This window comes from Onychomys torridus, chromosome 10 (assembly GCF_903995425.1).
Source record: "Onychomys torridus chromosome 10, mOncTor1.1, whole genome shotgun sequence".
Classification (NCBI taxonomy): domain Eukaryota; kingdom Metazoa; phylum Chordata; class Mammalia; order Rodentia; family Cricetidae; genus Onychomys; species Onychomys torridus.
Window position 1 is genome coordinate 83,244,523 of NC_050452.1, and position 71,434 is coordinate 83,315,956.

A 71,434-nucleotide genomic window follows, 5' to 3' on the forward strand; every position below is an offset into this window, starting at 1 on the left:
CAGAGAGAGAGAGAGAGAGACAGAGAGAGAAATAGTGAGATAATGAGCCTGGTTAGAGAGAGAGAGAACTTGGAACACTAGTCTTAAACGGGATGTCTCCATCAACTCTCTCCTGTTGGCTCAGGGTACCCTGTGGAAGAGGAGGCAGGAAGAGTGTAAAGCCAGAGGGCATGGAGAATACCAGGAATAATTCTTCTTCTTCTTCTTCTTCTTCTTCTTCTTCTTCTTCTTCTTCTTCTTCTTCTTCTTCTTCTTCCTCCTCCTCCTCCTCCTCCTCCTCCTCCTCCTCCTCCTCCTTTAAATTTATGTATTTATTATGTATACAGTGTTCTACCTACATGTATTCCTTCAAGCCAGAAGAGGGCATGGAGAATAGCAGGAATAATTCTTCTCCTCCTCCTCCTCCTCCTCCTCTTCCTCCTCCTCCTCCTCCTCCTCCTCCTCCTCCTCCTCCTCCTTCCTCCTCCTCCTCCTTTTTTAAATTTATGTATTTATTATGTATACAGTGTTCTACCTACATGTATTCCTTCAAGCCAGAAGAGGGCACCAGATCTCATTTTAGATGGTTGTGAGCCACAATGTAATTGCTGGGATTGAATTCAGGGCTTCTGAAAGAGCAGGAAATGCTCTTAAGCTCTGAGCCATCTCTCCAACCCAGGAACCCTTCTTAAACACAGCAGAACTGATGCACTAAGGAACTCAGAGAGACTGTGGCAGCATGAACAGGGCCTGCATGGGGCTGCACCTCATGGGGTGCTGGTGTTGAGAGAAGTGGACACCAGCTCCCATCCCTAACCCAGATGCTGTCTCCAGTTGATAAGGACTTGCAAATGAAAAATAGTTCTCTCAAATGCAGTCTCCCTGGGGATCCAAAGAACTGTTAAGGAGAGGTTCAGTGAAGAGCAGTAGAGAGCCAACACAAAAGAAACTCCTGGCATCTTTGATGGTTCTTTGTCTCATAATGTTTTCTTAGGTCATTTACACACACACACACACACACACACACACACACACACACACACACATTACAGGTCCTTTGTTTATAGATTTAGATTCTGGATACCAATTTTGTATCCACAGTGTTTGAACATATCCTGCATCCATATGTGTTCTTCATACTTTTTATTTTGTTTTTCAAGACAGGGTTTCCCTGTGTATCTTTGGAACCTGTCCTGGATCTTACTCTGTAGCCCAGGCTGGTCTCGAACTCACAGAGATCTGTCTGGCTCTGCCTCCTGAGTGCTGGGATTAAAGGCACATGCCACCACCACCCGGCATGTTCCTCATACTTCATGTTTAGCTCTTTTTCCTCTGTTTGTTATTTATTTTTTCCTATCCCAATTTTTGTTTTATTTTCTTTTACTTTATTTTTTTGTTCTTTGGGTTTCTCCCTGTAATAGCTTGATGGCTCAAAACTTACCTTGTAGACTGGCTAACCTTGAACTCACAAGAGTTCTACCTGCCTCTGCCTCTCTGGTGCTGGGATTAAAGGCGTGTATCACCATCACCCGGCTTTAAACAATGTTTAAGACAGCTGCTCACTGTGTATGCCTGACTGGTTTGCCTACTTAGAACAGGTTGGTACTGAAATCACTGAGACCCACCTACCTCTGCCTCCCAAATGTGAGGATTAAAGGGGTGTGCTGCCCTTCCTGGTACTGGTCCAAACCCCCCCCCCTTTTTTTTTTTAGTTGAGGACAGAACACAGGGCCTTGCACTTGCTGAGTAAGTGCTCTACCACTGAGCTAAATCCCCAACCCTTTTCCCCCCAAACTCTTCTTTTAAGATTCATTCTAGGTGTAGGAGTGTTTTGCCTGCATGTATGAATGTGCACCACTTGTATGCCTGCTGCCCAAGACAGTCAGGGGGAGGCTTCAGATCTCCAAGGACTGGAGATACACATCATTTCAAGACACCACGTAGTTCTTGAAAGGACCAAGCAGATGCCATAAAAGGCTACGCTGTCTTCTCTCAGAGATCAGGCCTCAATTTCAGTTTCCTGACACTTGAGCAAGCAGTTTCTGGGAGGTCCGTGAACAAGAGACATAGTTCTTGTCTCTGCTGATTAATTTCTTCATGTACACAACAAATATTGTAAGAATAAAATGGGCCAGGGCGGTGGAGGTGCACACCTTTTATCCCAGCACTGGGGAGACAGAGGCAGGCAGATCTCTGAGTTCGAGGCCAGCCTGGTCTCCAAAGGGAGCCAGGAAAGGCGCAAGGCTACATAGAGAAACACTGTCTTGAAAAACCAAAAAACATTTTCCTTGCAGAAAAAAAGCTCCCTTTCTGCACATACTCTGACCTCTGAAGGTTCAACCAGTTGTTTACTGTCTGGGACCCCTCACCAACTTAGAGTTATGTGCATGGGTCAATGTGAACATGTGAGCCCAGGAAGCCCACATGGCAGCTCAAGGACAGATCCTGGGACTTATCCAGGCCTCCTCCCAAGATGATAACTATAACCCCCAAGCTGTAAATTCAAAGCTAACACACCCTCACCCAATGACGTGACACCAAGGCTTGTACAACCCTTGATTTTGTTTTCTTTAAAAGCCCTACCCTGAGACCTCAGGGCCATTCTCCTCTACCCATTGTTCAGATACTGGACACAGACCAAGCCCAAGCTTGCTTGTTATCAATAAACCCCTGTGTGTTTTGCATCAGATATCAGCTCTGTGGTAGTCTTGCTCTGGGATCTGGCGATGACCCCACAACAGGGCTCCAGGTGGAAGATTAATGGGTGCTCATTAGTGCTGAACAATTCTCAGCCCCCCAGGTCCCACTCTTGATTTCATGTCCTTGAGCCAGTGTGCTGCCCTGACCTTCCTGAAGCACTTCCTGTTTCCTGAGGAACCGAGGGTGGCTCTCCTCAAAGCCACATGCTCTGTTCAGTGGGTGAAGAGCATGTCTACATGGCTCAGGCTGGCCTTGAGTTGACACCACGGCTAAAGATGAACTGATCCTCCTGCCTCCCACTCTTGAAGTCTGAGCTTACAGGCAAGCCCTGGCTTGTCTGCTGCAGTGAGGGCTGGGAAGAGGATGCCGTGGATACTGGGTAGTTCTCTAGGAACTGAGGTCACCCCCAACACCCAAACTTCCATAGTAATGGAAACAAGCCATCCTCCTGCCTCACACTCACAAGTTCAGGCCTTGACCTCTAGAACATATTCCCGACTGACCAGGTGTTTTTCCTACAACACATTGACAAAAAATACTTTAGAATTATTTTTATGTCTATTATCGACAACAGATCAAATCCCAAACTGACTCAAACTCAGACTGTCTTTGGTCAGATTAACTAAATTCAGCAACACATGGAGATTTTGTTTTGTTTTTTTGAGACAGGGTTTCTTTGTATAGCTTTGCATCTTTTCTGGAACTCACTCTGTAGCCCAGACTGGCCTCGAACTCACAGAGATCCTCCTGCCTCTGCCTCCCAAGTGCTAGATTAAAGACATGTGCCACCACCACCTGGCTCACATGGTGATTTATAACATTATCCAAGCAAGAAGGAAGCTGAGGCTGTAATGCCAAATCTCAGGGTCCACCACAGAGAAGGAATCCCACATGTAAAAGCAAAGAGCCTTTATTTTCAAGCTCTGGGGCTTGGTCTGTCTGTCCCATGCAGCAGTGACAGAAGAGAGCTCTGAGCCCAAGCAGGTTAGGGTTTTTAATCATAGCAGAGGTTGGGGTGAGGAGATTTCCAGGGTTCAGGGCCCTGATTGGCTGACAATTGTCTGGGGCTTCTGTAAAACAAAAACAGGTGTGTTCTAGACTCTGGAACATCTGGCTGCCTTATCTAATGGTTGAAATGTTTGGGATGTTAGGTACTTCCCCATCCCTGGGTGGATCCCTGGGTGGTGTTAGCTTATGGCTTTTCCTAGATCTGGGTGTTGCCTGCAAGTAAGGCAGTCACAGAAGCTGTGTCTGGGACTCTAACGCTGTCATGGTGGCTGTGTGGTCAAGCTTTTTGGGAGCCCTTAACAGAGGCAGGAGGATTGCGAGACGTTAGAGTTCCAAAACAACCTTAGGTTCTGCACAAGACCGAGTCCCTGTAACAGATTCAAAACTAAGGAAAAATAAGCAAATAAAAGAACAAATCAACAAACTCAGGGCTGTGTAGTTAACTAACAAGTGGAATGTTTACATTGATCCAAGACATTTGAGGGGCAGTTTGAATGTTTTCACAAGGAATTCTTATTCAATCAGTGAAATGACAGAATGTTGTCTATAGAATTAAAAGTTGGAAATTGAGCCGTCCAATCAAATTGCAGCTTTGGTTTGGAAGGTAGGATTTCAATAGGGAGGGTGAGCAGAAAGGTATATAAAGGCTTCAGGAAAGCCATGGAAGATACTCAGAGACCTGGAGCTTGGAGGAAGCATCTGGATCAACTGGGATAAAGAGACTGTGGTCAGTGCTCAGAACTGGTGAGTAATTTTTCTCCATTGGGTCATGCAGTTTGATATAGGGACCATTAGACCCAAGATGGGACAGGAAACTTTCATTTCTGTCTCTTCAGATGAACACATTGAAGACAATGAGTCTAAATGAAGTTTTACCTCCATCTCAAATGTCTTTGTATAATAGTTTGTTGATTGTTTTTAGACAAGGGTTTCCTCTGTTGTTCAAGCTGTCCTAAACTGGCCCTGTGGTTCAGGGAGGCTGGAAATCAAGATCCTCCTGAGACTTTGGGTGCTGAGGTTATTAACATGTTCCCTTGTACTGTGGTACATTCACACTTTTTTTTTTTTTTGAACCTTCTCTACCACTAAGCTAAATCCCCACCCCCACACTAACGTTTTTATTTGTTTTTGTGTTTTATTTGTTTTTGTGGAACAAGGGCTCATGCAGACCTGTAGACCACGTATCTCAGCCTCCTTGGCAGATCCTCTGCTTCAGACTCACAGTAGCTGAAATTGCTTGTGAGTATTTATCTTTGATTCAGGCTTGATTTTTTTTGGGGGGGGGGGGGGGGTTTGTTGAGGTTGTCTGACACAGGGTGGCCTGATGGAATGCAGGCAGCCCTGCCATCATCCTCCTTGGTAGAAACTAAACATTTTGGTTTTTGAGATAGGTTTTCTCTGTATAGCTTTGGAGGCTGTCCTGGATCTGGCTCTGTAGGCCAGGGTGGCCTTGATCTCGTAGAGATCCACCTGGCTCTGGCTCCAGAGTCCTGGGATTAAAGGTGTGTGCCACCACCGCCTGACTACAAACTAAACTAAACGTTGAACTACAGCATAAGGCATTTTCTCTTTTTTTGAGAAAGTGTCACTCATAAGGCACTTTGATACTGAAATCATATGCCCATTAGGGGCATAGAGAGGCTCCCATAATGCCAGTGAGAGTCTAGATTTCCACTACCTGTGAGGACAGTGGCTTAAGTTGAAGTCCCTACCATTGCCAGAGCAATTGACTCTGACCTTGAGTGGTTACTGTGCTGGGGGAGGTAGAGTTCTAAACTTGAAGATATGTTCTCACCTGAATGCTTGCCCAGGAGTCTTCCGACTGAAGATCATTCATGATGAGTGTTTGGACTCCACCCACACTGGAGGAGCTGGCAAGGCAGGCGCTGCTGACAAATGAGGCCTTGGCCATCTCTGCTCTGCAGACCCTGCCCTGTAAGCTCTTCCCAGTACTGTTCAAGGACGCCTTCAAGGGCAGACACACTAGGATTGTGAAGGCAATGGTGGCAGCCTGGCCATACTCCTGCCTCCCTGTGGGGACATTGATGAAGACCCCCAACTTGGAAACCTTCCAGGCTGTGCTAGATGGAGTAGACCTGATGCTGAAAAGAGAGTTGCACCCCAGGTAAGCAATAACCAAATACTGTAGACTGAGCACATAGGGCACACCCAAGAGACCATGGGTCAGGGAGAATGGCCTTGTAGGTGGGTCAGAGGCTTCTGATGGGGTCATCATGCCAGGATGCAGGGGCCTTGAAAACTGTGGTTTCCTGTAGTAAGGACAGTTGAGTATGCATTAGAGGACAGGGCAGATGTAGCCAGAGAGGAAGGAGCCTATCCCTGGCTTTCCCACAACCACTAATATGAGACTAGGTAGAAATAGAGAGGAACTTAGTGGAAGGAACGTGGTCAGGTATACAATTGCAGCTCATGGGGAGCTTCCATGGCACACATGAGTTCCTACATTGGACACTCAGTGCTGAAGAGACCTTGGAAAGAGGGAAGTGCTGACATTAGGGATGTGTGGTGAAAACTTGCTGGGTGTTGGGGCTTGTGATGTCTGCTGACACTGTATATGTTTTACCCACAGGAGGGGGAAACTTCAGGTGCTCGACCTGAGGAATGTTCAACATGAATTCTGGAACACATGGACTAGAAGAGAGGATGGGGACTGCTCAGCAGAGACTGTGGATGAGAGGCCTGTAGTGAAGGTCCTTCCCAGATATGCACTGAGGCGGCGGCGTCTGAAGGTGGTAACTGACCTCTACCTCAGGCTCCCTCTGAATGCAGAGCAAGCATGCTTCTTGAAGTGGGTCCAGCAGAGAAAAGGCTTTCTACAGCTATACTGTATGAAGATGGAGGTCTCCACTGTTCCAGTGCGCACTGTGAAAGACATCTTGAATGATTTCCACCCAAGACACATTGAGGAGCTGGAATTGAACCTGGACTGGGATGTGTCCACACTGGCACCATTTGCTCCCTGCCTTGGACAGATGAGAAGTCTTCGCAAACTCTCCCTGAAAAACACTGACCAGAGCACTTTCAGTGTTTACAGGACAACAGACAGAGAAGAGAAGTGTATCAGCAAGGTCGTTGCCCAGTTCTCCAAACTCCACTGTCTGCAGCATCTCTCCATTAATGACATCTTTATCAAAGACCACATGAAACAAATACTCAGGTAAGCATGGATGGGGAGCTGGCTCAGCTACCAGAGCACACCTTTCTCTTTCACTTTTAAGGATTAGCATGTGCATGGGGCCTGCCAGTGACTGGGAACAATTATGGTGAAGGTTGTGGGTGTGACTTGATTTAGTAGACTCCAAAAGGCAGCACCCAAATGCTCAGGTTGTTCAGTCAAACTGACCTTGAGACATGTGCCTCACGTTTCTCTTTATAAACCCCAGTATACACCACTCCAAAACCTTTTCCTTGAACTAACTAACCTCTTTGCCTATCTCTAGGCGCCTGACAACCCCCTTGGATACTCTCTCCATCAAAAACTGTGATCTGTCAAGGTCCGACTTGGATTATTTCCCCAGGAGCCACAGCCTGTGTCAGCTAAAACATCTGGACTTGAGAGAATCCTCGTTTTTGACTTCATGTCTCAAGCCTCTTGGAGTGCTGCTAGAGAATGTAGCAGATACTCTGGAGTCTCTGGACTTGCAGGGTTGTGGTATCAAGGACTCTCAGCTCACTGACCTCATCCCTGCCCTCAGCAAGTGCTCCCAGCTCACCGAGGTTAACTTTTCATACAATGACTTCTCTATGCCCATCCTGGAGGACCTTTTGCGTCACACAGCCAACCTGACCAAGATGAATGTGGAGCAGTACCCTGCCCCTCTGCAATGCTATGATGATTTCGGTTACATTGAGGAAGACAAATATGCCCAACTTTGTCTTGAGCTCATGGATACACTAAGAGCCTTAAGGCAGCCCAGGAGGATCTTCTTCTCCACCAATGCCTGCCATGAATGTGGTGAGGACTGTGAATATGGTGAGGACTGTGAAGATAATGATTGCTGTGTCTTTCACCTGGAGCTTTGTACTTGCTGGAGGTAAATAGGGAACATGACTTCTGGATTTGGGTGCTCTCCCTCTGGGGTCTTCCTCAGTCATTAGCCTCCCTGCTAGCTTCAGGGTCTGGAAAGTCTCTCAAGTGGCTTCAAGCATCTACTGAACCAAGGACCTGTTTTTGAAGTCTTCCCTTGTGATTTCTTTTCTAATTGTGTCTTTAAAAAGTCCCTATGCCTACCCACTACATTCTCCTTTTTCAGCAAATAAGGCAGCAATAAAGTAATTCAGTATCAATTTTCTTCTTCATTGATATCTTTACTAAATACAGAGTGATAGTTGTTTTTTTGTTTTGTTTTGTTTTTGTTTTTTCTTAAATGCCATTATTGTTTGCTCCCGTACACCAACCAATTGTAAGAACTCTGGACAGAAATATCAAAGTGAAGAGAAAGATGTCTATAATGACAACATTCCATATTGGGGCAGGTAGATACAGTCTTCCTCTAGGGTTGACCAATTATCCAGGCCAAGCAGGGTGGTGGGGGCACACGCCTTTAATCCCAGTACTTGGGAGGCAGAGGCATGCCGATCTTTGAGTTCAAGGCGAGCCTGGTCTACAGAGTGAGATCCAGGAAAGGCACAAAGCTACACAGAGAAACCCTGTCCGGAAAAAAAAAACAAAAAAAGGCAGAAAAAAATTTCCAGGCCAGCCTGGGATACAAAGTGAGATGCTCTATCCAAAGACCCTGGAGCCAGAGGCATGGCTCAGAAGTACAGGCTTGGGGCTCTTTCAGAGGGTTCAGGTTCAGTTTCCTGTGCCCACATCAGGTGGCTCACGACTGCCTGGAACTCCAGCTCCTGGTGAAGGAATCTGGATTCCTGCATTCATGTGCATTACTCCACAATACATGTATGCAGGTACCTGTATCTAAATAAAAAAATAAAAAACAAATTTTGCAAGTTAAAAAAATAAAATAAAAACTAACTTATAAGTTAAAATGGAGATATCCTCAGTGGCAGGGTGCTTGCCCAGTGCCTGTGAGGCCCTGGGCTCCATCTTCAGCTTTACAGGGTGTAAAGAGTACTTGGAGGGGTGGGGATTTAGCTCAGTGGTAGCTCGCTTGCCTAGCAAACACAAGGCCCTGGGTTCGGTCCTCAGCTCCGGAAAATAAAAACTTAAAAAAAGAGCACATGGAGTTGGAGGTACAGGGTTCAGCCAGCATTGGCCACTTGCACAGCTTGCATTTGGCTGCTTGATTTGATCTCCAGCACCACCAAAAAAAAAAAAAAATTAAAGTTTATGAGGGGCTTTGACATATAAAGTAGATACAGAATCCAAAGTGACGAGGTATGTATTTCATGTAACATACTTTTATGTAACTGTCATCGTTGAAGTTTAAGTTTTAGGTTTCATATTTGTTTTTTTTTTTTTTGAGCTGATGGTCGAACCCAGGGCCTTGCACTTGCTAGGCAAGCACTCTACCGCTAAGCTAAATCCCCAAGCCCTTTTTTTAGTTTTTTGAGACAAGGTTTCTCTGTAGCTTTGGAATCTGTCCTGTACTAGCTCTGTAGACCAGATTGGCCTCTAACTCAGAGATGCACCTGCCTAGCCTCCTGAGTGCTGGGATTACAGGCGTGTGCCACCACCGCCCAGCCCAGCCTTTCTTTTTTTCAGAGAACATGCCACTATATAATCCTAACAGCAATTCCTGGGTCCCTAGTTCCCTTGGATGTACCTCACTTGACGATGCTTTCCTCCTGTACATGAAACCATCATTGAATCTGTGAAGTCCATTAAATAGGGCACAGTGGTACACACTAGTAATCCCACCATTCTGGAGGTAGAAACAGGAACAGATAATCAAGGTCATCCTACCCACATAGGCTAAGAACTTGTTCTGAAAAATGTAAGAACCACACACACAGCTGGAGATGGAGTTCAGTGGCAGAGGATGGGCAAAGCATTCATGGAGCCCTGGGATTTGGTCCCAGTAAGAGGGAGGGAGAGATAGAAGAGAGATGAAGGAAAGCAAAGCAAAGGAAGGGAAAGGAAAGGAAAATGGCTGTGTATTGCTTGGTATATTGTCTGCTGTGCACATGTGTGGTCCTGGATTCCCATGCCCAATGTGAAAAAACAAATAAATGAAAGAAACCAGGGAACTCTGTATTTGCACCTGTAAATGGAGAACATGACTTCTGGATTCGTAGACATGGAAGGCTTGGGACACATCTCTCATCTGGGGACTCAGAGCTCCTGACTTCAGAGGCTGCTGAGATGGCTGGAAACAAAATGATGAGCAGTGAAGTGGATTTTGCAGGCTGAGGAGAACGCAGACTAATGGGACCGTGGGGACAGGCAGAGTCTTATGGAGTCAGAATGGCGATTTTGTGTTTCTACATGGCTTCTGTCAGGGCCATGACAGTGGCTTTGTCCTGGAAGCTCTCCCTCTGGGGTCTTGGTCAGTTATTAACCTCACTGCCAGATTCAGGGTAGGAGGATCTAATGACTCAGGAATGGAAACACACTGGGATCTAATGACTGAAGTAGAGGTCCAGGTCACACTGGCAACAACGAAGTGGGAGCTTTTGTGACTCTTCTTTCGTTCTTGGCCTTGGCCTGAGAAAGGTCTCATCCTTTTGTGTGTCCCTGAAGTGAGCAGTATAGACACTTCCTCCTAAGGATGTTTCAAGGGACCAGCAGGATAGGCATCCAGTCCTCGCAGACCCATCAGAGATGGCTGAGGAAAGGAGGAGCTCAGGACAAAGTGCACAGGGTTTATGAGGTTGATTCTGCACTTTTCCATTTTACTTTCTCTTTATTTGGTAGTTTCCTGTAAGCCAGTCTGTCCTTGAACTCTTGATTTCTTTTCCCTTATCCTGCTGAGATTACCATGAGCCACCAAGTCCAGCCAGCATGCCACATGTCTGTAAGGATGTAACCCAATGGACTCTTAAACTCTTTGAAATAGACTTAGTGTATATAAAGGTGTCTAATAAATATATGTCTCTCTACTGGTATAAAACATTTACTTTAAAAAAAAAGAGCTGTATTTATTGTATTTTAAACCTTAGGTCTATCCATTACATCTGTCCTTTTCTCTATAGTAAGATATCAATAGAATAATTTATTATTGTACTGTTTTATTCTTCATTGGAATATGTATTGACCACATAGAACAAGGGTTCTTTGCTTAAAGGTACTGCTGTTCTCTGAATTCCGTAAATTATCTAAATTATCCTTAAACACTTTCTGAGCCGGGTGGTACTGGAAGGAGGCAGAGGCAGAGGCAGGCGGATCTCTGTGAGTTCCAGGACATCCTGGGCTACAAATCAAGTTCTAGGAAACACACAAAGCTACACAGAGAAACCCTGTCTTGAAAAACCAAAAAAAAAAAAAAAAAAAAAAAAGCACACTGCTTTTTTAGAAGACCCAAGTTTGGTTCCGGTGGCTCTCAAAAGTGGCTTCAGGTTACAGGATTACTGCTGGCCTGCATAGGGCCCTACTTTTACATGTACAAATCCATAAAATAAACACACACACACACACACACAAAGACATATATATAACTTAAAAAATAGTCTTTGAATAGAGAACCTCATTTCACAAAGAAAATTTTTTAAAAATGAACTAGCTAATTAAAATGGAGATGTTGCTCAGTAGTAGGGACTTGAATAACTCATGTGTGGCTTTGACATCAATCGCCAGCACCACACAGTGAAGAGAATAGGTGGAGTTTTCATGTGTGTGGGTTGAGCTCAATTGTTGAGCAATAGCCTAGTTTGCTCTTGGGCTCTGGGGTTTGAGCTCCTGCACTATGGATCGAGTGAAAGGATATCAGGAGATTGCCCATGTAAAAAGTATTTGTAAAACAGAGCCAAACCTGCTAGAGGAAGTCCAGGTGAGCTATCCCCAAATTTGTGAGCATGAGACAGCTGTCCTCCTTACCTATCTGCCTGTGGGGGCATGAGCAGAGGTAGTTTCACCTCCTCCACACACACACCAAAGCCTGAGGTATATGGGACTACAGGCCCTGTGGTCATTAGTGTGGGAGAGCCATCCCTGATCTCCAGCTTCAACACTCGGGAGAGCAGGCCTGCACCTCTCCAGGGCAGTACAATAGAGCCAACACTGTTAGTGCAGGTGTGGGGAGCCAGCTCTGATATTGTGACCATAGGAGAGCCGTCCCTAGCTCACATCTGGCAGACCAACCCTACAGCTGCCCAGGCCCAAACCCAGGGGTATGATTTGCCTGCCCCAGCATCCAGCCCATCTATGATCTGCTAGAGCACAGGAATGGGCCAGACCCACAGACCAAAGCTGCAGGATCTCCACAACACAAGGTGGCAGTAGATGTCCAGGGAGAATCCTTGTGGGGGCCCAGCATCAAACCTGTAGTGAAGACCAGGGCCCTCAAACCAGACCAATGACTCTTTGTAATAACACTTGCAAATAGGGATATATCGACAAAGGAATATATGAATGGGATCAAGATACATGATGTGAGCCGGGTGGTGGTGGCCCATCCCAGTAATCCCAGCACTCAGGAGGCAGAGGCAAGTGGATCTCTGTGAGTTCAAGGCCAGCCTGGTCTACAGAGCTAGTCCAGGACAGGCTCCAAAGCTACAGAGAAACCCTGTCTCAAAACAACAACAACAACAACAACAACAAAAAAAAACCCAAATACACGATGTGAAAAACACATAAAATAAATAATGAAGTTTTAAAAAGCACACGTGGATATATAGTCATAGGGAACCAGGTCTAATTTGCTAATCTGCATGAAAACGTACCCATTTTGTATCATTTTTAAAGCTTTAGGTTTCAAATGTATTTCTCTCTCTCTCTCTCTCTCTCTCTCTCTCTCTCTCTCTCTCTCTTTCTCTCTCTCTCTGTGTGTGTGTGTGTGTGTGTGTGTGTGTGTGTGTGTGTGTGTATGTTTCTTGGTTTTCTTTTTTCAGAGAGCATGTCACTAAGGAGATTTTACAAAGCAACACCAATGTCCCTAGCTCACTCCAAAAAAGGTGTGGAAGCCCTCACTTGATAGAATGCTTACCTATCTATTGATTAGGGCAGTGAGTGACCCCATTAAATAGGGTATAATAATATATAAAAGTTATCCTGCCACTCTGGATATGAGGCCACAAAACAGATATTCAAGAACATTCCTCTTGGTGCCGAAGCAGAGTCCCTCAGCACCTTCATTCTGGCCTCTCTGTTTTGTTCCTGCTCAGTGATAGCTTGGAAAAATAAAATGAAAATTAATAAGTAACCCTGAACTCTTGAATTGTTTGAATTGTAAAGACTGAAGGACTATTAACGCTGCAATGCTTTATATTGTGATGCTATTTAGTAATATTGATATGAGATCTTGGGGATGAACTGGAGAGGAAAGGTTATGGTTTAACAGTTAATGTGTTTGTGTGTCAAGTTGACAGGGGTCAGTTGTGCTGGCTAGCTTTACGACTACTTGACACAAGCTAGACTCATCTGAGAAGAGGATACATCAACTGAGAAAATGTCCTACCACATTGTCCTGTGTACAAGCCTGTGGTGCATTTTCTTCACTGGTCATTGACATGGGAAGCCCCAGACATCATGGGTGAGGCTATCCATGGGCTGGTGGTCCTGGATGCTATCAGAAAGCAAGCCCAGTAAGTCCTGAAGAGCAAGCCAGTAATCAACATTCCTGAAATGCTCTTTTTGTTTGTTTGTTTGTTTTTTGTTTTCCAAGACAGGGTTTCTCTGTATAGCTTTGGAGACTGTCCTGGAACTCACTTGGTAGCCCAGGCTGGCCTTGAACTCACAGAGATCTGCCTGGCTCTGCCTCCCGAGTGCTGGGTTTAAAGGCGTGTGCCACCACCGCCCGGCTTCTGAAAAGCTTTTATATCAATATCTGCCTCCAGGTCCCAACCTCAAGTTCCAACCTGAACATCCTTCTTGATGGACATAAAAGCTGGGAGGTGAAATAAACCCTTTTCTCTTCAGAACTCTTGGTCATGGCCTTGATCACATCAGTATAAATTTAAGTAAGACACGAAGTTATACTGAGTCGAGACTTTCTGCTGACTTGACTACACACTAGGCCAAGCCCAATACACTCAGGGGTTCAGTAGTCAGCCTTGGTGGGACATAGCTTTGGTGTTTTGTCGGTGCCTCTCTGGGGTGGGAGGAATTCTACTCATGTTTCTCAAAGAGAAGTTCACTCAACAAGATAGAATGCAAGTCTTGTACTTGCTGCGTAAGTGTTCAAACCCCAGGAGGTATTTACAGCCTCATGTTTGGAACCAAAATGTTGTTTTGTTTTTGTGTGCTCAAATCTATCTATTGATCTCTCTGTCTATGTATGCATGTACGTACATACCTATTTCTATCTATCTATCTATCTATCTATCTATCTATCTATCTATCTATCTATTTATCTATCTATCTATCTACCTATCTATAAATCTATCTATCTGTCTGTCTGTCTATCTATCTGTCTATCTATCTATCTATCTATCTATCTATCCATTCATCCACAGAGTTCCACTTTTCAGACCAGGCTAGCTTTATTCCCAGAGGGATCCTCCTGCCACTATCTCTCAAGTCCTGGATTACAGGCATGAGCCCCTCAAACCCAGTTTGAAGCTGTCATTTCAAATGTATTTGGACCCTTTTTATTGTTGTTGCTGTGAACCAGGTCTTACAATCCCATGGTAGACTTGAAGAGTCTTAGTAGCTGTGGATGACCTTGAGCTTTGAATGCTGTGCCTATGTGGACACAACGTGTGTCTTAGTCAGGGTCTCTATTGCTGTGAAGAGACACCATGACCAGGGCAGAAACTCATATAAATGAAAACGTTTAAGTGCTTACAGTTTCAGAGGTTCATCCCATATTCATCATGGCAGGGGAAATGTTGGCATGCAGGCAGACATGGTGCTCAAGAAGTAGCTGAGAGTCTTACATCTCACAGGCAACAGCAAACAGTTTAAGGGTGACACTGAGCAAAGCTTGATCAAAGGAGACCTCAAGGCCTGGCCCCACAGTGACACACTTCCTCCACAACCATAGCTGCTGGGTTGGTCACTTTACTCTCTTATTTATAACTCATTCTAGGTTGTCTTTTATTTATAATGCGAAGCACTGTATGAGGGACAGTTCTATCGTGTAAGGGTAATTATGACCTGGTTATTGTTTGTCTCTCGACCTCTTTGCACCTCAGATGACTTAATTAATAAAAATCACTCACAGGTGTACCCAGCTACCTGAGTTTTAGTGAATCCAAGATCAAGTGTTGACAACCAAGAATAGCTAAGTAGCCCAGCTGTGGTGGCACACGTCTTTAATCCCAGCAGTCAGGAGAAAGCAGCAGGAGAATCTCAGAGTTCAATAGTAGCCTGGCCTACAGAGTGAGGTGCAGGACAGTCAGTGCAGCACAGAGAAACTCTGTCTCAAAAAAAAAAAAATAGTTATCACATTCCAGATACAGTTTCACTATATAGTTTAGGATGAGTACACTCTCAATCCTCCTTCCTGAGCTTCTGGGGTGAGTACATGACCTTACATAGCCCTGGCAATCCTGGAACTCAAGATGTAGACCAGGCTAGCCTTGAGATCACAGAAGATCCACTTACCCTTGCCTCTCAAGTACTGGGATTAAAGGCGTGCTCTACCACACCCACATCTTGAAAATCTAAATGTTGTCCAAACACAAAAATTTCAACAATTTCCTACCAAGTGTGAAATATTTTATGTTTTCCTGGTTTGTTCATATAGCCCAGCTAGGGACACACAGTCTTGGCTCTGGAGATAGCTAGCTCAGTGATGGAACATTCGCCTACAATGCACAAGATGGGGTTTGATCCTGAACAACATAAAAACAAGTACACAAATACACACCCAACGGCAGAGCCTCAGCCTTCCTTCCAAGCATGGATGTGTTTGTGGTGGTGTTGAAAATTGAACCTAAGTACTGTCAAGTGCTGTTTTGAGCAAGTTTCTCTGTTACTGTGTTAAAAATGTACCAAACCCTCCTTGGGGAGGGGAGGGTCTAATTCACCTTACACCTACAGTCCTTCATGAAGAGAAGTCAGGTGAGGCACTCAGGCAGGAACTGAGGAAGAACCCATGGGTAGAAGACTTCTCCTTTCTGGCTTGCTCTCTTCTCTAACCTAGGACCATCTGCACAGCTGGCCACTGCCCCACCAACAATAGTCTGAGGCCTTCCAAATCAACCATCAATCAAGAAAATGCCCCATAGACTTGCCTACAGATGGCTTTCTCTTCCTCTCTTTTTCCTTTTCTCCTGATCATATTCTCCTTCTATTTGCCTTTTGTTGTTGGTTAGTCAAGATGGGGTTTCCCCAAACCCAGAAGGACAAACATGGTATGTACTCACTCATAAGTGGAGACTAGATATAAACCAAAGAACAATCAGACTGCAACGCACAGAACCAGGGAGGCTATATATATAGAGGAGGGGACCCTAGGATGCCTGTGGCTTATAATAAGTTTTGGTTTTACTGCCTCAGTGGGCAAGCCTCAGTGAAATATTTCACCTTTAAGATAAGAATTTGTAGTGTATCAACCTGATAATAGATAGATAGATAAATAAATAAATAAATAGAATGGAAGAACAAAAGAAAGCAAGGAAGGAAGGAAGGAAGGAAGGAAGGAAGGAAGGAAGGAAGGAAGGAAGGAAGGAAGGAAAAGAAAAAAAGATGGGGTTTCCCTATGTAGCCCAGGCTATCCTGCAACTAGCTATGTCCACCAGCCTGGCCTTGAACTCAGAGATAAGCATGCCTCTGCCTCAGTACTAGGATTAAAGGTGTAGACTACCATACCAGGCTCAAGGAAAGAGTTTCTTTATCCAGGTTCCCTCTTAGCTTGTTTTTTGAAAACAGGGTTTCTCTGTGTAACAGTCCTGACTGTCCTGGAACTCACTCTGTGGACCAGGCTGCCCTTGAACTCACAGAGATCCTCTTGCCTCTGCCTCCCCAGCACTGGGATTAAAACTGTGAGCCATCACCCACTGCTGAGGTTCCCTCTTTGCATCTGACTCTAAAAACTCACCAGCAATGTGCTCAGAGTGTGGTTTAACAGTGATCTATGTCCAGGCCCTGTCTTTACTTTTCCTTTTGAAATGGCAGGTCAGTGGACTGACTGGGCAGGTTGGACTTGAGACCCCTGCCTAGGCATCCAGAGTGGCCGGAATTAGGACCCTGCACACCAGGTCCAGCTCAAATGATCTTCTTGTTTCCTTAGCACAAATCTTTATTATTTTTTTTCTTTTTCTTTTCTTTTTTTTCTTTTTAGCTGAGGATTGAACCCAGAACCTTGTGCTTGCTAGGCAAGTGCTCTACCACTGAGCTAAATCCCCGACCCTCAAATCTTTATTTTTGACGTTTTTGTTTTAGGACAGGGTCCCACTCTGTGTTCCAGTTTGGCCTGGAATTCACTACATAGTCCAAGCTGGACTTAAACTTGCTAGTAGATGATAATCATCAAATCTTGATGTTCTTGCCTCCAGCCCTCAAGAGTTGGAATTCTAGGTATGTGACTCCATACCTGCTTCCTTATAGCTCTCTTAGCTTGGACATTGTGGAGAGCAGGCTGTGGCCTGCTCTGTTACTTCCTACTGTACAGAAGAAGATGATGTGAAAGGACCAAGCAGATGCCATAACAACCTACTCAGTCCTCTCTCAGAGATCAGGCCTCAATTTCAGTGTCCTGAGACTTGGGCAAGCAGTTTCTGGGAGGGCCGTGAACAAGAGACACAGTCCTTGCAGTAGCTCCCTTTCTGCATGGACTCTGACTGCTCAAGGTTCAGCCAGTTGTTTACTGTTGAGAACCTCTCAGCAACTTAGAGCTATGTGCATGGGTCAATGTGGACAAGCAAGGCCAGTCAACCTCCACTGCAGCTCAAGGACAAAGCCTGGGACTTATCCAGGCCTGCCAAAAATTGGTAACTGTAACCCCCAACCAGTAAATTCAAAAGTTACATACCCTCAACAAATCATATGATGCAGAGGCTTGGACCACCCTGCTTGCTGTTTTTCCCATTAAAAACCATTCACCCTGAGAGCTCAGAGCTGTAAGGCTCTACCCACTGTGTCGGGAGTGTTGGACATCGACCAAGCTTGGTCTTGCTTATTATCAATAAACCCCTGTGTGTTTTGCATGGGGTATCGGCTCTATGATGGTCTTGTTGGGGGGGGGGGGGGGGGGTGTCTTGAGCACAACAATGAACAACACTAAGAACGCTTGAGTAAATTTGTAAGAGATCATATTATTTTATAACTGTGAAATTATATATATCACATTCAAGTATATGTATATACATATGGATATAGATGAGATGAAATTATACATCACCATACCATGCCTTTACACCTAAGTCTCAGGGAACACCATGGAAGACAAGACAGAAAGATTGCAATAGTCAGAGAGCAGGAAGTCTTCCGTAAGATTGAAACTTGTAGATACTACAGGGAAACTGAACCCATGAAATCTCAACAATATGGCATGTTAAACAAGACCTGAACATTGATGATACTAACTGACATGCCCATGTGGATGGGAGAAGCTACAGGTGATTAAACCTGCCGGGAAGAAGCTGGGCTTGAGTCTCATGTCTTACACCACTCGGGCTTCCTGACATAAAAAAGCAATGTGGGATATGGAGCTTTAAATGGCCATCTCCTGTAACTATCAAGACGTTCAGTGCAGGGATTAGAACACCAACCCAGCCACATAACCTTCAACCTATAATTTGTCCTGCCTCCAAGATGTGGGGTGTATAGGAGGCACAGAACTTGTGGGCGTGGCCAACCAATGATTGATCCAGCTGCGGAACCCTGCCAAGAGTGGGAGCCCACCCCTGACTCTGCCTGGAGGGAATGAAGGACTCAGAGGATGGACAGCCCAGAGACCTAAGATAGAACCAAATACCACTGGCCAAAACATATCAATGAAATGACTCCTAATGATAGTCTGCTGTACTCAGAAATTGGTGCCTAGCCCAACTGTCCTCAGAGGCTTCATCCAGCAACTGATGGAAACAGCCAAACAGTAGGCAGACCTCGGAAATCCTGCGGAAGACAGGAAGGATTGTAGGGACTGGAGGGGTCACAGACATCACAAGAAAACCCACAGAATCACCTACCCTGGCTCATAAGCTCACAAAGTCTGAACCTACAACCTGGAGCCTGTACAGCACTGACCCAATCCCTCCGAGTATGTGTGACAGTTGTGTAGCTTGGTCTTCTCATGGGATTCACAAGAACGGGAACAGGAGCTGTGTCCTGACCCAGCTGGTCTGCAGACCAGCAACCCCTTTGGATCTGGGTTGGGGTGGGGGGGGCTGTCCTCTTGCTCAGAGTCTTTGCTCCTGGGTCAGCTCTGTTCTTGCTTTAGGAAGGTCTATTTGAGTTTCTGCAGTGTCTTTAGCTCTTAGAGGGGATCTCACTTAGCCCAGGCTGGCCTCTACTACATAGTGAGGAAAACCTTGAACTTGGATCATCCTTCCTCCTGGACTACAGGCATGAACAACCACAGCTGATGTCGTGTGGTGCCTGGGCATGGGATCACCCAGGGAGTTCTTGATGATAGGCAAGCATTCAACCAGCTCAGCAACATCCCCACCTGAGGCAGGAGGATGGCTGGGAGTTTGAGAAAAAAAAAAAAATCACCTTCAAAGTGAGTTTCAAACCAACCTGTTCTATAAATTGAAACCCTATCTCTAAAATATAAGCAGCATCACTAACAACCAAAATATTCTTACATTTTCTAACATTCTGGGGCTTGATTCTGAGGTAGAGCATTTGCTTTGTATGTAAAGATACCTTTGCTTTTCAGTTTGATCTCTGAACCGGATTCTCAGTGTTTTGTAGTATGTGTTGTAAGGAATCGAACACAATGGAAGTTGATGGCCCAGAACCTCCATGTTCTTTCTGGTTCTTTCATGTACTGGGTTCAGGGCCCCATGTAAGCTGGTGACTCAGAATCTCCATGTTCTGGGTCGGGGCCCCATACTGAAATGTATCTAGAGATGAACCACAGCTGCAGGAGGTTGCAATCCCCTCTGTGCAGACCTCCATCTCCGTGGCCCTGCTGTATGTCCCTCCACCATGTCAAACTGTTCTGCACAGGAAGACTGAGAGTCCCATGGTAGAGCCCTGGCATGAAGAACCTGCTTCCAGTGTCCCCCTCTGCAGATGCATTGGTTCAGAAAAACACAGGACAAGCACGAAGTAGTCTAGTGTGCATTCCCCTTTCTAAGAATGTGTTCCTCTGTGAGGACAGACTGTTAAGGTAAAATATAAAACTACTGGACATGATAAAGTCTTGTGGTCAGTGTGCCACTTGTGATATTCAGCATGAGTATGACGTCAAGTGAATTATATCAAACCTCGTTTTCTAGCAAGGGTTCATTCTAAGATCATGTCTCAAATGATACTGTCATGGCAATCACTTCTTTTCATATTTTTATTTCTTTCCAGAGTACACTTGATACAAAACCTTACAATTAATTGCTTTATGGAAGTCAGCCAAGAAATTGATCTGTATTTAATAAACATACAAATGAAATAACAGTGATACCAAATTATCTTGTGGCTAGGAGATTAGACTCAAACAGGAGAATAATTAAGGGCTCAGTATATTATGAAAATAAAGGTAGAGATCACAATTGAATAGTGAAAATATAGTTCTCTGGTACAGTAAGAGCTTCAGGATAGTAGAGGGACTTTTTTATGTTATTTATGGTTTTTGAAATAGGGTATTTCTGTATAGTTTTGGGGCCTGTCCTGGATCTCCCTCTGCAGAGCAGTCTGGCCTTGAACTCAGAGATCCGATTATCTCTGCCTTGCCAGTGCTGGGATTAAAGGTGAGCACCACCATTGCTGGGCAGTACAGGGACTTTTGACCATGTACTGGAGACTTATTTACCAGTGGCCACCGGCTTTTAGGAGGCATGTAGCACACAGGCTGGATAGGGTGGTCCATATGGGTAATCTCAGCCATTAGGAGGTAGAGACAGAACAGGGGGATGAAGAGTTCAAGGCCAGGAGCAGGAGAGATGGCTCAGGACTGCAGAGCACTTCCTCCTCTTCAAGAGGAGCCAAGTTTGGCTTCCAGCATCCATGTCAGGTAACTGATTTATGAAAAGTAAGTTTTAAGGTTCAAGGCCAGCAAGTTACATTCAATTATTTTTTAAAGTGACAGAGGAAAGAACAGCACAGAGAATGTATAAACATTTGTAGCATTGGTTGCTCTTCCAGAGACCCTGATATCAGTTCCCTGCAGCCACATAGTCACAACCATCTATAGTGGGATCTGATGCCCTCTTCTGGCCTGCAGGGACACAGGCACACAGAACACTGTATACATAATAGATGAATCTTTAAAAAAATAAGTTTAGCTGGGCAATGGTGGCGCATGCCTTTAATCCCAGCACTCGGAGGGTCTATGGAAGTTCTAGGACTAGCTCCAAAACTACAGAGGAAAAACTGTCTTGAAGAAAAAAATTTAAAAAAACATTTCCCTGCGTTGCCCTTCCTCCTGCCATCTTGGATACGCACACAGTGCATCCTACACTGAGTATCGCGAATTAAAAACCTCTCCAAACCCCCCACCCTCCTTCACAGAAGGTTGTGTCTGCATTGCTCACTCTCTTTAACAGCTCTGCACACAGCCCTCTAGGCAGCTACCCTGAGAAGGCAAGGACCTAAAGTAACAATCCCTTCTTTACCTCTGGCAGGTACAAACTCTGGACTCCAGGCCGTACACACAGTGATTATAACTACTGCAGAGAAGTGCAGCAAAGGAGATATCCTTGGGCTGCCTAATGGTCCTGAGTGTATCCATGAGCATGGGGCAAAGTTGTATAAATCTCTCTCTGGAGAAGTAACCGAATTCATCATAGCACTCCACAGGGGCAGGGTACTGCTCCACGGCCATCTTGGTAAAGTTGGCTGTGTGGAGGAAAAGGTCACTCAGGGCATTCACAGAGAAGTCATTAAAATAAAAATTAATCTTGGTGAGCTTCGAGCATTGGCTGAGGGCAGGTAGGAGAACGCTGAGTTGGGAGTCCGTTATCCCACAGCCCTGAAATCCCAGAGTCTCAAGAGTATTTGCCACTTTCTCTAGGAGAACTCTAAGAGGATTCATACACAACATATAGGACAGAAGAACACCACACATGTCCAGGTGTTTGAGTTGATGGAGGCGCTCACACTGGGACAGGTGACTCAAGTGTGACCGGAAGACCAGGCAGTGGGTGACGGAGAAGGATTCCAAGGGCGTCTTCAGGTTCCTAGGCAGAGACCAAGGGGTTAGTTGTGACAAGTGATGCAGGAGAGCATGTGGGGTGTGTTTACACAATACACGGGGGCATGTGTCCCAGTGCCACCTGGACCAAATGATGGAAGTCAGTATCTATGTGGCTGCCTGTTGGGTCCCTGTTCCCCAGTCACACCACAGCTGCCACTGTCACTGTGGGAGGCTCAGGGCACATGCAGTAAGGACCAACCCAGGAGAGCCCTGAGAGCATTTATTTAGGCAGTTAGTTCTCACTGCCCTCTGCTCCTGTCACCTCCCCTGTGAGGATTCACAGTCCCCACCCCTGACACTGACCTTCAACCTCACTGTCAGCCTTTCCCATGCCCTCAGCCCCTACTAGTTCATAATACTTCCACGTGGGAAATCAGGGCATCAGGGTGGCTGTTCACACATTCTGAGCTCAGACCGCCTGCGGATCTATGCAGGTGTCTGTCCCTCCACTTTTTCCGTACCCTGCTTTCTGTTCACTTGCCATTAGCTTAGCCAGGGTTCTAAAGGAGAAAGTACAGCATTCTCACTGAATCTGACCCACACATCTGCATCCGTGACATACTAAGAACACATTTCCTACCCCAAATCAGGCCTCTGTGTCATGAGGTCCTGGGAGACCTTGATTCAGTTAAGATAAAAACAGACCATGCTTAGATATGCTAATGATTCACTGTTCATTGTGCTAGAACCAGAAGACACCAGACCCACTACTCTTTACCACAAAGGGCAAAGCTTTGCTCTGGTAGCAGAAACAGCTCTCTATCCATCCTTACCTGAGCAAGAGTTTCACCTGGTCACCGACAAGAGAGATACCATTCAAATAGAGATGCTGGAGACGGCTGAGTGTGGAGAACTGAGAAAGGAATCTTCTGACAAACTTCTCTTCTAAGTATGTTATATCATCAAGCCCAAATCTATTCTTGTGGATTTGCACTAGAGAAAGCGTGTGAAGATTTCTCATCTGAGCTAGGTAGGGAGAAAATTGTGCCAGAGTGCACCAACTCCAATCTATACTGAGTTCCAACACCTGGATGTGCTCAGGCTGGAAAACTGTCAGAATCTTCCTGACATTATCCAGGGACAATGACTCAATCTTCATGTTCACACAGCAGAGCTGTAGGGAGTCTTTTCTCTGCTGGGCCCACTGTAAGAAGTTTGTTTCTTTTTCATCCAGTTGGAACCTGAAGTAAAGGTCAGTTATCACCTTCAGAGGCCCAGTCAGCTCATATCTAAGAGGGGGCTTCACCTCCTGCTCCTCACTCACAGTCTCTACTGAGCAGTCCCCTTCCTCTGTTCCAGCCCATACAGTCCAGAAATGGTGGTTCACGCTCCGAAAATCGATTTCTCGAAGTTTTCACCTCCTGTGGGTAAAACAGATGAGGTGTCACGGACAACAGAAGACCCGACAGACATTGGGCTCCTTTCCACACACCTCTAACGTCAGCTCTTCCTTTCTCCCGTGTGGATTTCTACAGTGTTTGCTTGGTCTTCCCCAGCACTGAGTGTCCAACAAAGCCCTCATGGTGCCAGGCACTGGCTCCTTCTGAGCTGCATCAGTGCCCTCCGTCTCACTTCCCTCCATTCAGTTATTCTTGACCTGGTACTAACTGGTGCCTGTGGGACCGACAGACAGGGACAGGCTCCTTCCACTCTGCCCACATCTTCTCTATCCCTCCCTACACCCAACTGTGCTTTTCCATCAGAGCTCAACAGAGGTCACGGCTTCTGCAGTCTTCCAAGCTGATGCTACCAAAGGCCTCTGATCTACCTCTGACCCCATTCTCTGCACCTCAGATATATCTCTTTCCTGTACCACAGTGTCCTCCACTCAACCCTACATGGGTCTTGCTTACCTGGGGTGAACATTCTGTGTCAGTAGGACATCCAGTCCTTCCAGCATATCCTGTAAGACCTCCAGGTTGAAGGTGTTCATCAGCGCCCCCACAGGGAGGTAGGGCAAAGGCCAAGCTGCCACCATTGCCTTCACAATCCTAGTGTGTTCTCCATTGAAGGCATCCACGAACAGTAGTGGGAAGAGTGTCCAGGGCAGGGTCTCCAGAGCAGAGATGGCCAAGGCCTCATTTCTCAGCAGCGCCTGCCTTGCCAGCTCCTCCAGTGTGGGTGGGGAGTGGATGCTCATCCTGTTGGATCCTAGGGAAACTTCCAAGAAAGACACCCAGGAAATGTTAATTAATGTAGACACCAGTCAGTATCCAGGAAGTATCATAAAAGGTCACAAACTGAGTAAGTTACAAGGAAGCAAAGCCTTTCAGACTTGGTGCTCTGGCCTCTGATCCTAGCCTGTGGTGGGTGAAGAACCAAAAGTATTGATACTGGAACAGCTGTGGTACTGGAGCACACCTGAACACACACACACACACACTTCCTGGCCTGGTGGCATGTGACTGAGGGGGCAGAGACAGACAGATGGATTTCTGTGATTTCTAGCCTGCTCCACTCAGCAAGTTCCAGGCCACCCAGGAATTCTTAATAAACAAACAAACACCAAAGTAAATTTCCATCCAATATCCTTTCTCTGTCAACAGCAAGAAGGGAAAACAGAGTCATTCCAATGTTTTTCTCCCTTTAAAATGCTCTCACTCTCCAGAGTGTCTCATTTCCCTTAGGAACTTTATTGTAATCAATGTAAATTAAAACAGGAAAGAAGAAAAACTGAAAGCTATGCTGTCTATGCAGGTGAATTCCTGGACTCTTCGTCCAGCATACATGAGGCTCTGGGTTCTCATCCCCAGCACCCACCCAGCCCGTAGGAAGGGGAGCCAGAGGGGGTCACTGTTAGAGCATCTAAGGTATGTATGGAGTTTCTAGGCTAGCCTCGGGTATAAAAGCCCATATTTTTATTACTGTTATTGTTGTTGTTTGATATTGGATCTCTTTCAATGCCTGGCTGTCCAGGAACTCACTATGTAGAGCAGGCTGGCCTTGAACTCCAAGAAATATGCCTATATCTGCCTCCCAAGCGCAGAGATTAAAGGCATGGACAACCATGCTTGTATAAAACTCTGTTTCCAGAATAAAACCAAGTTGGGCAGTGGTGGCACACGCCTTTAATCCAGCACTCGGGAGGCTCAGGCGGACCTTTGTGAGTTCCAGGCAAGCCTGGTCTACATGGAGATCCAAGAAAGGTGCAAAGCTACAGAGAAACCCGGTTTTGACCAAAAAATAAGAAAGAAAGAAAAAAAAAAACAAAAACAGTAAAAACCGGCATGGTGGGGCACGGTGGCACACGCCTTCAATCCCAGTATTTGGGAGGCAGAAGCAAGCAGATTTCTCTGAATTCAAGGCTAGTCTGGTCTATACAGTGAGTTCCAGGAGAGCTAGGGCTGTTATATAAAGAAACCCTGTCTTGAAATACCATAAAGAAAAAAGAAAAAGAAATAAATAAAGAAAACCAACCAAAGAAGCAAACTAGGCAGAAACAGCATGCGATGTCAGCAACTGGGAACCAAGCTGGGTTTCCACCTAGCCTGAGCTACTCAGCCAGTTCGGGACAGTCTGGGCAACAGCAAAACCGCGTCTCAGAAGTTTAAAAAAGAAAAAAGTGGTATTTAAGAATAAGGCAGGGGCTGGAGAGATGGCTCAGAGGTTAAGAGCACTGACTGCTCTTCCAGAGGTCCTGAGTTCAATTCCCAGCAACCACGTGGTGGCTCACAACCATCTGTAATGAGACCTGGTGCTCTCTTCTATATACATAATAAATAAATCTTTGTCGGGCAGTGGTGGCGCATGCCTTTAATCCCAGCACTCGGGAGGCAGAGGCAGGCGGATCTTTGTGAGTTCGAGGCCAGCCTGGTCTACAGAGCGAGATTCAGGAAAGGCACAAAGCTACACAGAGAAACCCTGTCTCGAAAAACCGGGAAAAAAAAAAGCTGCATGTGGAGTCAAACCCAGTCTGCACTCTGCTCATCTGGGGACCGGAATTCCAACTCCCTCGCCATCTTGGGTCTACCTGGAGCGTGGCTCTGCTGGGTGAGATGTGGTCTCCTGATGGAGAGGGTGACTTACCAGAGGCCGATACTGGCGGTCCTGTTCGTCCTTCCAGAGGCCAGGCAGAGGCTCCAGACTCCAATGCCCTGGTTACCTTCTGTGGCTCCTCTGAAGCTTTTCAGCGCGTTCCTCCTCGCTCCTCCCATTTGCAGCCTGCCGGACCAACAAGCTGCAATTTGATTGGATGATTGCAGCTCCACCATCCTCACTGAATTTAGGATTTTGCCTGTTTCTGGATCAGCTCTTCAGGCAGGAAAGTGAGGATCTGTGACTGTGGTGAAGTGTGATGACCCCACTGTGTATTGACTGCACAGGCGCTAAGTTCTTTCTCTCTTCCCTTCTTCTTTCATTTCTTTCTTCCTTTTTTATTTTCTTTCCCTCTTGGTGGAATTCTTTTTTTAGATAGGGCCTTTATATAGCCCAGGTAGGTCTAGAACTCACGGTGGAGCAGATACTAGACCTCAACTAACGGCCTTGCCTCCGCGTCATTTCCTGAGTGCTGGATTACAGGCGTGAGCCTCAACACCCGTTTTATTTATAGATATTTTCCAGGCAGAGTCGCACCAGAGGGGAAAGAGCACTTTGGCATCCAGACCAGGGGGTTAGGCATTCAACACTGGAAGCCACTAAGTGAGAAGATGGACCCCAGAGTGGGAATGAAATATGGACAGCATCATGGCAGCAGCAACGCCATCTGTTTCCATGTTACTTGCTCTTCCCTAAGCACTGAGGAAGACCTCATCTCCCAAGGATGAAGTGCCTGGGCAGATTCACACATATCTTTAATCTGAGCAAACAGAAGGCAGAGGCAGGTGGATCTCTGTGATTTCAAATCCAGCCTCATGTCATAGAGAGTTTTGGACCAGTGGCGTGTGTGTGTGTGTGTGTGTGTGTGTGTGTGTGTGTTTGTGTGTCCAAAAAGAAAAGAAAAAAACAAACAAAAAAGAGAAAACACCTTGATGCTATGGTTTATTTTTATTTTTATTGGTTTTTTGAGACAGGCTTTCTCTGTGTAGTTCTGGTGCCTGTCCTGGATCTCCCTCTGTAGATCAGGCTGGCCTTGAACTCATAGAGATCTGCCTGGCTCTGCCTCCAAGTGCTGGAGTTAATGGCTTGCTACACCACTGCCATGCGAGGCTGTGTTTTTTGTGTTTTGTTTGTTATTTTGTTTTTTTGAGACAGGGTTTCTCTGAAGCTTTGGAGCTTGTCCTGGACTAGCTCTATAGACCAGGCTGGTCTCGAACTCAGAGATCCACCTGCCTCTGCCTCCCAAGTGCTGGGATTAAAGGTGTGCGCCACCACCGCCCAGTGAGGCTGTGGTTTATTGCTCTTACTTTACTTTATTGGTACTGGGGATGAAACCCAGGACTGCACATATGCACAGGACATCATTTACCAAGCACACACAGCTGACAACCCCTGCTCTTTCCTTCTGAGACACGTATTTGTGGGAACGAAGGTTTCCCTCTGTTGATGCAGAAACACAGCTTTGAGAAACAGTTTTCAAAGGAAATAAAAGCTTATTCTGGGGGAGCCCACAGGAGCTGGGTGGTGGTGGCACACGCCTTTAATCCCAGCACTCAGGAGGCAGAGCCAGGCGGGTCTTTGTGAGTTCGAGGCCAGCCTGGTACCGAGCAAGATCCAGGAAAGGGGCAAAGCTACACAGAGAAACCCTGTCTCAAAAAACCTAAAAAAAGGGGAAAAAAAGCACAGAGGAATTAAACTACACAGCAGATCAAAGTGTAGGTGACAGATAGGTATCCATGCATACTCATCAGCACATAGGCCATTCTCCAGGTAAGACTATTGTAGGACTTAAAACATTCTTTTAACGTCTTTTTTGTTTGGTTTTTTTCGAGACAGTGTTTCTCTGTGTAGCTTTGCACTTTTCCTGGAACTCACTCTGTAGCCCAGGCTGGCCTCAAACTCACAGAGATCCGCCTGCCTCCCGAGTGCCGGGATTAAAGGCGTGGGCCACTGCCACCTCTCCGCTTCTTTTAACATCTTAATTCATTTTAATTAAAATATGAATATATTACTTACCCCTTCCATTTGTTCCTCCAGGCCATCTCAAGTCCCCTTCCTCTATCTCCTTCCTTGTCCCCCCAACTCTCAAAGTGACAGCCTGTTCACCCCTGATTATTATCATTACACATATGTATTACGTCTATGTATGCACAAGTATATAAACACAACCTTTTGAAACCAGTTCTCCAATATTTTATAGCACTTTCCAGAATCAAATTAACATTAGATGGAAAGAATCAAAGATCAGAGCAAAAGTTAAGTTAGACACAAACTATTAAACAAATAATAAGAAAATTAAACAGACGGTCAGTGAGTCTGAAAAAGGAGAAAAACCTCAAAAGTGTCCGCAAATAGCGACACTTCCAATTGAGTAGTTACCGGGGATGGAGCCCAAGGACGGCTCTTTTCGAGGAGCCAAGTTTACCAAACACTACATTTCTTTCCTTGGTCCTTCTCTATCCCTGCCCCACGACCTAACAGTCATCTCCACATCCACGTGAGGCCCCCATGCCGTGCTCTGATGTGAACTTCAAGCTCTCACTCTTCAGGATGTCAAGAATGTACACCTAGTCATTGAACACTTCTCATCCAAGCTCTGCTGACAAGTTCCTTCCCCTCCAGCAGCACTGCCCTTGGTTTGAGTGCCATGCCGAGGGAGATCACGTGTCCGTTCCTGCACAGTCACTGAATTAGGGGTGTGTGGACAGTGAAATGTGATGCTCTCATATCTACCCCAGCCACCAACCTGAGAAGGACCACGGACCGGGGGAAAGGGGACAATCAATTCTCCTAAAGAAAGCCCAAGGTGATTTTAAATAGCAGCAGAAATAGATGGTTGAGACAGCCCCTTCTGGTGTCTTTCTCAGACCAGGCCTAACGTTAGTTTTAGTTGCTAACCATTGGGACCTGCTAACCCTGAAAACCACAAAAACCCCATGTTGCTCTTTAGTGTTTGCTGGTTGTCTTAAACACAGAAGGTTGTTTTCTGACATTCCCTGACTCACTGGTGATGAGTGGATTTAAGCAAGAGCTGCATTAACAACAACGAAAATAAAGATATCCTCATGATCACTGAGGTTTTCATCCCCCCGCATGCCCCCCGGAGCTATCTGTTCTGTTCTGCCAGCCACAACACCTCTGTAGTTCCTTTTTTTTTTTTTTTTTTTTTTTTGGAGACAGTTTCTCGGTGTAACTTTGTGCCTTTTCCCAGAACTCACTCTAATAGCCAGGCTGGCTGAACCAGTGCATAAAGCTGGACAACACTGAAATCCGTAGTTTTCCTGTGCCTGATAGATCCCTTTGGTTTTTTTTTTTTTGTTTTGGGTGTTTTGTTGTTTGTTTTCGAGACAAGTTTTCTGGTAGTGTGGAGCCTGTCCTGGAACTCACTCTATAGCCCAGGGCTGGCCTCAAACTCACAGAGATCCACCTGCCTCTGCCTCCCGAGTGCTGGGATTAAAGGTGTGCGCCACCACGGTCCTGCAGATATGCAACTTTAAAGGGCTCTTGACCCACAGGTTGAGAACTGCTGATTTAGGAGCTGGGCTGAAGGAAATTGGGCAATAGATATGAGCCGTTTTAAAACAGAAAACCTCAAGATCTGATTCTATAAGCTGTTCACCAGAAGGGATTTGCATCTGGAATGGCATTCTGGCCAAACTCTCCTCTATAGCCCCCAGGCAATGATGCTCACACAGGAGATGAGTAACAAGTGCTCCCTCTGGGCATTAGTCACAGGAGACAACCAAGGACATTACTAGAACTTCTGGGCTGGGCTTCTGCCTGTCAACTGCTCAGTCAGCTCATCTGTCATGTCCTGATGAGTATTGCTTGTTTAGTTGGCTTATTGAGGAAGAGCGCTCACATCTGGCTTTTTAGAGTCCTCGGTCTCAGGCTCTGACCCTTAGTAACTCCAGTAACAATAGCTGCCACCAGAAACCTCACAAGAAATAAACAAGAGAGAAAGAGGTTTATCTGGCCAACTGTTCCTGAAATGCACCCCAGCAGGGCATTGTGGGAAAGGGGTGGTGGAAAGAGTGTGAGGGGCCTGGTCCCAGCGTGTGCAAACAGGATGCAGACAGAAAAGAGTGTGGTGCACAGTTTGATTTCTCTTTTTAACTCACTCCTGGCCTGTAGTCCAATATACGGACCACTCCCATTGAGGCTGGTTCACCTTCCTGCTCAGTTAAACTTTTTTTTTTTTTTAATTTATTTATCCAGTGTCCTGCCTGCATGTACACCTGCAGGCCAGAAGAGGGCATCAGATCTCATTACAGATGGTTGTGAGCCTCCAATGTGGTTACTGGGAATTGAACTCAGGACCTCTGGAAGAGCAGCCAGTGCTCTTAACCTCTGAGCCATCTCTCCAGCCCTAATTAAACTTTTAAAGAAACACCCTCAGATGAGTTTCCATAGCAATTCTAAATCCCATCTACACAATTAGCCATCACACTAAACCTAAACACCAAGGTAGACCAGTGGGAGTTTTGGTATAGGTGGGATGAGGTGCAAGGTCTTGGCAAAAGAGATCCAGTGTCTGTCAACTAGACAGGCTCCAGTCACCTAAGAGAGAAGTCTCTGGGAATTCAGGAGAGTGAGTTTCTGGGTTCCGTTATGGTAGGATGGTGCAGTTGTTAGAGTCCCTGGACTCTAGAAAATGCAGCTAGCTCTCACCTGTGATGATTTCCTCACTGGGTTTGCTAGGGTCTGATAGAACAAACACTTGGAGGTTCTTAATGCCTTTGGCCAGAGTCTTGCACCTTACCTCCGACTCCAGTGAAATCACCCAATGTGTCTGGGTGTTGAGCACCGTTTAGGGAGCTGGCTTGGTGGAGCACACCTTTTTTAAAAATTAATTGTTAATTAATTTTTTATTATCAGCTTGATACAATCTCTCTCTCTCTCTCTCTCTCTCTCTCTCTCTCTCTCTCTTTCTCTCTCTCTTTCTGAAACAGGGTTTCTGTGTAGCTTTGGAGCCTGTCCTGGACTAGCTCTGTAGACCAGGCTGGCCTCGAACTCACAGAGATCCACCTGCCTCTGCCTCCCGAGTGCTGGGATTACAGGTGTGTGTCACCACCGCCTGGCCTAGATTCTTATCTTAATAGTGAAATGTTTCATTGAGACTTGCTCAGTAATTGAGTAAAACCAAAACTTATTATAAGCCACAATCTATGGTCTTCTTGCTATATATAGCCTCCCTGGTTCTGTGGGTTGCAGTCTGATTGTTCTTTGCTTTATATCTCATATCCACTTATGTGTGAGTACATACCATGTTTATATACCACCACACTGACCAAGCTCTGTAAGAGGCTGGAGAGATGGTTAAGAGCACCAACTGCTCTTCCAGATGTCCTGAGTTCAATTCCCAGCAACCACATGTAATGAGATCTGGCGCCCTCTTCTGGCCTGCAGGGACACATGCAGACAGAATACTGTACACATAGTAAATAAATCTTTAAAAAAGAGAGAGAGAGAGCCTAGGAGAGGCTACTGGTGAAAGTGCAGCCCAGGTGCTTGCTGCAAGAGACCCCAGCATTTTGGAGATGCCAGGACCATGAGGTGACTTCCTGTGACAGCAGGTGAGGAGTGGAGCTGGTCTGAGTCTAGAAGAGAAGCTGTGTGTGCCTCAGAGGGCAGAGTTAAGAAGTGACCCAGTCCCTTTGGGTCCCTTTGGAAGAGCCCGGGAGATAGTAAGTGGATCCCAGACGTTGGACATCGAGTTATTTTCACTGTTGGAGTTGGGTTTTGCTTTGATCTGATTGTGACTGTTCCCTTATACTTTCCTCTTGAAGTAAGAAAGTATTTTATTTAATTTTGATATGTTTTCAGGAGCCCACAGTTTAGACACCTGGAACTTTTAAAAGTTTTGCAGTTTATAACCATGATTTTTTTTTTTCATTTTACATGCCAATCACAGTTCTCCCTCCTTCCCCTTCTTCAGCTTCCCTTTCTTCTCACCCCCTCCCCATCATTTGCTCCCACCCCCTCCACTCCTCAGAGAGGGTAAGGCCTCCCTCGGGGAGTCAACCAAGTCTGCCATCCCAAGTTGAGACAAGGACCAAGCCTCTCCCCACTGCATCAAGGCTGAGCAAGGTGTCCCACAATAGGGAATGGGCTCCAAAAAGCCAGTTCATGCACCAGGAATAAGTCCTGGTCCCCCAATAGGGAATGGGGCCCCACAAACAGATCAAGCCACACAACTGTCACCCACATTCAGAGGGCCTAGTTCGGTCCTGTGCAGGTTCCCCAGCTGTCAGTCCAGAGTCCCTGAGCTCCCACTAGCTTGTCTCTGGGGTTTTCCCCATCATGATCTTGACCCTCCTTGCTCATATGACTCTCCTCCCTCTCTTCAACTGGACTCCAGGAGCTCAGCCCAGTGCTTAGCTGTGGGTCTCTGCATCTGCTTCCATCAGATACTGGATGTAGGTTCTATGAGGACAATTAGGGTAGTCACCAATCTGATTACAGGGGAAGGGCAGTTCAGACACCCTCTCCATTATTGCTAGGAATCTTAGCTGGGGTCTTCCTTGTGGGCAAAGGTAGATCAGAGGCCTTTGGTAGCATCAGCTTGCAGAAGCCCTGACCTGTTGAGCTCTGATGGAAAAGCACAGTTGGGTGTAGGGGAGGGATAGAGAAGATGTGGGCAGAGTGGAAGGAGCCTGTCCCTGTCTGTCGGTCCCACAGGCACCAGTTAGTACCAGGTCAAGAATAACTGAATGAATGGAGGGAAGTGAGACGGAGGGCACTGATGCAGCTCAGAAGGAGCCAGTGCCTGGCACCATGAGGGCTTTGTTGGACACTCAGTGCTGGGGAAGACCAAACAAACACTGTCGAAATCCACACGGGAGAAAGGAAGAGCTGACATTAGAGGTGTCGAAAGGAGCTAAGTGGCCTCTCTTTTTTGTCTACTAGCATATCGCCTGTTTTACCCACAGGAGGTAGAACCTTCAAGTGCTCTGTTTTCAGAATCTCTACCACGGCTTCTGGAACTCATGGGCTAGGGAAGATGGTGGTGGCCGCTCCTGCTCACCACTAATCCTGCCCTGTAAGAATCTGTTCCGGGGTTGGGGATTTAGCTCAGTGGTAGAGTGCTTGCCTAGCAAGCGTAAGGCCCTGGGTTCGATTCTCAGCTAAAAAAAAAAAATCTATTCCGGAATCTACAGAGGTGTCAAAATTGAAGGTGGTAACTAACCTCCATTTAAGAATCTATCACAGCTGAGTGGCGGCGGCGCACACCTTCAATCCCAGCACTCCGGAGGCAGAGCCAGGTGGATCTCCTTGAGTTCGAAGCCGGTCTGGGCTACCAAGAGAGTTCCAGGAAAGGCTCAAAACTACACAGAGCTACACCCTGTCCCGAAAAACAAAACAATACATATATACACAAAATCCTCAACCAACATTCTTTTTGGAGTGAGTCTGGGAGAGAAAAGGTAGCTTCCAATTCTGCTGCAGGGGGATGGAGATTGTCTCCTGTCCTTGCACTAATATTAATATATAACACATAATTAAAAAGAATGAAAATCTTATAAAGGACTTCGAGGTTAACAGGTTACCTGGACTATATTATCAAAAGAAAGGACACACAGAAGAACATTACGGCCTAAGCCATATTCCTTATGTCCAGTGCTGTCTGTCTTTCCTTCAGCTCTGTTTAAGGACACACAGTGCTGTCCTGAGATCCTAGATTTCACTGTCTGCAATTCCTCCAACGCCTCCAGGAGAGGGTATGTCTCCGTTACTGACTTCACTGTGGCACTTCTGAGCACACCCCCACTGAGCAGACACACGAGAGGGCATAGCTAATGACCAGGGGCAAAGGACAAGAAGTGACATTTTTCTCCATTTCAAACAAGGGCCAAGTCTGCTCCCATTGTAATAGACACAGTGTCTTGAACATGTTGCTCAGGTTCTTCTTCTTTTTTTTTTTTTTTTTCAGAGTTGAGGACCAAACCCAGGGCCTTGCGCTTGCTAGGCAAGCGCTCTACCACTGAGCTAAATTCCCCAACCCCTGTTTCGCAGATTCTTGAGGCAAAGATGACCACCTTGGCCTTCTTTATGGCTCTGAGTGTACCCATGAGCTCAGAACAGAGTTCATGAAATCCCACTCTGTGGACAAAACCCCGCAATGATAACACTCCCGAGGGGCAGAGTACTGCTCAGAATCACCCTTTTCAGGTTTGCTGTGTGCTGCAGAACTTCACTCAGGACAAGCAAGGAGATTCTGTTGTCATACAAATTGATGGGAGTGAATTGGGAGCTTTAGCTGAGAGCAGGAAGGAGGTCACTGATGGGAGAGTCTGTGACCTCACACCACAGAAATTCCAGTGTCTGCCGAGTGTTTGCTATATTCTCTATCAACACTTGAAGAGGCCAAGAGGTAATGGGAATCGGACAGGAATCGTGTCCAGATGTTTTAGCTGCCAGAGGCTCTGACACTGGGAGCTTTGATCCTGGTGGGTACTATAAATCAGTCTGGAAGTGATAAAGAAGGTCTTCAAGTGAGTTTTCAGGTTCCTAGGCAGGGTTAGTTTTGGAAATGGAGTTGGATAACATTTGGTGGGATTTGCACAGAGGTAGAAGGGGCCATGTGCCCCGAGGTCAGTTGAATCAGATAATGGAATCTGCGCTGCCACTGTTTGGATTTTGTCCACTCCAGTCACACCCACAGCTGCCACTATCACTGTGGGGTGGCTCAGGGCACAGGTCCACAGCACCTTCTTTCAATGCCACCAGGAAATCCAGAGCAGCCTATTAGCCCAGAGGGCACACACAAGAGGGTCCGTGAAGGGCCTGGCAGCATTTCAGCACATCCCTGGCAGATCTCACTGCCCTCTGCCTCCTGACACCACCTGCATGGTGATTCCCAGTCTGCACCTTGACACTGACCTTCAGGGTCTCTGTCATCACCCACTTGGGCTCAAAACACTTCCTACATGGGAAATCAGGGGCATCGTGGTGGCTGTTCACACAATCTGAGCTCAGACCACCTGAGGATTACGCGGGTTTCTGTTCCTCCCCTTTTGTGCCATCTGCTCTCTTTTCCATCCCCATTAACTTAGACAGGACTCCAAGGAGGTGTGTACGGCCCACCCACCTGACTTGTGGTGGAGTTAGTACTCTGTATGCATGGTCTACCCCTGCTTAGGTTTCTGTTTCATGCGCGGCCCTGTGAGAGTTGGATTCCCTTAACAAGGAAACAAGACCACGCCTAGGTATGCAAATGACTCCCTCACCATTCATTCCACAGTGACCGGCAGATACAATGTGCCCACCAATCCTTAAAGTGAGAGAGAATCGTTTGCTCTGGTAGAAGCCACTATCCACCCTTGCTCACCTGCACAGCTGTTGAATGTGGCCTTTAGTGAAAGAGCCAGCTGCCGTGTAGCATTACTCAAGTTTGGAGAACTGAGAAATGAACATCCTGGCATACTCCTTCCCTTCTGCTACTGTGTTTATAGTGGTGAGCCCGTAATCCTCTTGTGTGCAAGAGCTCATTAAGAAACAGTTTTTTTTTCCTCCTTAGTAATAAAAAAATAGCACTCCAGTATAAACTATTACTGTAATTAACAAGGCGACTCCACGTAATTTATCTGGTAATCAAGAGAGGTTTATTTCTGGGATAACTTACAGCCAATAGGGGCTGGTTACAGGATCCGGGAGAGATGAGGTATCATCCAGTGGAGAACTCTGGCTTGGTGTCCCCATCCAGCTTCCAGGACCACGAAGTATCCAGAAGGGCCAAACCCGAACACACCTCGAGTCTGAAGGGGCTCCCTCTCAGCCATCCCCAGGGGCAGGTCAGCCCCAGGAGCAGGTCATAGGCAGGTGTGGCAGTTACCTGCCGTTTCTCTAAGGGCAGTGTTTCAAGGTCAAAGCTGAGACAGCTTCCCACTACAATAAACGAACCTAATTATTATCTGAGTGGTCCCTACAGGGAGGGAGGAGGGAGGAGCTAAATAATTTACCTGAGTTTGGCCAAGAAACTGGCTCAAAAAGTTACCTTCTGCATGGAAGGCATGTAAAAACTCGTTAGGGATCCCTAAGGCAATCTTACACAGGGCTGAGCAGGTGGACCCCTTGGAGACTGCCAAGTTCTTGAGTTGGTGTAGATTTTGCCACTGGACTTGTGCCTGGATGACTGACATGGAGGTGGTAGCGTTGTACAGATTTCCTTTGCCTTGCCTCAGCCTCCATCCTCAACCACACTGTGCTGTAGATCATCTCCACCATGCGGCAGCAGAGTGGATGTAGACTCCCGCCTTGAGGTGCCTGCAGGGCTGGAAGGGCTGGAGGCCGAGGGGGGAGAGAGGCAGGCTGCTCTGGCATTGCAGTGGTCTCGCATCGGGTAGACAGGGTTGGGGGAGGCTCAATCGGCGTGGGCGACAATCAGTCCTGAGTGGGAGACTTAACTATGGCAGTTAAGGGTTTGAGGACGTGGGTTGGAGAGAATGGCTGTTCTATTTCCTGAGGCCCAGTCTAGGGCTCTAGTGAGCTAAAGATCAGCTGGGATTCTGGCAGCTGCCTGGGAAATTTCCAGAGAAGGTCTTTGGAGGCTGCTCTAGGGTGGGTCCATCCTGAATGTGCTCCATGTCGGGTTTCAAGTCTGTGGGGCCACAGTTTGGGGCTTTGGTGTGGGTCTCTCCTGGACCACGTGTTCTTCGTCGTCCTCACTCTCAGATTCTGTATCTAGGATTTGAAAGAGAGACCGTGGTGCTGGTGTTCCCTTCCGGTCTGACAGCTCACCCTGATCATTGTCATCCCCTTCCAGACTGTCAGCATCCTCAAAATCCCGTTCTGTAATCCCAGTGCTAGGAGGTTGTGTGGTGACCGCGGGCACCTGTTGGGCTTGAGATGGTGCTGAGGCGGTGTGTGGCCCTAGACTCAGTGTGACCCTTTGACTGGTGCCAAGTGTTGCAGCTTTTCACGTTTCATGGCGAGAATGATTTGAGCCTGCTGATTTCCAGTCTCATACTGCTTTTGTGGAAGTCGAGCAAAATTTTGGCTTCGGCATGATCTAGGCCCAGCTAGTATCTATTCCCTGCTCCTCAGCTGCAGTCTACGTTCAGCCTCACCGGCAGCTTCTCGAAGCTGCTGGTATGGCTCGCCTACTGTAAGACGTGCCAATGTGCCACCATGGGCTGTTGCAACTCACAGAGCAGTATTGGATAGCCGCAGGAATAAGCCGAGCTCTAGGCTGCTCACTCCGGATAAATTTGATATCTGGGCAAATGGGGGTATCTTCTTCGTGGTAGGCTAGGCCCTTCAGAGCTGGCCGGAAACTGAGGGTTCAAACCAGAGGGTGGAGCAAGATTTGATGCCCCACTTTGTGGAGGATGTGATCCAAAACAGTTTTCACAGTTAGAAGCCCAGAAACCCTTGTTTGAGACACAGAGTTCGTGATGATAGTATCAGCAGCATGCCCAGCCTCCAGGCTAATTCTTTGATGGGTAAGTAGAAACTTACACGTGAAACTTAGCCTCCTAATACCGAAGAGTGTGTATCATGAAGCCTGGGGTTTGCCAGCCCTGGGGCAGATTTCATGAGCCCTTGTTCTGCTCGGATCACAATCTGCCTTTGAACTTTTTCTGGACAGGCTTTCTCTCCAACTACAAGTTTAGGCGGAATAAACTATAGAAAGAAAGGGATTGCCCTACTCGCTGATGCTCCCTAGCATTGTCCATTAGTGCCACCCAATGCTTGTCTTGTCCCCCGACTAGGACCAATTGGTGCAAAACTTCACTAAGGTTGCTGTTAGTATCCAGCACTTTCAACATAAGCCCATGGGCTTCCAGGGACCGACCAGCCACACTTGTCTCAAAAGCCTTTTGATTCCCCTCATGGGTATGTTGAATGCATGGTGTCATGAGACAGCTGTCCATTAAACCTCCCAATTCTATCCCTGCTTCTACGGCATGGATGATCTGTGAGCAAAGTTCACTAGGTTCAGGCACATACAGAGAGTAAATTTTTCTGTTGTGGACCAATGAATGACTCAGCCATAGTTTCAGATGCCATGGAACTCCATGTTGTTTTGGACATGCCAATGTGCATGGTTGGTAGATGATTCAAATTTTGACATTGTAGATTGTCAGTGTCTTGGCCAGTTGGGCCAGAAATGGTATTGCGAAGACAAATTAATGTTAGAATCAATAGCAATGCGATGTGTATGCTCAAAAAAGAATTAGCGTTCCTCCAGGAAACAGTTTTTGTTTGTTTGTTTGTTTTGGTTTTTTGAGACAGGGTTTCTCTGTGTAGCTTTGTGCCTTTCCTGGAACTCACTTGGTAGCCCAGGCTGGCCTCAAACTCACAGAGATCCGCCTGGGTCTGCCTCCCGAGTGCTGGGATTACATGCGCGTGCCACCACCGCCCGGATCAGGAAACAGTTTTATGTGAGATTTCATTCTTTCCTTCCCAGTTAAGGGGAAGTTGCAGAGAGCACCCTTGGTACTGGATGCTACTGACTGAAATGAGAGGTATGTTCTCAAAGGTCATTCAGATCCTTTTTTCCCCCCTTTTCTTTTCTTTTTTCTATTATCAGCTTGATAAAGTACAAATTCTTATCCTAATAGTGAAATGTTTGATTGAGGCTTGCCCAGTGATTGAGTCAAACCAAAACTTATAAACCACAGTCATCCTAGGGTCCCCTCTGCTATGTAGCCTCCATGGTTCTGTGGGTTGCAGTCTGATTGTTCTTTGCTTTATATCTAGAATGCACTTATTAGTGAGTACATACCATGTTTGTCCTTCTGGGTTTGGTTACCTCACTCAGGATGATATTTTCTAGTTCCATCCATTTGCCTGCAAATTTCATGCTGTCATTGTTTTTCTCTGCTGAGTAGTACTCTGTTGTGGATATGTACCACGTTTTCTTAATCCATCCTTCAATTGACCGGCATCTAGGTTGTTTCCAGGTTCTGTGCTGCTATGAACATAGTTGAGCATGTATCTTTGTGGTATGATTGAGCATTCCTTGGGTATATGCCCAAGAGTGGTATGGCTGGGTCTTGAGTTAGATCGATTCCCAATTTTCTGAGAAACAGCCATACTGACTTCCACAGTGGTTGTACAAGTTTGCACTCCCATCAACAGTGGAGGAGTGTTCCCTTTTCTCTACATCCTCCCCAACATAGACTGTCTTCAGTGTTTTTGATCTTAGCCATTCTGACTGGTGTAAGGTGGTATCTCAGAGTCGTTTTGATTTGCATTTCTTTCTCTCATGATTAATGATGTTGAGCATTTCTTTAAATGTCTTTCAGCCATTTCTGATTCTTCTTTTGAGAATTTTCTGTTTAGCTCTATAGCCCATTTTTTAAATTGGATTGTTCAGTATTTTGATGTCTAGTTTCTTGAGTTCTTTATATACTTTGGAGATCAGTCCTCTGTAAGATGTGGGATTGGTAAAGGTGTTTTCCCATTCTGTAGGCTGTCTTTTTGTTTTATTGAGGTGTCTTTTGCCCTACAAAAGCTTCTCAGTTTCAAGAGGTCCCATTTATTAATTGTTGCTCTCAGTGTCTGTGCTACTGGTGTTATATTTAGGAAGTGATCTACTGTGCCAATGTGTTCAAGAGTAATTCCTATGGTCATTCAGATCCTTAGTGGAGATCTCCAGAAAATAACTGAGTAACTTCAGTTAAAAGAGTTCCTGTCTAACATGCTTAAGGATCTGCATTAAGTCTCAGGACCACGTGACTCTGGGCATTATAGTGTATCCCTGTAATCCAGACAGAGACTTGGTAATTCAAGGTCATCTTAGATACATAGCCAGGCCACCTGAGAACCTGGTTCAAGGATCAAGGAACTGAAAAGGAATACTTACTATTTTTACCTGCAAGGCAAATGCTCTACCTCAGAGTTAAGCCCCAGCATGCTAACAAATTTTGGGGAGGGATATTATTGTTATGGCTGCTTCCTGTTCCTTGGTTCTCTTAAAGAGCTGAATGCTTTGTCTCATCTGAGGGCTCCATGCAGGCATAATATGGCCTTTCTCCAGACACATACCATTGAAACTTCACCTTCTCATGGAAATCTCTCTCATTGTAAACATCACTGGCCCCATCAGGAGACTAGATGGGTGGTTCCTTCATGACTATGCTGGGGACAGTGTGTTAAGGGGGCCTGCCTCCAAACCTGATGACTGGAATTGGATCCCTAGGACCCACATGGTGGAAGGAAAGAATCCACTTCGGCAAATTTTTCTCTTACCACCACATGTAGACCCTCTAGAAAGTAAATTATGAAAAAACAAAGAGCCAAAATAAATAACAATAAAACAAAACAAAGAGCACCTGGGCAGCCAGGAAGGCCACTGTTTATGCAAAGTGAGGTTTCTCTGATTAAGGCTGAGAATTCCCTTTGTCTAGGGATGTATCAACACACATAAAGACAGTTCGGTACTATGTCAGCTTAGCTAAAAAGTTATTTATTTGTGATGCCATCCTCATGTTCTTCTATATTATAATAATTGGTTTTGGCGATTGTTCCTCCATTCATTTGTACAAATTATAGTATTTGTGTATGTGTATGTCTTTTTCTAAAATATTCAATATGATCATGATTGTACAAGTTCAATATATTTTCCCTACCAAACTGTCATGAACAATTTCCAAGTCAGTAAATATGGTTTTTCGAGACAGGGTTTCTCTGTGTAGCTTTGCACCTTTCCTGGAACTCACTTGGTAGCCCAGGCTGGCCTCAAACTCACAGAGATCTGCCTGGCTCTGCCTCCCAAGTGCTGGAATTAAAGGCATGCCCCACCACCACCTGGCAGTTCAATACTTCTTAAAACTGGATGCCACAAATGTCACACAATTAAAAATTATTTCCCATGTAATGAAGTCTTTGGTGCCAGTTTTAGCTCTTGTAACCATTCCAGTGAAATGAGTTATATCCTTATATAATCTTGTAGGTATTTTTGTTGACAGGATGCATAGCATTAAATCAAGGAACTCAGGTCCAGAGGGCAAAAAAACTTATCTGAGGCCAGACTCAAACCATAACTGATGCCAGAGGTCATAAAATGTCCATGACCCCCGTCAGCTGCCGTTCTGCTGGGTCAGTTAGGAGGGATAAAGGACTCTTCCTTTGTTAGTAGGATTGATACATTGCTTCAGATTAGTGTTCCAACCAAGACAGCAATTGTCGTGGGTTTTCATTCTGTCACTCTCCTCATAAATACGGTTCTTAAAAGTCAGGGACATTTTTTTGGCAGGATGAACACTTCAAATATTTTTGCAGAATAGAATTGAGCTCCTGGGACTTCAGGCTCTTTGTTTCCTCTTCATTTTTAATTCACTCCTCCCATAGTCTCCAAAGACATCATTTGCTCTACCAATCTAGCCCATGACATGGAAGGCACTAACACCGAACAATAGGGAAGTGAGGAAATAAATGTTCTGTTACAGACATGATGCTAAGCAAATAACAGCAGTACAAGAGATGAATGTCAGGTCCATTTGGAGGTTCTCATAGTATGTGACGTGGAATTGGACTTGATGGATGTGTAGACATTCATCTCCTGAGAAAGGCAGATATTCAGAGCGCTGTGTGGAGAAGGGCTCCGTGTTCTGAAATGATTGGGGTGGTCAGGAAGACGTCTGTACCCGAGATTGACAGACGCTGTGATGGGAAGTGAGGAGCACATCACAGAAGGGCTGCTCTCTGTCACGTGTGGACTTCCTCTGCCTCAAACTTGTCTGGAGTTACTGTGATAACCTAGATGAGAGATGAGGGCCTCCCCATGGTCCTGAGCCATGATGTCTTTGAGAGAGACACAGATGGGACCAGCGCCAGCTGAAACCTATCCAGGGTGCTACTTCTGTGGAGCCTCAAACTAAGTGGGAGACAGCTGACAACCAGGAGATGGGAAAGTTGTAGTCACCCAATCTCTTCTCGGATTCAAGATTTCCTGTGTTGAGATTAGAATTTAAGTGACCCAGGGGCAATCAAAGATTTTTAAGTGTCCTGCTAATGTTTGTGGGTCTAGGTTTCCATAAATTAGAGCAATAGCATTCACACGATCAAAACTTACAAACCACAAATCTAAGGCAATTAAAATAAAATTGAAGAGGCTGAGGAGATGGCTCAGAGGTTAGGAGAGCTTGCCGCTCTTGCCGGGGTCCAAGCTCCATTCCCAACACCAGGAGAGCTCACAGTCATCTGTAACTCTAGCTCTGGGGATCCAACAGGCACCTGGAATCTCTTTCTCCCTGTCTCGGTCTGTCTGCGCCCCAACCCCCACAGAGAGCAAGAGAGCGAGATTATTAAAACAAAGGCTGTAATTTTGTCTGCAATTTGTGTTCGGTGCAAAGGGACCCCTATTAAAAGATGATTTCTATATTGTTTACAACACTATAGGAACTGAGATGTATTTCTGTTGCAAAGGCAAATGGTCTATCTCCTGAAGTTTCCCCATACCTCTCTCCCTGTAGCTTTACCTTCAAGTAGTGGACTGTCCATACCTGCAGACCTCTGGCTGAATGACGTAGTTTCCTTTCCTGTTACCGCGATCACACACCCCGACATGAGCAGCTGAAGGGACAAAGGGTTTACTCTGGTTCACACTGGAGGTTTCAGTCAGCCATCACGGAGAAATCGCAGCAGGAGGAGCTTGAGGAGCCAGGCACATTTCATCTCCTTTCTATACAGTTCAGAACCCCAGCCTAGATCCCCTCTCAGAACAACTAAGAGCTAAAGACACTGCAGGAACTCAAACAGACCTTCCTAAAGCAAGAACAGAGCTGACCCAGGAGCAAAGACTGAGCAAGAGGACAGCCCCCCAGTTCCAAAGTGGTTGCTGGTCTGCAGAGCTGGGTCCAGGCGAGGAGAGCTGCATCTGAAATGGGGATTCAAGTGGTCCCAGTTCCACAGGGGACAGTGCTATACTGCAGACCTGGGGCTGAGCTGGGAGCTCATTGGAGATCTGGTGACATGGGCACCAATGGTCTGGTGACATAGATCAGTGGGTAGTGCCAGGTGTCTGTGTACAGGATCCAGGAGAAGGATTGCAGACTTCAGGGATCCTGTGTGTCCAGTGACTTCCAGTAACCTCACATGGGCTCACCTCTCCATTTCCTTCTGGTTGAATTAGTCAATGCCCTAGTGGTAAGTGTTCGTGTGAAGTCACTGTCTAGGCTGGAGAGATAGCTGACCTAGGCCACCCTCTATCATCTTTTCTTTGATAACACTAGAATTCGTTTGTAGGATATTTGTGCACTGTGTGATGATGGATTGCTCTGATTGGTTTAATAAAAGGCTGAATGGCCAACATCTAGGTAGGAGAAAATAGGTGGGACTTCAGGGCAGAGAGGAACAGTGTTCGAATCCTGTGTGGGGCATAGATGCCAGTAGATGGGAGCAAGTCAGACGTACAGAATGGAAGAGAGGTAAAAAGCCATGTGGCAGAACATTGATTAATAAAACAGGTTAATTTCAGTTATAAGAGCTAGTTAGGAACAAGCCTAAGCTACAGTCCAAGCTTTCATAATTATAAGTCTCTGTCATTATTTGGGGGTTTGCAGTCCAAGAAAGTCTGACAAGAAAGACTCATTGCCATAGTTTGTATTAATCGGGATACCAAACAAACAGAATGGAAAATAAAGGAATATATATATATATATATATATATATATATATATATATATATATATATATATATATATATATATATATATGGAGCTGAGGATCGAACCCAGGGCCTTGCGCAGCTTAGATTTTCCTGAAAATGTCAGAACTGGATCCCAAATCAAGTAAGAAAAGGTCAAACCAAAGCTACAGTAAGCCCAGAAAGCCAAGCTTGGAAGAAATGATCCTCTGAGTTAGCCAACTACACCTTCCACCACGAAGGGGTTAAGCCCTGCTGGGTGGACGGCTCTCCCATACAGATCCATGTGCACCCATACATTCCTTCCTGCTCATTAACCTGATCTCTGTACTATCTTTGGATGAGCACAAAAAGGACCAACCACAATCTTACCAGTCTCCAAGCTATACCAAACCCCAAATCCACTGAGCGGCAACATCAGCATGCTAGAGCCCAGGTCAGGGAACCGGTCCATTAGCCGTTCTCTTTCCAGAGAGGAGGAGAAAGTCACTCACACAAGACCCTCCCCTGAAGGTCCAGCCACCAAGTTCTTCTGAGGTATGAAATCTCGGAAGTGCTGGGGTATATAAGGAGTGATTTAAGAAAAAGGAGGAAGGGGAGACAAGGTTGGAGGGGTTGCTAAGGTGCATCAGCTCATTATTTCAGCCAAGCCAGGCTGCCAGCATCTGGATTCAGTCTGACACTTCCCATTGGGGTAGGGAGAGGAAAGTTCAGACATGATTGTTTTTCTTTAAGGCTAGCCCAAAGTTTCCAGTTCTGTGCTCTTTTCCAAATAGGAAATTAATTCTCGTATGGGAAAGATAGGAGGATGGTTATGGCTAAGTATTGATTCCAGAACCTAAAACCATGATCCCAGAAGAGATGAGAGGAAGCCTGATTTTTTAAATTCTTTTATTAGAATAAAACGAAATCTCCGGTCTGCAGTTTCATCAGCTAAAGCTTTAAACACATCTACCAATAGGGGGCGCCTGGAAACCACAGAAAAAAAGAGCAATGTCTGCCTTGAGACCCGGACTGTTTTTACAAATCAATCTCAAAACTTTCAGCCACGCTCTAGTTTTCAAGTGTCAGGACCACAGATAACTAGACTCATCGGTACTGCAGCTCCTCAGAAAGACAGAGTTGCAAGTGCTTTACTTGGACAAAAGTGCAGAGTATAAAGGTAACAGCTGGAACAATTACCATCAAGTAAAACAATCAGTAGATGGGGACGAAGACAGCAAGCAGTCTTTTGTTTTTTGTTTTTGTTTTTTCCCAGAGACAGGGTTTCTCTGTGTAGCTTTGCACCTTTTTCCTGGAACTCACTTGGTAGCCCAGGTTGGCCTCGAACTCACAGAGATCCACCTGGCTCTGCTTCCCCGCTGAGGACGGAACCCAGGGCCTTACGCTTGCTAGGCAGGCGCTCTACTGCTGAACCCCAACAGCAGTCTTAATAGCCATGAGGGATGAGAAAATCAGAACACGTGAGTAAGACAATTGGGCCACTTGGGATGGCAATGCCAAGGTATTAACCACCTACCAAGAGGAAGTAGAATAGAAAATACGGACGCTAACGTGTGTCAGCAGGTCCTAGGAATTCGGGATCAAGTAACACTCGTGTAGACTAAAAATGCCTGTGACATCCGGGGAAGAGATTCCACAATGGTTGCTCTCATCTTGTAGTTGAATTGTGTTTTGGCTTCAGAACCAGATCTGGGGTTCGAATCCCAGACCTTCCTTATGCATCCTTTACAGAGGTGACTCATGTTAAGTGGTTGAGATGTATGTCCTTACTCCTTCAATGCCATCTCAGACATCAGACACCATGAAGTATGTTTCAAGTCCTGAGTGACCTTCTCCACCCTCTTATGTCTTTATTAGTCATTTAGACTGATGTAAACACAGTCATGATTCAGCTCGTGATGACCTATGATCTTGCCACACCACACACTTGTGTTCGCATAATAGAAACCCTGTGTTGCCCTGCTGACGTAAGAGTCAGCATTTATAATAGTCAGATAAGAGCTTCTGTGCCACAGGAAGTGATTCTTTCCCTAATACACCTAGCTTCCAACTGAGCAAGGTAAGAGTAACATCCGCCTGACTAGGGCGTATAGCTTGTTAGGGGTGTAGTTTGCTATTTAAAAATGCTACTTAACCCCTTGCTAGCACGTTAGGTGAGCCAGTCCAACTAGAGAGTAGTTGTAAAGGCACCCGAATTGGATACGGAGCTATTTCAAAACAATCTAAAAATGAACGTTTTCATAGATGGAAGAAGAGGGAGGTGACCTACCTGTGGCTCTCACTTCATTCTCTGTGACAGTAACTTATATGATTGCTCTTGAAAGACCCCCTACAATAGCTTTAGCTTGACTGCTGTAACGCCATTTTGCAAGGCTTAAACATAAAGAACAGGATATCTGCAATTCAGGGGAAGAAGGCCAAACAGGAGTTCATAACTATGGTCGGCCACCCGGCCTTGGGAGAGAAACCATTGAGTCAAAACAGGATATCTATGGTGGGCCACCTGGCCTTGGGGAATAGACAGTTGGGCTAGGAAAACACCACTATGCCCTAGACAAGGCCAAGTCAGCCGCACACATCCAAATTCCGAGAATTAAGCATATGTCCCCAAGTTCACCCTGGCCTTATTTGAATCAACCAATGGGAACCCTGTAACTATGCTTCTCGCTTCTGTAACCGTGCTTCTGCCCCTAGGACTCTATAAAAAGTCCCCCTTCCCCTAGGAAGGCGCGCAAGTCCTCCGAGAGACTTGTCGCCCCAGGTACCTGTGTATTCAAATAAACCCTCTTGCTGTTTGCATCTGATGGATGGTTTCGGTGTGTTCCTTGGGTTCGGGGTCTCTCCCGAGGGAAGATCCCCCCCGGGAATCTTTCACTCTAATGAAAACACTGACACAGTCTATCGAGTCCAGAACAAAAGCCTGAGGCTCAGCACTTACTGTCTACTGTCTTTGCACACTCCTACACTTTATACCACTAGGCATGGACGACCCTGATGCGCTTCTCTTATAATCACCATCAGGGCCCTGCATTTTGGGACCAATTAAAACGCACATAATGTCTATGACATCAGGAGAACCAGAAGTTTGTAGCCTCGGTAGAGTCCAAAGCAAAGAGGCCAGAATCAAATGAGTAGGGACCGGAGCCCTAACCCAGGATGACAGGAGCTGGTGAGAGAGAGTGGAATAAAATCAGGCAAACATGAAAAGACAACCAGTGCCCCAACCGCCCTCCTCCCATCCACCTGCCAATCAATCAGTATGGCCCATCCTCCCTCCTCCCATCCACCTGCCAATCAATCAGTATGGCCCATCCTCCCTCCTCCCATCCACCTGCCAATCAATCAGTATGGCCCATCCTCCCTCCTCCCATCCACCTGCCAATCAATCAGTATGGCCCATCCTCCCTCCTCCCATCCACCTGCCAATCAATCAGTATGGCCCATCCTCCCTCCTCCCATCCACCTGCCAATCAATCAGTGTGGCCCCTCCTCCCTCCTCATCCACCTGCCAATCAATCAGTGTGGCCCCTCCTCCCTCCTCCCATCCACCTGCCAATCAATCAGTGTGGCCCCTCCTCCCTCCCATCCACCTGCCAATCAATCAGTATGGCCCCTCCTCCCTCCCATCCACCTGCCAATCAATCAGTGTGGCCCATCCTCCCATTCTCCGGTCTCAGGCCTCATAGTCTCTCAAACGCAACCATTTTAAGGTTTCCCATAAATTCAATGAGATTAAACATGCGCATAAACTAAACGTAAAAACAGATCCAGGAGGATGCCGGAGAGAACAGAGCCAGGAGAATGCTGGAGAAAACAGAGCCAAGAGAGACCCCAGCCGTTCAGCTAGGCTGTTAAAATCTGCTTTGAATTGACCAGAAAGGCAAGTACTTAGTATAGAGAAAACTGCAGAAAGCAGCTTTCCACACTGGGGTGTCTCCTCCGCTGAGTACACCCGATAGAGCAAGATCCTGAAGACTCTCTTTTCAGTTGTGCAAACTGTCGGCGCCCGGGCTGGGAACATGGCCCCTTAGTAGACCCCTTGCCTAGTTCCTGGAAAGTCCTGGGTCAATCACCAGCATCACAAAAATAAAAACAAATAAGTAACCAGACACCAGAGTTCACTAGTGTGCCTCCGACATGGGGATAGACATTGTACTTCCTAGCTCGCCTGGGCACTTGTACTGATTGGTGTAACGAATCCTCCTCACCCCTGGAAGATGTAAAGGAACTTCTGAAACATTTTTAAATCCCCAGACCTCATAAATAGTGGATGTTTAAAAAAGACTGGCACACAGCTAGCACTCAGTTAGAGCTGACTGAGCAGACCCAGCTGACAGGAAGTAGTGCAGAGACATACCAGCTACTAAGATAGTGAAATGCAGGCAACTGAACCATTTAGAAGCAAAACCACTCCTGTAAAATGATAGTCTATGCACTGTTTTTCCAACTTGGGCCCTGTGACTTGTTTTTGTAATCTTGAGTTATCTATAAAGAGCCCAGTCACGAAAGTCTTCCATATTCTTAGATAAAGCAACAGTAGTTGGCTTATTACCTGGCCAGGTAACAGACAGAGACAACAGGTTATATTTCTTTCTTTTCTAAGTGCTGAACTGAGTCAACAGGCTTCAAGTCGTGGCCTTTTGTCTCCCTCCCAGGTTAGATGTCAAAACTAGCTACTTCCCCAGGCAACGGAGCTCACACAAGAGTAAATATGGGCCTGGTCTTTATCAGTAGGCCATATGTGAGCAGCCAATCTTGTAGACTGTCTTTCTCAGAAGTGATGTTTGTTTGCTTCAAGAAGTGATGATTGGTTCCGAGCAGTGGTGGTACACACCTGTAATCCCAGCACTCCAGAGGCAGAGGCAGGCAGATCTCTGAGAGTTCGAGGCCAGCCTGGCTACGGAGCTAGTCCAGGACAGGCTCCAAAGCTACAGAGCTGGTCTACAGAATGAGTTCCAGGACAGCCAATGCTACACAGAGAAACCCTATCTGGAAAACATAAACAAACAAACAAAAATATGATTGGTGGGTTGGGGATTTAGCTCAGTGGTAGAGTGCTTGCCTAGCAAGCGCAAGGCCCTGGGTTCGATCCTCAGCTCAAAAAAAAAAAAAAAAAAATGATTGGCATTTACGGATTCATCTTAAGAATTTTTTATCACTTGAGTAGTAGCTCAAAACCTTAGCTTGGGTAAAACACTGAAAATCTAAAAGTTGAAGGAATTATAGGTTTGTGATCTGGAGGTTTGTAATTCAGAGATCTGAACTCACCCCCCACAAAAATACTACACAATTTCTAAGAGTTCTACATATTAAACATAGTAACTTCAGCCATGTGGTAGTGGCTTAATCCCAGCGCTCGGGCCTGCCAGACTGGTCTACAAAGTTAAGTTCTAAGATAACCAGAGCTGTCTCGGAAAAAAACCAAAACAAACAAAAGCACCTTCAGAATAAGCCTGAATTTACTAAGGTTCGGCCCCATGACTAAACATGACATTGCAGTGGGTCAGTATTCAAGGTAATGCCTCTGTTCAGATGCATTAAACAGGTTAAACAGACCTGAGTCTTGACCGGCAATTCTCTTGCCATAGAATCTCTTGGAGGTTATTGCCCGCAGCAGTTGCTGATTTCAGATGAGCCGGGCAAGCACCTCACCGCCTAAGATGAAATAAATACATCTCTACCGCCTTCAGCTGGAAGGTGTCAGGCAACAGGTTATATAATTAGTATCTCCCACCAGACATTTATTTTCTAAGATTAAAACCTGAACTCCATGAAGGTAGACGGAAGCTTTGAAAGCCACACAGTGCTCGGAGTTCACATCAGAACCATTGGTCAGACATCACAAAGGACATTAGCTTCCCTCGGGATAATCTAACTCGGTACATGTTTCCTGCCCATGGCATCAGGCTGCTCTCTGGAGGACAGAGGAGCAGTTGGCTTTCAGACACTTTGACCACCGTTCAAGCCAGGTTCTAGCCTCTAACAAAAGACTTTAGGATCCCAAGTAAGTATCCATGGAAACCCGGCTACATCCGGGTCCAGAACGGGAGATAAAGATTGCTGGAGTTGCTTTCAACATAGAGTAAAAATTCTAACAGGAAATTCAGCGTTAGCTTCTCCAAGAGCCAATTACTAGGGATTTTCCTCCATCTGCATTTCCAGAAAGGGGACATGACTTCAGAATGTCAAAGAATGACTTCAGGGAGCTGCTGTGACCTCCTACAGGGTAGTTTCCACAGCCACCCTGATTAATTCCCCTTCTTTTGAGACCTCGGACCGGCTTGCTAGGTTCCTCTGCCTCTTGGTTGTTTCACTTCTGCAGGAAGCTAGCCAAAGGTTCCCTGGAGACCATCCCATTCGCTACTCCTAACCAACAAAAGCCCCGTTAAGGCAGAGGAGTCTCTAAAAGCTGCGACCATAATCACATCGCCCAGCCCAGCCCACACCCACCAGCGTCAGCAATCCGTCCACAGGACTGTTTCAGATACCCAAAGGCCCGCCTTCTTATTCGGTCCAGACCAATCAGAATGCCCGGAATCTACACGAGTTCTACAATTGGCCCCTGGCTGCCGAGGTGAAACCAGACCTCCAAAAGTGACAGGTTTTTCTGGGTAGGCTCACGATTTAAAGAGACATTGCTCTCCTTCTGTACTTGCCGCTCTGTAAAGACGGCTGAGTTCTTAAAGGTGTACTTTAAGGGAATAATGCAGTCACTTTTAAAAGGTTGCTGAATCAAATTCCCCTCCAATACCTTATTCATTTTATTTTATTTTATTTTTGGTTTTTCAAAACAGAGTTTCTTTGTGTAGCCCTGACTGTCCTGGAACTAGCTCGGTAGACCAGGCTGGCCTCAAACTTACCGCCTGCCTCTGACTTCCGAGTGCTGGGATCTCCAGATACTGGTGTTAAGAGCTGAAAGTCCTTAACCTCAGACAATGCCAAAGGACTCTGTCACTCACCTGCGTGTCCCTCATTCGTTGATGTACTCAATGGTATTATTGGTTCTTATGGTTCAACAAGGAAGGACCCTAGTTAAGACTTGGGGTCTTGTCTGCATCTGAGACTGCATGAAGGACGCATTAGAGTCCCCAGTACACAGGAAAGGGGGATCCCATGTGCATATTTGGAGGGGAGAAGCACTGGTTGATACTAAGACACTATTACTCCAAGCCAATATAAGGAAATAATGGGAGATGGAGAGAAGGCTCGGTGGTGAAGAGCAATGGCTGCTACTGCAGAAGACCAAGGTTCAAATCCTCGCACCTATGTGGTGGCTTACAACTGCCTATAACCCCACTTCAAGGGGATCTGACATCCTCTTTTGGCCTCTGTGGGCACATGTGGTGCACAGACATATATGCAGGCAATACGCCCAGACACATAAAATAAAAATTAAGGTTAAAATGTTTTTAAAGAAAGAATAGATAGCCGGGTGATGGTGGTGGTGGCGGTGGCGGCGGCGGCGGCGGCGGCGGCGGCGGCGGCGGCACACGCCTGTAATCCCAGCACTCAGGAAGCAGAGACAGGTGGATCTCTGTGAGTTTGAGGCCAGCCTGGACTACAGAGTGAGTTCCTGGAAAGGCGCAAAGCTACACAGAGAAATCCTGTCTCGAAAAACCAAAAGGAAAAAAGAAAAAGAAAGAAAGAATAGATAAATCTTCCCTACAGAGGACTTTCAAACAATAGATCCTACTCAGTATACACAGGTCTTAGTGACTCACAACAAAACATAATAGGAAAGGGGGGGAAGAAACCTGCAAACACATTAGCCGTGTGAACCAGGTCAGCGTCACCATGGCAAGTCTGCCGCTAGGTTCTCCCTAGTGTGGCACAGTGAGAAGAATGCTCACCCTACGGTCTGCTTCCCTAACCAACCACGGGAAAACAGCAGCCCTAACCAAGTAGAGGGACTGTCTACAGGTCCTGAACAGCTGCTCTCTTTAAAGAAGGCCATTCACACTGGGGTCCAGGGCATTCCCTCTCATGGCAGCACTGAGGAAGCTTAGGCAGGGAGACAGCGAGCTTGAAGCCAGACTGTGTTGCATAGTGAGAGCCTGGCTCAAAAAAGAAGTAATTAAGGTCATGAAAAACAAGGAGAGGACTGAGGAAGTGAAACGTAGCAAAGAGATTGTGCTGGACACTTTGATGTCAACTTGATACACACTAGAGTCATCAGAGAGGAGGGGGCCTCAACCGAGAAAATGTATAAGACCTGGCTGTAGACTGTGGTGGTACTGTGTTCCCTGAAATATTGTGCACCCTAATAAACTTATCTGGGGTCAGAGACAGAACAGCCACAATATTAAACATAGAGGGTAGGCAGTGGTAGCACACGCCTTTAATCCTAGCATTCCAGAGGCAGAAATTCTTGAACAGGATACAGCCAAGTCGTGACTCAAGCCTTTAATGACTCACACCTTTAATCCCAGGAAGTGATGGTATAAAGCAGAAAGGTATATAAGGCATGAGGACCAGAAACTAGAAGCATTTGGTGGTTAAGCTCTTAGGCTTCTAGCAACAGCTCAGATGAGACCCATTTGGATGAGGACACAGAGGCTTCCAATCTGAGGAAACAGGATCAACTGAGGAACTGGCGAGGTGAGGCAGCTGTGGCTTGTTCTGCTTCTCTGATCTTCCAGCATTCACCCCAATAACTGGCCTCAGGTTTGATTTTTATTAATAAGACTCTTTAAGATTCCTGCTACAGTAGGCAAGCCATTTTCTTAATTAGTGATTGACATGGGAGGGTCCAGCCCATTGTGGGCGGTGCAGTCTCTGGGCTGGTGGTCCTGGGTTCTATAAGAAAGCAGGCTGAGCAAGCCCTGGGGAGTAAACCAGTAAGCAGCACTCCTTTATGGGCTCTGCACTAGCCCCTGCCTCCAGCTTCCTGCCCTGACTTTGTTCCATGATGAATAGTAAATGTGACAGCATGAACCACCCAAACCCTTTCCTCCCCAGGTTGTTTGGGTCATGGTGTTTTGTGCCAGCAGTCCTCACCCTACCTGGGACAGAGAGTAAGGAGACATGGTGACTAAATGCAGTGGAATGCCCTGCTTGGGATCCCCAAACAGAAGAGCCTATCACTGGGAAGCCTGGGGAGTTCTTAGTATCAAATAAGCACAGATGTCTCAGGTTTGCAAATGACCCTGGTGGGGTCAGATGCCAACATTAGGGGGACTGGTGAAGGAGGCATGGGCTTGCCACGATCCCTGCAACTTTCCCGTGACTCAAAAATTATCCCGAGTAGCCGGGTGGTGGTGGCGCACGCATGTAATCCCAGCACTCAGGAGGCAGAGACAGGTGGATCTCTGTGAGTTCGAGGCCAGTCTACAGAGCTAGTCCAGGACAGGCTCCAAAGCTACAGAGAAACCCTGTCTCGGGGGAAAAAAAATCCCCCCAAAAAACATTTGTTTCAGAAATTAAAATAAAGAAATACACTGTAGGGACTGGAGAGAAGGCTCAGCAGTTAAGAGCACTCGCTGGTCTTACAAAGGACCCTGGTTCGGTTCCCAGTGCCCACAGGGTGGCTCACAGCTATCTGCAACTACAGCTCCAGAAGATCTGACACTCTCCTCTGACCTCCATGGGCACCAGAATCACACAGCGTGCACACACATGCAGACAGGACACTCACAATCATAACATAAAATAAATCCAGAAAACCACCGGGCAGTGGTGGCGCACGCCTTTAATCCCAGCACTCGGGAGGCAGAGCCAGGTGGACCTCTGAGTTCGAGATCCACACAGCAAGATCCAGGACAGGCACCAAAAGGAAAGAGAAACCCTGTCTCGAAAAACGAAAGTAAAGAAAGAAAACCAATACACTATAAAGTTTACATTTAAGCCTTGAATAAGCCTCATGTGTCTAGAGGACTGCTTTAAACACCATCGCCACCACCCTCCCCCTCTCCCACCACCCTCCACCCTCCCCCCCACCCTCCCCCTCCCCCACCCTCCCCCTTTCCCCCCACTACCCCCCCCCCCCCCCCCTGTGCTGTCCTAGCTTTCCACTCTTAGAATCAATTAAAGCGAAAGTTCAAAAAGCTGCAAGTTGAGCTGGATAAGTCTCCCAGCTGCCTGGAGGACAGAGGCAAGAGACAAGCTGGAACTCAGTCGGGACCAGCAAACCTACACCTGGGTGCAAGGGGATCTAGTCTATTCTTGTAACCGCTGGCACCTTCTGGAAGGCCTCTGATCCCAGCCACTCACTTCATCTTGAGTTTTCACCTGTCTGTGCTTGGAGACAGGGGCTCTTTTTTGGAAGCCAGGGGGCATCCACAGGCTTAGCAAAAAAAAAAAAAAAAAAAAGAGAGAGAAAAGAAATAAAAAATGCTGAAAAGGCATGTGTTCAAAATAAAGTCAACGACATTTTTTATTATTTATTTATTTATTTATTTATTTATTTATTTATTGGTTTTTCGAGACAGCTCTGTAGACCAGGCTGGCCTCGAACTCACAGAGATCCACCTAGCTCTGCCTCCTGAGTGCTGGGATTACACCCGGCCCAATGGCATATTTTAAGACCACTCACTTCAGGCGACACTGTAAGCAGTGGTCAAAAATATGAGACTTGTAAAGCAGTGGGGGGGGGGGATCTAGGTTTAATTCTGAGCTCTACTACCTGCTGGCTACATGACATCACACCAGTTAGCCTGTGTAAGCTTCATTTTCCTCGTCTACACAATGGGAATAAAAACAGGGCTTACTCATAAGACTGGTGAGGCATGTGGTTGTCCAACAGCTCACAGAACAGAGCTCCTGTCATCCAGACCTGTGTGCAATACACATCCTGACTCAAGGCAAACAACAACCCAGTGAATTAGTCCTCGGGCTCCACCTGAAGAATTGGAGCCACAGGAGGATGAACAATTGGCTCAGGGTGACAGAGCTCAAACCCACGCAGCTGTTTCTAGAATTCTTGCTCTTAGCAGGCTGCAAGGCATGGCTTGCAGCTCCTGCTCTCAGGGAAGAAAGAGAAAGCGAAAGGGGGCAGTTCACAAAGGTTAAAGGAGAGAGTTCTAAGCAAATCAATAGTTTAGAAGTGAGTCAGGGACAATACCAGACTCCTGAGCCACAGCCAACCTCGACAGCATCTGCTTCTGCAGACCAAGCGGCAGTGGGAAGGAACTTCACATCTAAGACCATGTAACCACTCCGTACGTAAGGGAACCCCTCTCCCATCACACTTACCCCAGGGGTTTCTCGGTTCAGTTCCTAGATAGTAAGCTCAAAGACCAGATAGGCCAGCTCAGAATAAAATATTGGACAAGCCTCAGTGTAGAGCAGTCAGCCAGCATTCCACAGTGAGTCATCGTTCTTCGAGGCCAAAGGTCGGGGCACTGGAAGAAGCCTGAGGCAATGTACTTGAAGATTCCACTGCTTCCCAGACTAAGTAGATGGCATACACAAGGGACAAACTTGGCTTGGGCTCCACATTTGACTATCTCATCTCCAATTTGCTGCTTTAATAATCCAAGTCGCTGTTCTTTGAATGCCTTCTCTCAGATCCTTTAATTGCCTTGTTGCCTGTGTTAATGGTTTGATAGCCTTTTGTTGGAAATGAGAAAACTCTGGTCCAATGTGATCAGGTAATGCTTCTCATTGTAATGGTTCATACTGTCAACTAGATAGAACCTAGAACTACCCACCTATACCATAGGTTCTTGGGAGTCAAACTTCTGGCATGCTTGTGGGGATTATCAACACTAGGTTAGGCTCTAGACATTTTTTTTTTTTTTGTTTTTTTTTGTTTTTTTTCGAGACAGTGTTTCTCTGTAGCTTTGGAGCCTGTTTTGGACTAGCTCTGTAGAGCAGGCTGGCCTCAAACTCACAGAGATCCACCTGCCTCTGCCTCCCAAGTGCTGGGATTACAGGCGTGCGTCACCACAGCCCGGTACTAGACTTGCTTTTGATGGATTCTCCACATTAAGTTAATTGAGATGGGGAGACTGTCTTAGTTATGGTTTTTATTGCTGTGAAGAGACACGGTGACCATGACAACTCTTATAAAGAAAACATTTAATTGGGGTGGCTTGCTCACAGTTCCAGAGGTTCAGTCCATTATCACCATGAGAGGAGCATGGGCATGCAGGCAGATGTGGTGCTAGAGCTGAGAGGCAGGCAACAGGAAGTCAACTGACACACTGGCCTGGGTGGTATCCTGAGCATAGGAAACCTCAAAGTCCTCCTCCACAGTGACACACTTCCTCCAACAAAGCCACACCCCCGAATAGTGCCACTCACTATGAGGTAATGGTGGCCAATTACATTCAGACTACCACAGAGACCCATTCTAAAAGTGGGGGCACCATTCCATGAGCCAGGGCCCTGGGCCGAAAGAAAAGCAGATACTGGGTCCTAGCAGTTGTCTGTTCCTGTGTCCCAACTGTGGGTGCTATGTAATCAGCTGCCTCAAGCTCCTGCTGCTGAGCCTTCCCATGACTGACTGTACCCTGACTGTGAGTCAAACAAACCCTTCCTTAAGTGGCTTTTATCAAGGGATTTTATCACAGCAACAGGGGAAATAACTAATGCCGGCAAGAGGCAGAGTCAGGACCAAACCACTGTTTGGCAGAATTCCTAAATCCAGCTGGAATTGCCAAGAAAGTCAGTTTGGAAGGCTGTTCTTACCCTAGGAGCTCTCAGATGAGGGATGGAGGCACCACAACGTGAGGAAAGTCCACACCGCTTTTTGTTTCATGGCTTGAGCCAAAGCAAACCGATTTAGAATTTTTTTTCTTTTTTTTTTTTTTTTTTTTTTTTTTTTTGGTTTTTCAAGACAAGGTTTCTCTGTAGCTTTGCACCTTTTCTGGACTAGCTCTGTAGACCAGGCTGGCCTCAAACTCACAAAGATCCGCCTGCCTCTGCCTCCAGAGTGCTGGGATTACAGGCGTGCACCACCACTGCCCAGCCCGCGTTAGAACATTAATCTGACCATCTTTTTCCCCCCACCCCAAATCTGATGCACTGAGGAAGAGGCAGGGAAGAGAAATGGGTTTTGCACAGAGATCCGCTGTAACTCCCATTTCTTTAACTGGGTCTGAACTGGGCTGACCCTAGGAGTCCACATGGCATTCTGATGGCAGCCTGATGGCAGGCCTGCTGGCAGAGGACACAGCAGCCAAGGGAACAGGTGGATGGCAGTCCTGTCCAACACAGCAGGAAAAAAACGCTGCCTGGGCTCAGCCCGTTGGAAATTGGAATGCATTATTGTCCAATTCTCTATTTGGATGAGGCTGGTGGTGCTACATATGCAGATAGATGATTATATTTATTTCATCTTACAAGTTAAGAACTGCAGAATATGTGTGCCTAGTTAGAACATACAGAGTTAGAACTGCCATGCCCCACCCCCAGTTTTTTTGTTTTGTTTTGTCTTTTTACTAAGGATGTATTTTTATATCCCTGTTTCAAATGAAAATAGCTGTTGTGTGTTCTACAGCAATGACGCTACCCAATGGAGAGTCTCATGGTCCTTCCTGCCTCATACTGTGCTGCTGCCCTAGCTCTGGGCCCACTTCCCACCTGTCCACTCTCATTAGTTTTCATGACCTTCTGGGCCAGCTTTCTAGAGCACTGAGTGTACATCATGTCTAGAGAGACCTTTCAAAAACACAAATCCCGCCCAGCGGTGCTGGCGCACGCCTGTAATCCCAGCACTCGGGAGGCAGAGGCAGGTGGATCTCTGTGAGTTCAAGGCCAGCCTGGTCTACAGAGCGAGATCCAGGACAGGCTCCAAAGCTACACAGAGAAACCCTGTCTTGGAAAAAAAACAAACACAAATGCCTTCCCTGGTTCCCATCATGTTCACGATAAAGACAAAATTCCAGCCATGCAAGCCATCAATAAGCAATCAATAGCAATCAATAAGCAGTCGTTCAGATGTCATCAAGGCTCTGAGCTCTTTCAATCACTCTTCCATCTGCAAGTCCATCCTTCTCTGTTTACCTTTCCCTCCTCCCTGGCTAATTCCCACTTGTATGTCAAGGGCCAAAGCAAGCTTTGTATTCTTTGGAAGTCATTTCTCTACATAGTCCACTGGGCTGCGACATCAAACACGCACTCACAACAATAGGTGGCTTATAAACGGTGTGATTTTATTTGCCACCGAGCTAGAGGCTGGGAAGCCAAGGTGAAGGCACCATCGAATCCATTCAATAGTGAGGGATGCTCCCTGGTTCACAGATGGCACCTTCGTGTTGTGTCTCCACTTGGTGATGGGGCAAGAGAAATACCTTGGGTCCCCTTTAACAAGCCACTAGCTGCATTCCTGCAGGCTCTGCCCCCATAACCTCAACGTCCTGCCACCTAAGGCCATCACCTTGGGGTGAATATTCAGTATATGAATTGGGAGGTAGGAAATCTAAAAACCTTCAGACCATGGCTAGCCCCAAAGACGGTTAACCTCCTTTGTATGCTCTCAGAACAAAAGTGCTAATGTGACCCTCACACACTGCCATGTCACCATCTGTTCCCTTATTTGTTTCCTTCTGTCCCTGGACTCAAGGACAACAGAATCTTATCTTTGTATCCCATGACCCTCCAAAATTCATGTCCAGGACTGAAGAGATACATGGCTCAGTGGTAGAGGATTTCCCTAGCATGAGTAACTAAGGCTCAAAACTCAATCCCTAGTGCCCCAAAAAGGTGGAGCTGGGCCTGCCATTGAGATGCACGCCTTTAATCCCAGCACTCAGGAGGCAGAAGCAAGCAGGTCTTTGTGAGCTTCAGAACAGCCAGGGCTACATAGTGAGACCTTTTTTTTTTTACAGGGTTGGGGGGAGCTGGTGATGTCATTCTATTAGAAAAGGCACTTGCCTTGTATACATGAATGAGCTCCTGGGTTCAACTCCCCAATGCCAAATGGATTAGGCAGCTCCATAACCCAAGCACTGGGGAGATCAGAAGTTCAAGGTCAACGCTGGCTATGAAGAGGTTTGAGGTCAGCCTGTGCTACATACAATCCTATCTCTAAAAAATGATACAAAACAAGACACTGCAGGCTGGAGAGATAACTCAGAGGTCAAGAGCACTTGCCGCTCTTGTAGGCGACCTGGATTTTGTTCCCAGCCCCATAGAGTGGCTTGCCTGTAACTCTACTTTCAGAAGACCTAACACCTTCTTCTGACCTCCTCAGGTATTAGGCATGCACACACAAGATATACACACATTCAGACAAGCAATCATATACATAAAATAAAAATAAATATATGCTAAAAATACAAGCAAGCCGGGCAGTGGTGGCGCATGCCTTTAATCCCAGCACTCGGGAGGCAGGGGCAGGCGGATCTCTGTGAGTTCAAGGCCAGACTGGTCTACAGAGCAAGTTCCAGGACAGCCAGGGTGCCAGGGCTGTTACACAGGTTTGAGAAACCCTGTCTCAAAAAAAACAAAAAACAAAAACAAAAACAAAAAAAAAACCAAGCAAACCCTCAAATCTTACTTGGAGGAGACAGTTCAGTGATAAAAAAAACTCTTGCTATTCAAATGTGAGGGCCCACAGAACCCCTGTCAATGTCAGGTGGGTGTGGCAGCCTGCCTGCAGTTCTAGCCTGGAAAGACTGGGAAAAGGGATCCCCAGAGTAGATTGGCTGGCACGACCAGTTGTATCAAGGAGCTCTGGGTTTGATTAAAAGACCTTGGCTCCATGAACAAGGTGGACCCACAGCACCAAATAGAGTGTGGTGGTAAACGCCTGTAACCCCAGCACTCGGGAGGTAGAAGTCAGAAGATCAGAAGTTCAAGGTCATTTTGGGATTCACAGCAAATTCTAAGGCAGTTTGGGGTACATTTGACCCTGTCTCAAATTTTTAAAAAATTTAAAAAGCCAGGTACGGTGGCACAGACTTTTAATCTCAGCACTCAAGTGGCAGAGGCAGGTGGATCTCTTTGAGTTGGAGGCCAACCTGGTCTTTACAGGGAGTTTCTGTACAACCAGGACTAGATGGTGAGACCTTGTCTCAAAGTCAGTCAGTCAGTGTGGCCGACTTCTGAGCAAAGCTAATGGGGGACTAAGGCTAGCGTAAGTGCAGGCAGAGTAATCACTGAACTAGACCACTTTGTGGGTAGAAAAACCGTTTACTGGGGAATCGAAACTGCCAGAGCTGTCCCTCCGTGTGTGTGTGTGTGTGTGTGTGTGTGTGTGTGTGTGTGTGTGTGTGTGTCTGCGTGTGTGTGTGTGTGTGTGTGTGTGTGTGTGTGTGTGTGTGTGTGTGTGTGTGTGTGTGTGTGTGTGTGTGTGTGTGTGTGTGTGTGTGGTGGGGCAGAGTGAACAACAAAAGGCAGGGAAAGTCTTGTCAGTTTTAAGGGGACATTGTTGTGGCAGGGTGGGGATGGGACACGTGAGCTGGAACAGCCTGGGAACTGACATGGGGACTTTGATCTGTTATAGGCTTGTTTGAGTTAATCAGGAACGAGATGCCCATTGCCAGAGGTGGTTGGCAGTAGGGTAGGGAGCAGATAAGGGGAGTGATATCTTTTCCTGACAAACAGAAACTCACCTTACAAGATTTCCGAGGAATGCTGAGCCTATCTACTAGCAATCCTTCTGTTTACCCAGAGTCCAGCCTGAGCTGAGCCCAGACCATGGCATTTAGGCAGCACTGCTGTTTGGGGGAGCCCTCTTTGGACCTGACAGTCACATCGACATTGCTACTGGGCAGCCAAAGGCAAGGGTCCAACAGGAAGGGTATCACACAGCAAAGCTACTGGAGTTCAGAGAGGTTAAAGGTTAAACTGAAGTCAAAGGCTGGAAGAGACAGAATCAAGCCTGATTATCTGAGGCCAACACAGGGCAGCTTCACATCCAGCCGCCTCCTGCCGTTGCATCTTTAAAGGACAGAGACTGGCCAGGCGGTGGTGGCGCACACCTTTAATCCAAGCACTTGGGAGCCAGAGGCCAGCCTGGGCTACCAAGTGAGTTCCAGGAAAAAGGCGCAAAGCTACAGAGAAACCCTGTCTCGAAAAAACGCAAAAAATAAAAATAATAAATAAAATAAATAAATAGAGACTGGTGAATGTGTGTCTCTGTAAATACACAAACTTCAGTTCTGGAATTCTTGTCTTTTTTTTTTTTTTTTAAGATTTATTTATTTATTATGTATACAGAAGAGGGCGCCAGATCTCATTACAGATGGTTGTGGGCCACCATGTGGGTGCTGGGAATTGAACTCAGGACCTCTGGAAGAGCAGTCGGTGCTCTTAACCTCTGAGCCATCTCTCCAGCCCAAATTCTTGTCTTTTATAGGCTCGTACTAATACAAAGTCTACAATTACAGAGCACACACTGTGCCACAGGCCTTATGTGTGTGGTTTCAAACCCCTGGCAAATGGGTGAAGTGCCTGTCTAACACATCAGAGCAGACCTGGTCACCAGGTTCTCCCAGCAGCCGTCAGTCCTTACCTGTTACTGGGTGGAGCTGACACATTCCACTCTTTACCCTGAACTCTCCAGCCCAGCAGCTGGGCTGCCCTTCCCCAGAGGCTCTTCCCTATATAATCCAGACATTTGGGTCACTCACCCCTTTGTACCTTTGGCCTCCTGGCTGCTGCGCCTGGTTCCCCTCTCTCCTCTCCCTGCCCCTCCACCTCTCCCCACACAGCCCAGCTCAGCCTGGTCGTGTCCACTCTGGGCTCTCCCAGAGAACTCTGAACCCTGGCTCTGACTATTCTCTCCCACATATCTACAATAAACTTTCTCCTCCACCTTACCTAGGAGCAGTTAGTCCTGTCCTGTCCTTTCTATTTCTTTTTTTTATTCAGTGTGGATCATCTTATCTAATCAAAGAAACTCCAGATAGCTCCTATTACTCACCCACTTTACAGATGACAAAACTGACCAGAAAGATGAAGCAACTTTCCCACAGTTCTAACTTGTACACTGGAAATCAGAATCCAAACTCAGACGATCTTTCTAGATAATCTCATGAGATACTCTGAATACATTTACTTGCTGTAAGCAGTTTTGAAAAGGGCTTGGGGTTAGGAGCTGAAGAGATGGCTCAGTGGGTAAAATGTTTACTGCATAAGCATGAGGATCAGTGTTTGGGTCCCCAGTACCAAGTAAGAACAGAGCACTAGGCCCACATTTGTAAACTCCTGAGGAGTGCTAGACCCACATCTGTAACTCCTGAGGAGTGCTAGACCCATATCTGTAACTCCTGAGGAGTGCTAGACCCATATCTGTAACTCCTGCGGGGTACTAGGCCCACATCTGTAACTCCTGCACTGGAGGAGCAGAGACAGGTAGATCACTGGAGTTCAGTCACTCTAACTGTAAGAAAAACGAGGCAGACAGACTTGATCTCAACAGGCTAAGACTGCTGTATTGGATCAGCTAGGGACCTCAACCTTTCCTCAGGATGAAGGTTGAGCACTTTCAGAGGGGCTGGGGACATGTATACATACAAAGCTACCAGGAAGTTACAGCTAGTGTTTGTGTGTGTGTATCTTTCTCACTCTGTGTGTGTGCAAGCGCGTGTGCGTGTGTGTGTGTGTGTGTGTGTGTGTGTGTGTGTGTGTGTGTGTGTGGTTTGACAGGGAGTAGCGTTGGTCATTTTTGATACCCAGGCCTGTTGTTTCTGCGGGCAGAAAGGAACAGTCAGGCTGGGGTTAAGCCATTCTTTATGGCTAGGAGCTATTGCCTAGGACAGCCTGATTCAGTTTCGCATGACCTGAGGCTATTACTCAACACCAGCCAAATAGTGAACTCCAGGTTTACTGAGAGACTATGCCTCAAAAAATAAGGTGGCCAATGATACAGAAAAACACCCAACATCAACCTGTGGCCTCCACACAGGCAGGCACACCTGAGCACCCACAAACACATACACATGTTTGTTGTTGTTTTTAATCCTATCTTTTGCTCTTTGACTGACTCTTTTGAGGGCCACCACCCAGCTCCCAAATAAATCACACATGGAAGCTTATTATTAATTATAAATGATCTGCCTTAGCTTGGCTTGTTTCTTTTCTTAACTAAAATTATCCTGTCTATCTTTTGCCTCTGGGCTTTTACCTTTGTCTATTTCTATATATCTTTTCTTTCCTTCCTATTCCATGTCTGGCTGTGTAGCTGAGTGGCTGGCCCCTTCTTTTGTCACTCTTTGATCTTTTCTTGCTTCCCAATCCTTCTTTTTCTGCTCTATTTATTCTCTCCACCTGCCAGTCCTGCCCATCCTCTCTCCTGCCTGGCTATTGGCCATTCATCTCTTTATTAGACCATCAGATGTTTTAGACAGGCAAAGTAACACAGCTTCACAGAGTTAAACAAATGCAACATAAAAGAAAACAACAGGGGGCTGGAGAGATGGCTCAGTGGTTAAGAACACTGGCTCCTTTTCCAGAGGACCCGGGTTCAATTCCCAACACTCACATGGCAGCTCACAACTGTCTGTAACTCCAGTTCCAGGGGATCTGACACAATACACAGACATATATGCAGCAAACATCTATACACTAAAAATAAAATATATTAAAAAAAGAATGCAACACATCTTTGCATCATTAAAACAAATGTTCCACAGCATAAACATGTAACGCATCTTAAAATAATATTCCACAACACATATTAACACATACATAACATACATACCAAAACAAAAAAGTTTTTAAGGAAGGAAAGGGAGAAGATTTATTCCTTTTAAAATGACCTACAATTGGAAGGCGGGTTTGAAGCAGATTACTTCCAGCTCCAAAACCCAGACACCTGTCATCACGAGTCTGCCCCCACCCCCAGGCCCATCACACAGCATTTGCTGCTAGAGCTGCGTTTCCGCTTTCTCTTTGGAAGGAGACGACCAAAGCAGCTCTGAAGTCCTGTAGAGTATCCTGTGAACAGCATGTGTCTCAGCAGCGGCCCTCTGCTGTCAGCTCCACAGTCTCTCAGCAGCCCCTCAACCGGTCCTTGATCCTCTCAGCAGGATAGCTGCAGGCCCAGGAGCTCCCAGGCAGAGGGCAAGACCCACTAAGGGGTTACTAACAGTAACTTACCTTTTATTATACTGGAACGGTGCTTTTCTGTCTTCATCCACAATGCTCTTCAGGAGCTCCATGTCCTAAAATACTGGTATGACCGTCTCCCACTTTCCCCTGAAACACTTTATCCCTAGATATCAAGGCATTTATTAACATTGTTACTACATGAGTGTTGACAAGGTTTGGCTATCTCATTTTATGGACAGTAACAAGACATATACCCTGCAAAGCGCTCGACTTATGTCAAGATGGTCCAATCCCCAGTACTCCTGAATCCAGGTGAAATCAGTTCATCTCCCCAAGATAACCTAGTCTCCGTGTCCATAGGGCCACAGCCACTCTTACCTGCAACATAACCTGCCAGTCTTTTAATGCTACCTACGGAGTAAGAAACCAGCAATTCCAACCCTGTAACTCACGGGGCAAAGAGTGGCCAAGTTGAAACCTCAGTCTATGTCTCTTCCTGCAGGATGCTTGCTTACATTGCTTTACGTATCTGAGGCTTGGTTCTCTGTAAGATGATAGATGTGCTGGCCTGCCTGGTGTAGCTTCCTTTTCTGTCTCCTACAGCAAACATGACTTGTTTCTGGACATCACGTGCCCAGGAGGAATACCTGTCTGTCCAGGCTCTCCGGGCTGTGGCTGTGTCTCCTACCCAACAGGTTAATGAATCAGAGCCTGAGGTTTCTGGAGAGCTTTGCTCCCCTTGTTAGCATCCTCCTCCTCCTTCTCCTTCCAGCTGGCTCCCATTTGCTCCCTCACCCCCTCCAGACGTGAATTCTTCTTATATCCCAACTACATAATTTCTCAGAAGTAGAGAGCTAGTTGAAATGGGAGCCTGCCTTTCCTTCCTTCCTTCATTTGTTCATTCAAGTGCATTCAAAGACTCACAACCTCCCTCAGCACCTCTACAGGAGCCTGCCCCATCCAGTATGTAAGCCTGACATTTGGTTTATTTATGCTTTCAGAGTCTCTCTGTGTTTTCTGCATGACTCACCATCTGAATATGATCCAGGCCCAAGTTCCTCATCACTCTCTTCACTTAGTCCTAGAGATGTTCTGGACCATCTCTACAAGAGGGAACACAAGAAGGGTCAGGATGACTAGTCTCTCTTCAGAGCCACGCTGCTCACCTGCTGGGCATTCCCAGCTAGCCATCTGATGATAACCCACGCTGTGCTCTCTAACTTCTAGCTGAAGGGAGGGAAGAAGAGAGGGAGGGAGGGAGAGAGGTAAGTGAGGTCACTGTATTTGGTCCCCTGGCTCCCCCTCATGCAAGCTATGTCCTCTCACAGTATCTTCTCTACACAGCTCTTCTGTTCGGGTCCCAGCAACTTCATCCTTCTTTCAAGTCTTTGGGCCTAGTCTGATTATGGGATGGCCGCTTCTTGCCCTGGCTTCCTGCACTATCCCTTGAGACTCTCTGCATGCCCTCTGACCTCTAGAAATAGGATAATTCAGAGGCCTTGAGGGCCATCTGAGTATACCATATTTCCAGAAATGCTGATATCGATGAGATGATCCAGACAGTCATTTGTATTTCTAAATAATGCTCTGCAGGTTTCTCAGGGTCCAGAGCACATTCCCATAACATACTCTCCTCAACCATGTTTTTAAACTTACCTATTCTGAGTCAGTTCCCCATGATTTTATCTAGTTCTGACAATGACTGGGTGATATTGTGGATGCTGATGTGTTAATGGGAGAAGGCTGGCACATTGACAGTTCCCATAAATAAGTGGTGTCATCTTCCTGGATGACACCATTGGTCCTAATAGTCTGATATTCTGCTACTGTCTCCACAGACTATATTAATTAGAGAAGACTTGCCTGAGAAATACAACCTCAACTTCATTATTCTGCTGAAGAAAAAACAAAAAAGATTACAGGATATTGATAGTTTAAAAATTACTACCAATCAGGACACATAATCTTAACTTTGCCTCAGGACTTTAAGTGTTGTACCCAGAGTCCCCCAAAGACCACCAAGAGACTGAATCCGATGTAAAAGCAAAGAGTCTTTGTATTACGAGTTAACTGGGGACTCTGTGTCGTCTGACGCAGCAGCAGAGCAGGAGAGACCCCGAGTAGCAATGGGGCAGGGTTTTTAAAGCAAAGGGGACTTGGGGTCTACAGACTACACAGGAACAGACTCAGGATTGGTTTATGTGAGTGGCTATCATGTTAGTAATTTTTGGCTAGGGTTAGTTGGGGGTTACAGTTACCATTTTTGGGCAGGCCTAGACAAGTCCCAGGCTTTGTCCTTGAGCTGCCATAAAGGCTGGCTAGCCTAGCACATACTGACTGTGGGGGCTGACTCAGTGACCCAGGTTTGCACGCTGACCCATGCATGTAGCTCTAAGATGGTGAGGGGTCCCAGACAGTAAACAACTGGCTGAACCTTGAGCGGTCAGAGTACACGCAGAAAGGGAGCTACTGCAAGGACTGTGTCTTTTGTTCACGGCCCTCCCCGAAACTGCGTGCTCAAGTCTCAGGACACTGGGATTGAGGCCTGATCCCTGAGAGAAGACTGAGCAGCCTGTTATGGCATCTGCTTGGTGCTTTCATGAAGTAAATGAAAAACCTTATTGTTCATATGGGAAAACACAGGTTTATGGAAGGCCCCAAGAGAATATAAATGATCACTCTTTTCCAGGGCTAGTGTTTAACTTCTCAGGCTTTAGATCTGCTTTCTTGGTACCCTGAGTAAATATTGATTTCACAAAGGAGTCGAGATGTAAAGGAGAATCCCATCTTACTCTATTGTACTAAGGTTAAGTCAAGGTATGGGAGCATGCATGATCTTGTAGGAATCAATCTATGTAGAACAGCTAGCTACAAGAAATGGGGGCAAGTCTTAAAACAGGAGCATTCTTTCTCATTTACTTACCAAAAAGAAAAAGTAGTTACATCAATGTCACCAAGGAATTACCTCTTTTAACATAGTTAGCTATGGCCTTATTCAAAAGAATAAGGTGGCTGCCATTCTAGACATGGAGACTGCATTCAAAGTCAGAAGGAAAATACTGGGCATGGGGGAGGGGAAAGAGAACATGCTCACTTCCTTTTCATAAGGTTTTGCTTTTCCTCCAGATAGCTTCTCACAGGCCCTACTAACCAGAGCTGGGTTGTGGTTGGAAAGAAAATGGTCCCCAAAGGGAGTGGCACTACTAGGAGGTGTGGCCTTGTTGGAGGAAGTGTGTCACTCTGGGGGCGGGCTTTGAAGTCTCTTTGGCTCAAGCTTCCCTCAGTGTGGCAGTCAGTTGACTTCCTGTTGCCTGCCTATCAAGATGAGCACTCTCAGCTCCCGAACCATGTATGCCTGCACATTGCCAAGCTCCCCATCATGATGATAATGGACTGAACCTCTAAACTGTAAGTGAGCCACCCCGACTAAATGTTTTCATTTATAAGAGTTGCTGTGGTCATAGTATCTCCTCACAGCAATAGGAACCCTAAGACATGGGTCATGTGGTTGTTCCAGTTGTTAGGGAAGCTGGCAAGCAGTTGTCCAACACTCCAGCCACTAACCTATGGAATTAAAAAGCATGGCAATGGCCTCGGGTAGTCTGGCAGCTAAGGAGGCAGACTACACAGTTGAGGATGAGGAGTAGAGTTAGCTGAACAACCTCTGCCTGCAGCACCTTCCAGCCATGCTATGTACCTCCTAGGTGTTCTAGAAAATGCTGCATAACTAGGAACACCAGAGCCGGGCCACCCCAGCCCATTGGAGGCTCTCTACAAGGCAAGCTTCAATCCAGATCTTAAAGACACCTGCACAAGCGTAGACTGGAACTCGCTCCACCCAACCCTGTGTTGTCTCTCTCCTTTTACAGGTGTCCAAGCTGCAGCTAGTCTGAGGACTTCCTAGAGCATTCCCGTGTCCCCCCTCTCTGTCATTCATGGCCACTGCACACCCATGGACCTCTTGTCCTTCTAACTGCGTGTCAGCATCTGCTTCTCGGGAGAGCTGGATTGACAGCAGGACAGTGCATTTGCCCCTATAAGTCAGCATCCATGGAAATAAGGAACCCGTGTGCTAACAGAGTGTGGGATGAGAAGAGGCTCAGACTTCTTCGACTAATCCCTTTGCACTGTGAGGATGTTCCCAACCTGGCTGTGGACCTCTCCTCTCAGAGCCCGCACCCATGCCCCAGCCTCCCTTCTCTGGTGAACATGGGCACAGCTGGTCTGAGATTCTCTGACTCTTATTTTTCTGTTTCAGCTCAAATCATGCCTTTCTATTCTGCTGGTTGATGCGGCCTTCACCATGCCGATTCCATGGGTTGTGTCGTGGGCAGTACCTGCTTTTTCTGCTGGGTTGGCTTTCCAGTTTCAGTTCTCAGAGTTAAGGCCTGGCACACAGCATCCATGTTGGAGCATGGTGCCCTCTACAGAGCTCTGGAGTGGCTCTGTTTGCCTGTTTGTTCACTTTCCCTTCATTTTCCATCGTCTACTCTGTGATTGACAGTCTCGTGGGTACCGGGCATCCCGCAATGAACAAGACACTTACAGAAGCTGTTTTTATTTGAAACATAATGAAAAGTCAGAAGCACTGAGTTTTAAGCTAAAGAAAGGTGGCTCATTTCATCAGGGCCTTCCCGCAGCCTGTAGATGTTAAGCTGAAACAGAGTCAGGGACATCCAGACCAGCATGGCGTCTCTTGCATGCACTAGATGGTAAATACGTGCATGAGTGCTGCCCGCTAATCTGTGCTGTTTGTCACGGTCTGGTGCCACCCTCAGATCCCCTCCACTGATAGCTGCCTCCTGAGACGTTGACTCTAACCAGAGCTTGAAAGGCACGGAGCTGCCCAGATGGTGGTTATGTGCACCAGGCACACTTTGTGGCATATTCACGTCCATGTTATGTCTTTACTGTCTTCGTAACAGTTTCGGATGGTATCTGTGCTGAATGCGCTCCTTCCTATTTACCCGTGCCTGCCATTCCATCTTCCCACCACAGTTATCAATCATGTATCAGCTCTCCTCTTCCAAAGTGAAAATTAACAGGACAGACTTGGCGACACCACAGACCGGATATAATCTTTAGAAGGTTACAACTGGAAGTAATGACAGTCCTCTAGACTGGCGTTTAAGAAACCTTTCCCCAGAAGGCAAGCGCCTCAGGTTCTTTAGAAGGTTTTATCCTCTGCGTTTTAGAACGGGAACAGCAAGGCGACAGCAGGCCTCGGATAGACATTATCCCAAGCCTTGTTTTCTACAGAATAAAATGAACTCCACACAGTGAAGTCATCTTCTTGGGTAAAACAGACCTGGGACTAGATTGCAAGACTCCTCCTGTGCCCTGCAAGGACTGGTTCCAACAGCCTCTCCACCCTGGATCTGCCTGTCTCACTGGCTTCCATAGCTAATTCTGCCCTACCATGTTCTAGTTACCACCAAGTTCCTTATCTTTCATCCGGTCATCCACAGCTTTGTTCTCTTCCCCTTACATTCTTACCAGTCTATAGTTCCCCCATTTGTGTGATTTTCAATTAGCAAAAGAAGAAAACCGGCATTTGTGTCTTTGGTTGTCCATGCTCAGTACTCCCCCCCCCCCCCCCCCCCCCCCCCCCCCGAGACAGGGTTTCTCTGTGTAGCTTTGTGCCTTTTCCTGGAGCTCACTTGGTAGCCCAGGCTGGCCTCGAACTCACAGAGATCCGCCTGGCTCTGCCTCTGAAGTGCTGGGATTAAAGGCGTGTGCCACCACCACCCGGCCATGCTCAGTACTTTAAAAAAAAAAAAAAAAAAGATTTACATAGAGATTTTGAATGGCTTAAAAAAAAAAATCACAATTCTATAAATATACCATAGAAGGAGTCATTGTCCAAAATGCTAGGGACTCACAAGTGTTTTGGCTTTGGGTTGTTTTTGTTTATGGTTGGGTGGGGTGGGGGTGGGGCTCTTTAATATTAGCCTGTGCATGATCAGATACCTTGAAGATGGGCTCCAAGTCCAAACATGAGCTTTGTTTAACCTCCATGTACACCTTACATACTATAGCTTGAGGGGGACTTTCATATGATATTGTTAATATATATATATTCCTTATATGAATGAAGTGTTCCACATGCACGATCACGTTGGCCCTTCAAGTTTCTAGACTGTAGTGTGGTTCAGGCTTCAAACCTTCTGAAGAGGGATGTCCCCTGTGTAGAAGTGCTTCTAGAAAACAGTGCAGCTGGATTCCGCAGACTGAGTACTAAAGCACATCCAGGGTGGCAAGGGAGGCTGGGGAAGGATGGCACAGAGGCCCTCAGGACTCTAAGGAAACATCTAAAGTTTCAGGGCCTTCTCTAGTTTCTTCGAATTGATAAAATAGCAAGCCCCTGTTGAGCAGAAAGGTGTGCCCTTGAATGTAGCAGGCTATTTGTTCTTGGAGCACAGACCGACGGTCTCATTCACTGGCTTCAGCAAATCTGGAGTTCTGTGTACTTGAAAGCGGAAATGAATGACTAGGTTGAACTTCCCTCACAGCTGTCTTCTCAAATGCTCTAAGAGCATCCAGAGAAGACAAGCCAGCAGCGAGCTGGCCCTGGGCGGGCAAATGCCCGGTTCTCTCTGCTGCTCTTGTCTGCCCAGCAGCCTAGTTTGTTTCTAGGGCACAAAGTGCTGGAAACCACACAAAGGAGCCATGTCACTGGTGCCCAAACAGGGATTCTGCCCCAAGTCCAGGCAACAGCTGGTAAACAGCTGTGCCAACGTGCTTGTATAAGCTGCACAGGCAAGAGAGAAGCACCCTGAATCCCTGTGGAAAGCGTGGACCCTGGAGATAACAGCTGGTGGATACTGTGAAGGCATTTGTGCATCCAAACAGATGCATGGTGGGGGAGACTTAGGACAGCATTTTAAGGGTTTTTCCTATAAACATCCTACACTCAAATCTTTCCTATGAAAAAATTATTTAAGCTGGGCGGTGGTGGCGCACACCTTTAATCCCAGCACTCAGGATGCAGAGCCAGGCGGATCTCTGTGAGTTCGAGGCCAGCCTGGGTTACAGAGCGAGTTCCAGGAAAGGCGCAAAGCTACACAGAGAAACCCTGTCTTGAAAGAAAAAAAAAAATTATTTAGGAAGTAAAGGAGAAAGGGTAGGACTGTGGCCGCTGGTATAACATGGACATGAGGGCAGGTAAAACGCAGCCATTCTCACCTCTTTCCTCCCCTCGATGCCCCACCAGTAAACGCCACGAACTGTTTCCCTCAAGCAACCAAGATGAGTATCAGCGGCTGGAGCCAGGCCCCAAGTTCAGGCACAGCACCACTGGTGAGAGCTGCCAGCACGGCTAGCCTTTGATCTCTTCCTGCAGTCCGCCTCCCTCCTCTAACTACAGGACAGGACAAGCACTCAGGCTGGGCAGGCACAGCTGCAGGTAAGCCTTTCTCCAACGCTGAACCCAAAGGCTTTGGCCTGCCCAGGCCCAAGGGCAGCTGCTGGCTCCAGCTGCTCGCCTGCTACATCCCACAAAGGAGTCTGGGTGTTCTGGTGGCTTAGAATGGATGTTGCCCAACACTGGGCAAGCTGGAACCTGGGACTAAACGGAAGGCAGGCACAGATTGCTTTTTGAGCCTAGCCTCTGGGGACCTGTGTTTCTTCCCTTTCATCCCTTTCAGTGACATCTTCCTCTGGGCCCTTTAGGAATCGAATGAGCTCATTGGCTTCTCTGAGTCCTCCTCCCCTACCCCATCAAAACTGTCTGGCAGGAAAGTAAGGAAACTCACTGACTTGCACTATCAATAAGGGTGTGGATCTCTATTGCTTCCAGGAGAGCAAGCCAAAACCACATTCATTTTAAATGCGTCTTCTCGTAGGCCCA

At 46.5% G+C, this 71,434-nt stretch overlaps 2 protein-coding genes across 2 annotated transcripts; one reads left to right on the forward strand and one right to left on the reverse strand.

The window, feature by feature from the left end:
• Positions 1-5,525: 5,525 nt before the first annotated feature.
• On the forward strand, positions 5,526-7,746 carry LOC118591927 (PRAME family member 20-like). The gene is made up of 3 exons (XM_036200360.1): positions 5,526-5,812; positions 6,278-6,865; positions 7,149-7,746. Exons 1-3 carry the CDS (start codon positions 5,526-5,528, stop codon positions 7,744-7,746), a joined length of 1,473 nt encoding a protein of 490 aa, XP_036056253.1.
• A 13,679-nt stretch (positions 7,747-21,425) lies between these two features.
• Positions 21,426-24,150, reverse strand: LOC118591928 (PRAME family member 12-like). The gene is made up of 3 exons (XM_036200361.1): positions 23,864-24,150; positions 22,784-23,239; positions 21,426-21,993 (listed from the first exon to the last, which is right to left on the reverse strand). Exons 1-3 carry the CDS (start codon positions 24,148-24,150, stop codon positions 21,426-21,428), a joined length of 1,311 nt encoding a protein of 436 aa, XP_036056254.1.
• Positions 24,151-71,434: the final 47,284 nt, after the last annotated feature.

Excerpts from the sequence above, each read along its gene's own strand:
- LOC118591927 (XM_036200360.1), top strand. The coding sequence starts at position 5,526 with ATGAGTGTTTGGACTCCACCCACACTGGAGGAGCTGGCAAGGCAGGCG. Across the intron at positions 5,813-6,277 it reads AAAAGAGAGTTGCACCCCAG|GAGGGGGAAACTTCAGGTGC; the intron begins GTAAGCAATAAC and ends TTTTACCCACAG. Across the intron at positions 6,866-7,148 it reads CACATGAAACAAATACTCAG|GCGCCTGACAACCCCCTTGG; the intron begins GTAAGCATGGAT and ends GCCTATCTCTAG.
- LOC118591928 (XM_036200361.1), bottom strand. The coding sequence starts at position 24,150 with ATGAGCATCCACTCCCCACCCACACTGGAGGAGCTGGCAAGGCAGGCG. Across the intron at positions 23,240-23,863 it reads ACACAGAATGTTCACCCCAG|ATATGAGCTGACTGGGCCTC; the intron begins GTAAGCAAGACC and ends GCCCCCTCTTAG. Across the intron at positions 21,994-22,783 it reads CAGGTGAAACTCTTGCTCAG|GAACCTGAAGACGCCCTTGG; the intron begins GTAAGGATGGAT and ends GTCTCTGCCTAG.